Source organism: Nelumbo lutea, chromosome 1 (genome assembly GCF_056320005.1).
Source record: "Nelumbo lutea isolate HS-2025 chromosome 1, American lotus-T2T, whole genome shotgun sequence".
Lineage (NCBI taxonomy): Eukaryota > Viridiplantae > Streptophyta > Magnoliopsida > Proteales > Nelumbonaceae > Nelumbo > Nelumbo lutea.
In genome coordinates, this window is record NC_142684.1 from 38,840,534 (window position 1) to 38,912,622 (window position 72,089).

At 35.8% G+C, this 72,089-nt stretch overlaps 3 protein-coding genes and 1 pseudogene across 3 annotated transcripts in view; 1 reads left to right on the top strand and 3 right to left on the bottom strand.

The window, feature by feature from the left end:
* Positions 1-4,248, top strand: part of LOC148874333 (transmembrane 9 superfamily member 1) — a 10,996-nt gene extending 6,748 nt beyond the window's left edge. The window contains exons 2-12 of the mRNA XM_088969430.1: positions 133-325; positions 414-518; positions 706-723; positions 811-908; positions 995-1,147; positions 1,399-1,533; positions 1,671-1,837; positions 2,033-2,127; positions 2,291-2,664; positions 3,465-3,738; positions 3,921-4,248. Of these exons, the coding sequence (XP_088825556.1) occupies positions 133-325; positions 414-518; positions 706-723; positions 811-908; positions 995-1,147; positions 1,399-1,533; positions 1,671-1,837; positions 2,033-2,127; positions 2,291-2,664; positions 3,465-3,738; positions 3,921-3,988 (1,680 nt within the window). The 3' untranslated portion in view covers positions 3,989-4,248. The remainder of the gene's footprint in view (positions 1-132; positions 326-413; positions 519-705; positions 724-810; positions 909-994; positions 1,148-1,398; positions 1,534-1,670; positions 1,838-2,032; positions 2,128-2,290; positions 2,665-3,464; positions 3,739-3,920) is intronic.
* A 10,857-nt stretch (positions 4,249-15,105) lies between these two features.
* Positions 15,106-44,516, bottom strand: LOC148874334 (receptor homology region, transmembrane domain- and RING domain-containing protein 2-like). The gene is made up of 5 exons (XM_088964318.1): positions 44,213-44,516; positions 43,840-44,102; positions 43,358-43,588; positions 21,457-21,861; positions 15,106-15,967 (listed from the first exon to the last, which is right to left on the bottom strand). Exons 2-5 carry the CDS (start codon positions 44,003-44,005, stop codon positions 15,507-15,509), a joined length of 1,263 nt encoding a protein of 420 aa, XP_088820444.1. The 5' UTR covers positions 44,006-44,102; positions 44,213-44,516; the 3' UTR covers positions 15,106-15,506.
* LOC148874335 (NADH dehydrogenase [ubiquinone] flavoprotein 1, mitochondrial pseudogene) lies at positions 31,730-32,991 on the bottom strand (annotated as a pseudogene).
* A 17,713-nt stretch (positions 44,517-62,229) lies between the features above and the next one.
* On the bottom strand, positions 62,230-62,889 carry LOC148874336 (uncharacterized). Its single transcript, XM_088960814.1, has one exon. It carries the CDS (start codon positions 62,887-62,889, stop codon positions 62,230-62,232), a length of 660 nt encoding a protein of 219 aa, XP_088816940.1.
* Between the last annotated feature and the right edge of the window lie 9,200 nt (positions 62,890-72,089).

Here is a 72,089-nt window from a genome sequence, read left to right on the forward strand (position 1 = left end):
CTATTTTGTATATTAAAATTGCCGTTTTGATACTCTTTGTATATCTGGTACTTTGAATCTTGGTGTTAATTTGATGAGTAAAACATATTATCTGGTTGGATTTTGCTAAAAGTGTAAGGTGACTGCCTGCAGTATCAACAAGATGATCTGGTTACACTTTGGGTAAATAAAGTTGGCCCTTATAATAATCCACAAGAAACATATAACTATTACAGCCTTCCATTCTGCCAACCACCTGGCAATTCTGCTCATAAGTGGGGTGGCCTTGGTGAGGTTCTCGGTGGAAATGAACTCATTGACAGCCAGATTGACATAAAGTTCCAGAGTATGTAGACCTTTCAGTATCTTGTTTATGTTTAAGAAGCACTAAATGAATTATTTGACCACATCAATTATCTGTCTTTTCCTTGCAGAAAATGTGGACAGAGCTACCATTTGTGAACTTGCACTGGATGCAACAAAGGTTAAGCAATTCAAGGATGCAATTGAAAATACATATTGGTTTGAATTCTTCATGGGTATGTTGTTCATTGTTTTTTGTTCCTTTACTGCCTGGATTGCTCAATGAATATGCTTTTTTAGTCTTGCATGTTCATTTGTCTATAATGTGTTTCTTCTGTTCTCATTATGTTCTTTTTCGGAACTCTTACTCATTTGTCATTCCCTCTTCAACATGGCAACCGTTTTATGATGTGACTCATCCAGATGATCTGCCTTTATGGGGTATGCATATTTATAGACTCTATTGACTAATTTTTGAGTCTTAAGATGATTTGACATGATTCATTAAATTATGCTATTGATGCCCAGGCTTTGTTGGTGATCTGCATCCTGATAAAAACAGTGATAGTGGCAAGCATGTTCTTTTCACACACAAGAACATTGTTGTCAAATACAATAGAGATCAGGTCATGGATTCTGATATTCCTTGTGGATCACATGTTTCAATTTTTAGGGCATATCCTTTGTATTAAATTTGCTTCTTGTTTTGCAGATTATTCATGTTAATCTCACTCAAGAAACCCCTAAACCCTTGGAAGTGGGAAAGAAATTGGACATGACCTACTCTGTCAAATGGATTCCAACAAATGTCACTTTTGCACGACGTTTTGACATTTACCTAGACTACCCTTTCTTTGAGCACCAGGTGAATAATGGTCATTAGTGCATGTTTAGTTGGTTCATTTTCTCTCAGTGATAGCTTGTGCTTTCATTTTCAGCAATCTGAACTATTTATCAGTAGTTGTTTCCGTTTTTCACAATATGTTGATAACTGTTACTTTCAGGATTTGAGAAGCTACTTAAGATGAATTTTTAGTTCAATGTTTTTATGGCATTTTTATACCTTCCTCAAGAACTTTGATTATTGAAACCACTAAATGGTTCTCCTATCTGCAGATTCATTGGTTCTCCATTTTCAATTCTTTCATGATGGTTATCTTCCTTACTGGTTTGGTCTCAATGATATTGATGAGAACTCTTAGAAATGATTATGCAAAATATGCACGAGAAGATGATGATCTGGAGACTCTGGTGACCATATTACTTTCCCTCTCTGTTTTTTAAATACTATTTATTTGGTTTTGTTGAATTATCTTTTTTCCCCATCTTTGAATGCTTTAGGTAGTGATAATAGCTCAGTGGTTGGTTACTTTTCTCCCTGCCATCAGGAAAGAGATGTAAGTGAGGAATCAGGTTGGAAACTTGTCCATGGGGACGTCTTTCGGCCTCCGCGCAACTTGGTTCTACTATCAGCAGTTGTTGGCACAGGTGCTCAACTTACAATGCTTGTCCTCCTTGTCATCTTATTGGCGATCATTGGAATGTTGTATGTTGGGTACGTAGAGATTTATTCCTTCATTTTGTGCCAGTCAGTTCTTTTGCCTAGTTGCTTTGATGGAATAGAGTTGGTTCCTTTGTGCAAGCTATCTTTTATGTTTCCCTTGTTTTTCTTCTTTATTTTTCACATGTTTACTTTATTTCATTAGTTTGGTTTTAATAATTAAATTGTGATGCTAAATTTGTTGCTCAGTCGTGGAGCAATTGTGACAACTTTCATAGTATGTTATGCTCTTACGTCGTTCATTTCGGGCTATGTGAGTGGTGGACTCTACTCACGCAATGGTGGTATGTTCTTTTTTTGATCATTCAATATCCTCTTTTACTTTCGTTTTGAAGGCCACTGATTTTTTCAGTTCCATTTAAGTATTTTTTCTGCAGTTACTTTTCTCTTTCATCTTCAGCTTATGCTTTCAACATAATTAATTCAATTCTTATGCCATAATGTCAGGTAAAAACTGGATAAAATCGATGATTCTCACAGCATCCCTTTTCCCGTTTATGTGCTTTGGCATTGGTTTCATACTAAACACAATTGCCATATTCTACGGATCCCTAGCAGCTATTCCTTTTGGCACAATGGTTGTTGTGTTTGTAATTTGGGCTTTCATCTCTTTCCCTCTTGCACTTCTTGGTACTGTTGTTGGAAGGAACTGGAGTGGTGCTCCAAACAATCCCTGCCGTGTGAAGACTATTCCACGCCCTATCCCTGAGAAGAAATGGTATCTCACACCTTCTGTTGTCTCTCTAATGGGAGGCCTTCTTCCATTTGGCAGCATCTTCATTGAGATGTATTTTGTATTCACATCCTTTTGGAATTACAAGGTAAACGTTATACCTACCCTTCTTTATGAATATGAATATTGGGAATCATTTTCATGAAAAGTACCAGCACTTAAGCATATCTAAAAAATCAAAGAATAATGAACTTCTTCATCATGGATCTCTATTATCCTACCTTGGGGTCACCTTCAATAAAAATGGCACCTTACTTTTTTCTTGCCTTGAGCCTTGTGTTTTTAGGAACCCCTGGTACTTTAGTTGTATATCTTACTTTTAAAACAGTAGGCTCAAAATGAATCTCTGTGTTCCTTTCCCCATCCTTGGTTCAGTGAAAACATTCTGCCTGAGGGTCCTTGCTACCTGTTCAGAATAAACCTTATTTTATGAGAAGCTTTTAAAACAAAAAAAAAGTATTAACAAATAAATATATAAAAGTTTGCATGGCTGTTATAGATAGGGAAAAACTCCAATATGAAGTTTGGTAAAGAGTTAATGTGGAGTGCAAATCTGCTCATGGTGAATCTAGTGAGTCCACTGTCTAAGGTCTGGATCCTCTACATGTTTTCCTCCACATGATAGAAATATGGTCTAGGGAACGTACCTGGTTGAGCTTCTTTAGTTGATATAATCAGGAACTTTTTTCCCTATGTTGCATTACTTTAATTTTCTTATGATTTGTTGGCCTCTTTAAAATGATTTAAGTTTGATTTTATGAGTCAACAGTTTGGCCCTGAGGTTGAACTGTTGACCAGTTGCCAGTTCCCCTTTATGTGTTGACAAATGGGGGATGTTCAAAAAACTATACCTAATTATGCTTTCTACGTGCTTTTCTTGTTTTGCAGGTGTACTATGTTTATGGATTTATGTTGCTGGTATTCCTAATTCTCATTGTTGTTACCGTTTGTGTCACAATTGTGGGAACATATTTCTTGCTAAATGCCGAGAACTATCACTGGCAATGGACTTCATTCTTCTCTGCTGCATCAACAGCTATCTATGTTTATCTCTATTCTATATACTACTACTATGTCAAGACAAAAATGTCAGGCTTCTTCCAGACTAGCTTCTATTTTGGATACACATTGATGTTTTGCCTTGGGTTAGGAATTCTCTGCGGTAAGTTTTTACAGCGGTTACATTGTTTGTGCTTTTATATTGTTGAATTCCTTTTAAACCCCTTAATGGGACATCCCTTGATGCGCTGGATGTGCCTCTCTTTTACATACAGTTGTTTTTTTATTTATCATGTTCTCTACGTTTGAGCTAACATTGGTGATTGTCTCTTTTGGAATGCTCAGGAGCTGTAGGTTATCTTGGCTCTACATTGTTTGTGAGGAGGATTTACAGAAACATAAAATGTGACTAGTGAAGGTCCAGAAGACAGTCCCTGGTACTGCTTGCTCGTCGAGACTCAAGTATCATAAAGGAAGCATGGCCACCCAATGAGCTCCTAGCAATGTTTACAAATGGAAATTATGGGGTTACAAGGGTGTTTTGTTTTTTTGGTCTCCGGCTTGGGGGAGGCTTTGCATTTTTTTCCTGGCTGTAAGTGAAAGCCTTCTTTAATTTAGAAGTGCAAAGATTGTGTTATAACCTAGAAAGTTAACATGGACGACTCATTTTCCATTTGGCTTTTGTGTTACGTAATTACACTTGGCCTAAAGGCTGCAACAGTTTATTTTTTATCGTGCTTCTCGATGGATAGAGATACTGCTATGTAACAATTTCTTCACAATTTTTTTTTTTTAATTCTATGTTTTGACCAAGATGAAAATCTTTTGGTTCCTACATACAATGGCTTTATACATAATACATGGAGTATCCAGTGTTCCTCTCTATTTTTTACTACTTCACTAGGGGGACCTGAGTGATGCATGAGATTTGTTAAGCGAAAGTTAAATAATAGAAATGTTCATTTACTAAAACACCTCATAATTTCATGGATTTACTAAAATCTACTCTATAGTTTGTATTTTACTAAAACATTATTTATAATTTGCAATGGATTTAATCAATCTTCCATTAGATGATAATGGTAAATGACAATGTCGATTCTAATATTCATTTAAATAAATTTAATAAAAAAATTAAAATACCATTTTTTACCCTTAATAAGATATAGTCAACCACTCTATTGGTTATATTTAGTTAATTTTGTTTTCTATACAAAAAAGTGTTAAGGGTATTTTTGGAATAAAAATCATGGGCCTAATGGTAAAATAAAAATAAATTTATATATAATTATTGAAAATACATTTATCACAAAAAATAATAAAGAATAATTAAAATACAATAATAATAATAATAATAATAATAATAATAATAATTATTATTATTATTATTATATATGAGTATATAATAAATATATATTAGGAGTTTAAAATTATTATTAATAAATATTAATTTTTATGAACATTATTTTCTTGAATTATTAATTGATATAAGTGAAATTAGTTATTTACAATATTATGTAAAAATATTAAATTATTATTAAATTTATTTTATTATTAATTTTGTAAAATATTAAATTATTTTTAATTTCAATATTATGTTATAATTATTTTTTCTACTTTTCAGATTTATTTTTAAATTTATTACATAACTTCTTTATTTTAACTAATTTAAAATCTAGTTATGTTAAATATTTTGTTATTTAAATACTTAAATAATATGTAAAATATTTAAATTTTAAAATATTATTTATTTATTGAATTTAATAATCCATTAAATTATAATTTATACTATTATTGCATTATTTCATTATTAGTTTTATATGATATTAAATTTTTATTATTAATTTCAATATTATTTTATAATTATTTTTATACTTTAAGAAATTTTTTAAATTTATTACATAATATTGTTATGTTAACTATTTAAGATATAGTTGTGTTAAATATTTAAATAATATGTAAAATATTTATTTATTTTTGTTATTTACTGAATTTAATAATCCATAAAATCACAATTTATACTATTAATACATAATTTCATTATTAATTTTGTAAGACATTAAATTATTATTAATTTCAACATTATATCATAATTATTTTTCTACTTTTAAGAAAATTTTTAAGTTACATATTTTTTTATTAGTAAAAAGAAGTTTTATTCATGTATAGCAATTATAGGGGTTATAGTTTACGAGTAGCCTCAGCTACCCCACTATAGTGCATCCACTAATAAATCTATTTTTCACATTTACAATTGGGCCCATAAGCAGTAATCCCTATTCACCCCTTGTTTGGCTAGCTGGTCTGCAAATCCATGTGTAGCTTTATGAGTGCACTGAATTGAAAGATGCATATCCTTGGATAAACTTTTAATCTTCTTGATGTCATTTCTAAATATCCAAGGTGTGTTGTCCTGCTATTTTAGCCAACTATAATACTTTGGAGCCCCCTTCCACAACCATTCTTTCCACCTCCATCTCCTTAGCATTTTGTATCCCAAATACCATTGCCTTTGGTTCAGCTAGAATTACCCATTCCAATAGGACCCGAGTACATCCCCAACACATCTCCTCTTTCATTTCTTATAACCCCTTCGATTCCAGATTTTCCTGGATTTCCGAATTGCTGCCATCAAAATTTAATTTGACAAATCTTGTTCAGGGGGCACCCATTCCTTCAAGATCTTCCTTTTTGCCATGGAAGAAGAAGCAGCTATCCTCCAATTTCTGATCATATCATCCACTGTAACATTTGAAAATAAGTTAAGTGTTTTCACCCATGAGATCACCTTCATCATAACACTTTCTATCATTTCTGCCTTGCCTCTTTCCTTATCTTCAAATAATCTCCGATTTCTTTCCGTCCATATTACCCATAGTATTGCTGCCCTTGTGCATCTCCATAATATTCTCCCTCTTCGCTTTGGCCATCTAAATGTCGATGGCGCAAATAATCTTTCCAAGCTCATCAGGGTGTCCCGTCTGCATCCAAATAGGTTGAGAAACCAATCCCAAATGCTGCTAGCAAGAGGACAGGAAACAAGAATATGAAAAGCATTCTCACCATTTGACTTACATAAACAACACCAATTTGGTGAAAGGCACCAGCCAGGTCTTTTTTTCTACAATAGATCACTAGTGTTAATTGCACTATGATATATTTCCCAACAAAAAGCACCCACCTAATGAGGGATAGGTCAACATCGAATTTCCTATAAAAGGAGGGTTCCTTGGGTTGAGTAGGAGAAGACAAAGACTTGAAAAAAGAGGCACAACTGAAAGCACCTAACGGATGGGGAGACGAGAGTTTGGTGTGTTGTTTAGAAATGTCAAGCCACACCCCATCAAGCACCTGAATTAGAGAAGACAAAGACTCCGGTTCTGAGTCCTGGACATTTCTATGAAGTCCCAGGTTCCAAGTTGGACTAGACAATGGTGGGGTGGGGGCAAGAAAATCAGCAATGGGTCTACCTTTGAGGGACGAAAGAGCAAAAATGGAGGGAAGAGGGTTTTTAAGAATCCCCCACCCAAATATCTTCCCAGAATTTGATTTTATTACCTAAATTAAGACCAAATCCGATGCGACTAAGAAACGAGGGGAGAACTTTGTGAGTTGCCTTCCAAGGTGACAAGCTTGAAGCCCTACTGGAAACTCCAGCATCTCATCCATTCTCTAAGAACCCATGAATACTGGTTACCACTTTGTGCCACAACCTATCTGTCTCACCTGGGAATCTCCATAACCACTTGCCCAAGAGAGCTTCATTCCTCTCCTTAAGTTTTCCGATGCCCAACCTTCTCAAATCCTTCCTTCTAGTCACTACTTCCCATCTAACTAAAAGTCTCTCATTATCTTCTCTAATTTCTTCCCAATAGCTTGAGGCGTACTAAACACCGAGAGATAGTAATCTGGAAGATTTGCTAAGGTGGCTCTGATAAGAGTAATCCTTCCCCCCAAGGAGATATAATTTTAAATAGTTCTATCATTTCTTAGTTAAATAATATTTTACATATTATTTAAATATTTTCGTTATTTTAACTATTTAAAATCAAGTTATGTTAAATAATTAGTTTTTCAAATATTTAAATAATATGTAAAATATTTTAAAATTTTTGTTATTTGAATTTTATTTATTTATTTAAAGCTATTACATATTACTATATATTTTGTTATATTAATTATTTATAATATTTTGTTATTTAAGATATTTATTTATTGAATATTTAAATAAGATTTTGTTTTTTAATGTTAAATTTTTATTATTTGAATAACATTTAAATTGATAATCCAGAAAAAAACAAAATTTAAATTGTTAGTACATAATTTCATGATATATTTTGTAAAAATATAAAATTATTTTTTATGTTTTTAATAAATATTTTAAAGTTATTATATAAATTTGTTAGAATATTTAAATAATTCTTAAAATTTTTAATTCAAACTTTCTTTAGATAGATATAAATAAAAAGTGGGGGAGAGGATAAATAGGAATTAGAGATAATTTAGAAATTAATAAGAATTAGAGATAATTTAGGAGAAAGTAGGGGATAGTGGGGGAGGTAGTTTAGGAGAAATTTTAGGAGAAGAGGTTATTTAGGTTATTGGAGAAGTGCATCTCATTGGTTATTTCAAAAATAATATGGAATAAAAAAAATAAAAAATGAGAATTTCTTCACCACCTTATATATATATGACAGATTCATTTATGACTAGTCTTTGTTATGATGCCCTAAAATATTTTTTATGATGTTCACCTTATACATCAAGGCCAACACGTCTTTGAATTCAAGAAATAATACTGAACATTTGTTTCGTATCAACATCAAACTTATTGAGCTCCTTCAGTCCTTTGCAGCCCGAATACTATAAACCAGTAGCCTGAATATTTTTTAATTTTTATTCAGGGGTTAGTCGTGTGGAAGAATTATCATTATAGGGCGACTAGTATGAGAAAAGCTAGAAAATAATGCTAACGTGCACCTCTCTAAATTCAGCTCCCCACAGCCGTGCTAGAAAACAATGTTAGCATGTTAGTATTTCATGTAAGTTGAGTAAGCATATTATGCATGTAAACATATATGAACATGAATGTATGAAGTACAATTTTATTGATGCCTGGGAGACTAGGGCTTTACTTGGAGTGCCTGGGAGGCCAAGGATTTGAGAAGTGCCTGGGGAAATCAGGGCTTAAGAGAGATTCCTGTTTGATTAGGCCTTTGAAGGAGACTTTTCTCTCTTATTTTCTTTGTATTTGTTTAGCAAAAGCCTAGATTTCTCTAGTAGTTAATAGCTGCTGCACACAAAGTATAGACTTGGAGTTTGATTCGGGCTTTAATTTGAGTGTGAACAACAACTTCGGGTTTGGCAATTTCTGACCTCCATATCGGGTATGGACCTATTTAAAATTGGAAACCGAATTGGGTCATCTATAGCTAGATTAGTCTTAGGAGAAATTGGTTTCTCTAATGAAATTTTCAATTCTCGAATTCTTAGACTGATAAAAGAATTGAATTTCACCCTAGAAACCCTAGCACGGTTTGCCCTTTTGGCTCAGTTTGAAAAGAGTACAAATACAAATATGTATAGTGCAAATACATAGAAAATAATACAAATATAAGGTTTTGCATTCTATATATTTGCATTTGTACTCCTTTCAAACTAAGCCTTTAGGGAAATTTGTAGTCTTTAACATTTGATTAGTTTGGGCATGTTAGAATCAAGGGTGTTTTTTTTATCAATGATAAGGCTCGAAATGGAATCTTATCTTAATGGAGGGGTAAATAAAGTTGCACAAAAAATAAAAGGTTAAGTGTTTGAAGATATCTGGAGGTTACTAATAGTGCCTGATGGGTCTAGAGTTGGACCATAGGGGTAAATCTAGGACTTAGAGGTTTCAACAAATGAAGTGGATTAAAATGGAGTCTTGATCTGATGTAAGGCAAGATGGTGGAGATCTGGAGTGAAATGTTGTGGATATGTATTTGTAGGTGTTTGATATTGACAAAAAAGACATTTCCAATTGGATGGGTGGAATAGTAGATCCCAATGGCTCAAAGTATTCTAAGTTAGGGTTGGGTTGGCCAATTAAAGGTTAAGGGTTAAACGTGGGAGTTTTTCTCTGAAATTTGGCAAGATGGTAAAGGGTGAGTTTTGGGGTTGAAAGGTTTGAGTGGATTAGAGTGCAGTTGAGCAATTTTAATTAGGCTTTAAAGGATTCAGTCAATCGGGAACAGTAAAATGGACTCCTTTAGTTGATGAATAGTGAAATATTGGAGTTTAGAGTTTAGATTTAGTCTGAAATGATATTTTGAATTTCAAGACAGATGCTTGGATCTAATGTGCGGTTTGGACATGATACTTATAATATATATTATAAATAATATTTTATATATGCTATTATATGCTATTCAATATAATATATTATACAATTGTAATATTTTATATAAAAGATGTAAGCCTAGAATCAAACCTGGCCGGACCCACGCTTGGGCCTAGGCTATTGCCCTTATCATAGGTGCAAAGATCGACCCATGATCACCATTGCAAGGATATAGATTGTGTAGAGAGGAGCTGCTGAACAATTGATTCAAGCCCAATCAACTATATGTAGCTGTAAGACGTGAGTATACATTTAAAAGTGAAGAAATAAAATCTTGTTGCTAGGCATGATGAAGTTCAAAGTAAATGATGAAATGAAGGCCTGGCAACATAATAGAACAATTCTCTCTCTTTTGAGATAGGCTATTTATCTATTTTTTCTATTTTTTCTTTTTTTCTTATTTTCTTTTGTTTTAAAATATAAAATAGTAATCATTGCTTATCTTGATTAGATTAATGAATCTGCACACTATTAGAGAGAGACCTTTGAGTTTTCCAAAGCTTCTTATTTTAATGCATGTTATTATTACATTTAAAAAAGACATTTAAGAGAGAGAGAGAGAAAAAGACATTTGGATTTTTCAAGGCCTCTTATTTTAATGCATGTTATTATAACATTTAAAAGAGATAATAGTAATAATATAAATAGGTTGAGGTTAGACAATCAAAAAATTATTAATTTAAAATCCACTAAACTTTCACTAAAAATAAATATTAACAAAACTTAGTAAATATTAAAAATGTGTTTTAATTCTACTTAAAAATCAAACTTAATAAAGGCTAATAAAAATAATAAATTTAAATATAAAAATATTAATTGATAGTTTTAAACTTTTAATAATATTATTAGATAACTTATGAGTAGAGATCTTTATTGTGCATAATGAACTCATTAAAAATGATAAGAATTAATGAAAATTTAAAATAAAAAACCCATTTTATTAACAATATTTTATTGCAAAAATTACTGAATAATAATGTAAAAATAACAGAAATTAATTAAAAATAATAAACTTAAATATAAAAATATTAATTGATAGTTTTAATAATATTATTAGATAACTTTGTATTAATGCATTTTTAATTAATTAATAATTTTTATGAGTTGAGACCTTTATTGTGCATAATGAACTCATTAAAATGATAAAAATTAATGAATATTTAAAAATGTAGAACATGTTTTATTAACAGTATTTTACTACAAAATTACTCATGCAAAAATTACTGAATAATAATGAAAAAATACCAACAATTAATTAAAAATCTGGAAAATTCTGAAAAATCTAAACATAATTAGAATACTAAAAGTAATTAAAAAATATTAAAAAAGTAACAATGTTTTATATAGATAAGGGTATTTACTGAAAATAATTAAAAAGTACAATTATTAGTATTTTATTATTAAAAAATACCAAAAAATATTAAAAAATACTCAAGCCAGAAGTTATTGAAAAATATTGAAAATTAGTTGTATTTTTTTATTAACTATGATATTTATTTAGTTATTTAATTTATTTTTACTGAAAGCAAAAGCAAATTAATTTTGTAGTGACTATTATGCAAAAATAAATGCTGAAAATATTAACATTATTGAAAAATACTCATATGCAAAAATTACTGAAAAATAATGAAAATGCACAAAAAATGAATGAAGAGTTGAAAAATTCTGAAAAACCTAAAGCTTAACTAAAATACTAAAAATAATTAAAAAAATTAAATTAATTGTATTTTACTGCAAAAAATATTGAATAATAATGAAAAAATAATGCATTTTAATTATTAATATTAATATAATTAACAATAATTATTTCTGAATAGTAATTAATAGTAATTATAATTTAAGCTATAAATAGTAGAAAATTACATTTAATTAGTTTTAGCCTAGAAATTAGCAATATTTCTGAAGATATGAAATTTCAGAAATTATTGTATTTTAAATAAACACAATAATTTAATAATTATAATATTTTAATAGCTAACAATATTTTAATAGTTAATAAAAAGTAACAAATCGTTTATAACTTAAGCAACTATAAAATCTATAAATTTGCAGGTTCAAGCAACTATTTTCTTTTGAGTTAGGTCTAGTTGAGATATGTACCATACCCACACATTATCAGGGATAATTAGATTCGAAGTCTAATTGGGTATCAAACTTTTGGAGTCCAATGATGGCTTTAGCGGATAGAAACCAAGTTAAATAACCCCTAATAAGCTCAACTTGGAAGTTATATGCATATATGGTTAATATTATTATATAATATTTAAATAACAAAATTTATATTAATATATATAGAAATGTTAAAACATTTTTTATACTAGACTAGAATTAAATAAAAATTTTAATTTGTAAAAAATCATAGTTTCATAATTAACACAAACCTCTTTATCAATAGAAAATGTGCAACCACGAGCCCAAACCCAACCCTTATTTAAAGCCCGAAGCTCAATCTGTACAAAAAAAATGTCTTATTTTCAGTATACTTTTATAAACTAATATTATATTGATTTAGTAATAATTTAATAAACTAATAAACTAATTTATATTTCCTAATAGTAAACTGATATTTATTACTAATTTAAGAAGCATATATTTATATATTATTTATTATATATTACATAAGTACTTTTTATATATGTAATAGTATTAGGCCGAGCTTAATTGAGAAAGCTTGAGCTCGAGCCCATAGGCCTGAAATTTTGTCCAAGCCTGAAAATAACAGGTCAGGTCGGGTCGGGCCATCGGGCTACTTGCCCAATGAATAGGTTTAATTGTATATATAAAAAATCATATGAAATAAAAATTTAAACATCTTTTTCAATTTTTTTAAAAATGGAACTCTCATAGCTTGGCCCAGTCTGGCCCAAGGCTCGGCCCATGACACGATACGAGCCAGTGCTAAACAAACCCCCCAAATTTTCTCAAGGGAGGGAGGCACGACCCAAGACACCCCATGGGCTAGCACGGCATGGCCTGCACTTTGTGCAGGCCACATAAGGGTTGTGCTATGCCGGCCCAGCATGACCCGATTTACACCTCTACTTAAACCTACCCAATACTAGGGGATGGGGCAAAAAAATTCGAGGATTCCCTATCCTTGATAAGGAATGGGGTGCATTGCCCCTAAAATCGCCTGACATTGGGGAGTGGTTGCCTTGCCTTGAACCCACCTAACATTGAGGACGAGGCAGGGATGGAGTAGAGTGTCTTGACTATGAGGTAAGGACAGGGATGGGGTGCCCTGCCCTGAACCCACTTTGTTGTCATTCTTATATAATTGTTAATTATTAGTGAAATTAATAAAAATATTAGATTTTGTAATTATTTTTATTTATTTATAGTTAATCAAATTTTTATTTAAAAATAATAAAAATTATTAAATATGATTAATTAATAATACTACAATTATTGAAAAGACTACAAAATATGGTTAATTATTAAAAAGTACTATATTAATTAATAAGTTAGTATTTTAATAAATACTTTTAATTAATTAATATTACTATTAAAAGTACTATATTAATTAATAAATTAGAATTTTAATAAATACTTTTAATTAATTAATATTATTATAATTATTAAAAATACTGGATTAATTAAAATCATGGTTAATGCTATTAATTAATAAAATACTATAATTTTTAATACTATTTTTAATAAATACGGATAATTATTTAAAGATACTATGATTATTAAAAATATTGTTAATTAATAAATACATTATTTTTAATAAATATGGTTAATATTGTTAACTAGTAAAATACCATTAATTATTAAAAATATTGTAATTATTATTACTACTCCCTCTCTCTCTCTCTCTCTCTCTCTCTCTCTCTCTTTTAAATGTAATAATAACATACACTAAAATAAGGGACCTTGAAAAACCCAAATGTCTCTGGCTTTGCGTAGCTTTATTAATTTAGTCAAAATGGACAATGATTACTTTCTTATATTTTTAAAACAAAAGAAAATAGACAAAATGAAAAACATAGATAAATAACTTCTCTAAAATGAGAGACATCATGAACTGTCCAATCAACCTGCCTGAACCCCACTAACCTGACTTAATTCAACCTGAATTGTGTTAAGCTATGCCCTAGCTCCACCATGTATGAGGAACATCTTCTGTACTTATGTGTTTTTATTCATAAGAGATGTTCTCAGTGCACGGTGGGATGTGCCTGTGAAGTCAATGTGAGATGCACTTTGTAAGGAGCAGATCATCCTGTGGCCCTGGCCCCATGCATGAGCCCACCCGTGGCTCCAACCTCCAAGGCCCTAGCACACTCCCAAACCCCTTCCCATAGCTTGACCTACGTATTCTAGTTAACTATTTATTACCAATAATATAATTCAACCCTTTAGAAAACAATTAAGATGCATTTATTTACTTCTTAGTTCAAATTATATGCAGAATCGCACACTTAGTAAAACAATTCAGTTCATTTCTTCATTTCAAATTTACACCTTTATTTCGAAAGTGTGCCCGTTGTTTCAAAATTAATTCTTGGTTTCAATTCAGTTGATTTTTTTCGCTTCAAATTCGCACTGAAACATACACAGCTGACATAAAGCAATGCAGCCTTGGTCACCATAGTCAGAAACTTTTTCCAACAAAATACGTATCGTGATTTAATAGTTCCTTTCTGAACATTTATCACCCCACATAGAAACCTGAAAATCAATCAGTTTATACAATAGCATTTATGAGAATTGTGGTGCTCATTTTATGATTAGTCATACATGATTACATGCCCTCACCCATTATAGCTCATTTTCAGAAATCATCTCACTTCACGTAACTAGTTATATTATATCATCTCCCTTTCCCAGCAAACAACTTTGCAAATAAAATTTCAAAGCGACTTACAAAATCCATTCCATTTCATATCTATTTCCAAAATAAATAACTCCAAGTCCATTTAGTTTCTGCAAAAATATGCTAGCTCTACCCCTACATGTTAATTTTAGTTTCAAATGCTATTTCAGTCTAAAATTATTCGTTTTTGTTACATTCCAGTGCCACAACGAATAATTCGATATTTTATCACATTTATCCTCTCTCCCAGCATACTTTCGGGTGAACATATTTTAAGCAAATAGCAGCTTTTTTTAATGAAGCAACTTTATGGCATTTCCACGTGAAACATATTTTAACCAAATCAGCTTCTAGCTGATTTCAATGCTCCCTCTATAAATGTTTTCAGTCTAACATTTAATTACAGTTTCAACATTTTATCCCAATACGTCAGCACTCTAAATATTAATTTTCAACAGCAAACGAAAAAAAAAAAAAAAATCTTTGGAATCTCACTACAAAATCATTTCAGCAATGATGTTTCATGATATGGGAATAAAAACATACAGGCAGTCAAACCAGAGAACATGCATGGAAGTTGCAACTGAGAATTCTACAAAAGGAAATGACTCTGGTGGAACCAGGCATCAAAATCCCGGAAAAGGTTAAGCAGAAGCAAAAGGAGAAAGGCTTGCTGCTGACTCATTGCAATGTTACAGATAGTGATGGTGGCTGGATGGCTCAACAAAACTTGCTAGGCATTGCTCGAACTTGGAACATATGGTGTTGTGTATCTTGAGTTAAGAGGTAATAAAGAACGGTAGCCCAAGGAGTGAAATGAAGCTAGACGAGAGGCATAAGATCTTTGGGAAGATACATTCATGAGGTCTACAGAGCTTCTGCTTAAACTGATGGAAGGAGAGTTGCCACAAGACATGAAAGACTCATCTATATGAGGAATAGCAGAGAGGGAATAAAAGCGTGAAACAGATGGAGACTGTGATGGTGTTGAAGCCATAGCTAAAGATGATACAAATGACGATCTGGCAGATGAAAATCTAGCAGAGGATGTGACAGAAGCTGCACTTGATGAAAGCAATGGAGTGCACTCAGAGGCTGGAGGATCGCCTGAGCTAGTCCTAGCATCACGCTTGCAGACTGGGCAAAATGTCCGCCACGTAGTGAGCCAAGAATCAATGCAAAAGGCATGGAACTCTGTTGAAATTCCAAGAGTACGGAGTTTGTTAGATATAAATAATAATGAAAAATATATAGTAAAGGCTTTAAATTCTCCAGTATAGCAGGTATTGACAATTAGAATAAGGTACACCTTCAAGCAGAAAATCTGTTTTCAGTAACATATTTCATTGAACAATTTTAAGTAATGGATTCACCAATGTATCTTGCATAATTTTAACCAATGTTAACTTATTGAATATTTCCAAACCAAGCCAAACTAAACAAACTCCAGCCATATCAATTTTTCCCTTATACTGTAACCACCTGAAATACTCGACACAACATAAACCAAACCAAGATAAATTAGCTCACTATACTTGACTGCAGGTAACCAAACAAAGACTAAAATGCTAAGCTTTATAAGCTGAGATGTCATATACCACAATATATTCTTTAATTATGTGGAGTTGAAAACATCAAAAGCTCATGATAAGCAGTTGTTGATTAAAGGGAGGGATTGTATATATGGTGCTAGATTTCATTAAATCTACACAACTTTCATTCAGTCCTCATCTAGATGCCCCATCAAGTGGTGTCCAGCCACAACAATCCAGTTTAATGGGTTAATGGGCCAGGTGCAAAACATAGAACAATATACTTGTAAATGCCAAGAGGAGGTTCATGCTGGTTTGTATGTTTCTGTTGTTTCCTTGCCACTAGCTCCGCTTGGTGGACGGGGGTCTTGATTTTATCAAGAAATTTTTTTATTGGCATCAATTAAGTTTGATTGTTCTTCATTCCTTTCCCCCAGTCAGGGGAAAGAAATGCATTCATGGCAGAGGCAGGGGTGGTAGGGGAAAAAGAGTTGTGTAAAGGCCATGGGGTATCTGTTTGTTGGACCCAAGCTTTGGGTGTAGGTGCCAGGTCCTTTTGGGTTATTTCAGTTTCTTTTCTTTCTTTTTATTTTTATTTTTGGTTCTGGGCCGTGTATGGTTTGTGTGCAACCCCAGCCCCAGTCCTGTTGCCGTTTTGTATCTTTCTTGTGCCTGATTCCTCTCTCTCTCAAACCAGGCCTTTTGTTTCCTTTCATTTAATGCATTTACCTTGCCTTCAGAAAAAGAAAAGTTTCATTGTCACTTGTCAAAAATATGCCAAGTAACCTAACAAAAACTTGAATGCTAAGATTCATAAGCTCATGAGTTATATAACACACAATATATTCCATAATTATGTGGGAATTAAAGGGGAGAATGTCCATACATTTGGTGCTAAGGTTGCATTTGGTTACAGTGCAAATAAATTTGCACTGATGCAAAACTATGGTAGTGCAAAAATGCAAATGATTTGGGTGTAATTTCTGATTTATTTTTGCTTCAAATTTTACCTTACTTTGTTTGATTGCAGTATAAATGAAGTAAAATAAGACCTGAAAGAGAATAAAGTACCTAAAATAAAATTAAACTAAATTTGCATTTTTTTCATTTGCACTCCCATGCATTTGTACCAGTGCAAATAAGATTGTACTGCAACCAAACACAGCCTTGTGAATAAAATTGAAACTTTCAGTTGTCCCCATTTAGATGCCCTATCAAGTGGTGACCAGATGAAAAAATCCAGCTTAATGGGTCAATGGAACCACAGAACATAAACCAATATTCTTGAAAACGCCAAGAGGAGCTTTATGCTGCTTTATATATTTCTGTTGTTTCCTTTCTGCTAGCTCCACTTTGTGGACAGGGATTTCTTACTTTTATCAATATTTTTTTAATCAGCAACAAAAAGCTGATTATTACTTATCAAAAAGGAAAAAAAAAAAATCCAAGAGACATTACTGTTCTCAAGGAACCATTCAACCTAAAAGCTTAAACTGTTAGGTGAGGTCCCTGAATAGGTTTATATTCTCTAACATGCCCCTTCACACGAAAGTCCATTGGGCTTGAAGCGTGGACAAGCACAGGCCCACCCAAACCTTGTGTTGAAATTTAATTAATTATAATGATGGTGACAAGGATCGAACACTAGACCACTTGGTTGAACAGGCGCTGATACCATCTCAAAGAACCATTCAGCCTAAACCCCTAACTGTTAGGTGAGGCCACTGAATAGGTTTTTGTTCTCCAACAACTGTATCTCCTTTCATAAAAAAAAAATGATATTTTAAGTAAAATTAAAATAAAACAAACAGTCCAGAATCAAATACTATACTTATAAATCCTCTTTGACCAGAATGAAGGGAACCTATGAAAGAAAGGAAAGCAAGTCTTATTAGAAAATTTTCATCTTTTAGAATTCCTAAACAAGACCGGTTAACTTCTCGAGGCCTGTCATGGGAAGATTCTTTAACAAACTGACAACTTGGAAAAGAGATTCTCTCTTTGGGGGTAGGATTAAGTCCACCTGCACCAACTTTCCCTTCACTTTGTTTTGGGTCTTTAAAATTTCAATACAAATTGCAAATCGGCTGGAAAAAAATCATGGACTTTCTTCAGGAGCCAGGGACGCCAAAAAAATGCAACTTCATCAATTGGAGCATCATTTTTAAAAGAATGAAGCAGAGGAATTCGGAATGGAGAGATTAGCTCTTAGGAATTGCTCACTATTATTAGAAAAAATGCTCCTTGTTGATTAAGTAGTTATAGTGATTCTTATTGGATTTAAGCAAAGTATGGCACACAATAATTAAAAGTATCCATGGGCCGGAGGCTAATAGATGAGATGTTGATTTGTCTAATAGAACTTCTTTGGCTTCACTTTGGAAAGCCATTTCTAGCACTTTGATGACCTTCCTAAAATGAATAAATAATCTGTTATCCAGGAAGGTTGTATATTCTGGGAGGAAAGAGGACCTTTGGTGAGAACAGTTCAAGATATATTCCCCAGACATCTTTCCCTTAACAAAAACAAAACTGTTTTTTTTTTTTTGATAAATACAAAAACAAAACTGTTTCTCAGTGTGCCTTTTATCTTTTGGTTTATCCTGGGACTTGGGAGTGATGAGAGGTTAGAGGGAACACGAAAGCTTCAGTTATTATGGACCTTGTACATTCCCTAATCAGTTTCTTTCCTGCTATTTCAAAACCAAATTGTAGAGTTTGGTTGCTGACCATATTGGTTTATTCTCTTGCTCCCTTTTCAAAACCTTCACTCCGCAAAATGCACTAGCCACATCTCCTGTAAAAGCAGTTTGGCAAGGACTTCTTCCAAGATATGCACATTTCATTTGGAGTTAATACACTCAGTGATTATGACATTTTGCAAAAGAAAACACTGAATTGACATTTATCGCCTCACATTTGTTTTCTTTAGAAAGAATGTAACAATACTAACTTTAAATTAATCTCTCGTCCTTTTCTTTCTGGTACATGGGTTTTTTTTCCTCTCTCTCTTCTCACAAGTGAACCCACCCCAGGGGAACGTCTTCCTGACCTTTTTTCTCTCTCCACCCGAGAAGCTAGGAAATATCCTTTTGATATGTACTAGAGAAACTATCCTCTGGACAATTTAGGAAGAAAGAAGGAATGTTAGAAGTTTTAAGACAACTAGTCGAACCATATATGTCGATTGAAAACATTAGACTATAGGTGGCCCACCAAATAAAAACTTTGAGCTACTTTGCCTCTTTTTATACCAATGACATCATTAGAGAACGCGAAATGGTTGCAGCTTCATCTACAGCAAGATCGTAAGGTCAGGTCCCCCCTCCAATATTATCAAGTTGAATTTTGATTATTGCAACACGAAGAAACAAAGAGCCTTGGGAATTGGAGAAGTTTTTGAAGACTGGAATGGAAACTTACTTGTTATATATGTTCTTGACCTATATGAGTGGGTAACTCAATAAGGGCCAAAGCACTAGCATTGTTACAAAGAATGAAATTACAAAGCTCTTTCATCTATAGTAACATATTGATAGAAGGTGACTCAAAGTTAGTTGTGGGGTGGCTTCAAAATAATAGCAAAGGATCCCATCTCATAAGAGAAACAAGACACTCGTATACATGGGACTCAAAGATTTTATGTTTATTTTCTTTATTCATGGACCATCTTATCTTAGTGGGCCTTGGGCTTGTTTGTTTTTTGTTCTTTCTTATAGCTGTTGCCCCTTACTAATTAAGGGCAGCTATATAATTTCCATTATTTTTTATTGTTTTTCTTTCACTTTTTCTCTGCTCCAATCACCAACTTGGTATCAGAGCAGAGGTTTCCTTCTTGAGTTGAATTTTCCTTTTCCAATAAAGTCTAGGATCAGCTGGCTAAATGGAGTTCTAAAGGGCTGATCATAAGATTCATAACAGTATTGTTTTGCCTGTTTTTGTGAAGATTTTCTAGATCAATTGATGCTGTTTTCTATGCCTGAGAAGAATCTCAGAGAATCTGCCCAAAACTGAAGAAACCGGAGAATTGATTTTGAGTTGAAGACCAGAAGTGCTATTTGATAGTGGCACATCATTCCGGTCTTCCAGATAAGTTGAACTTTGTTTCTTTTGAGATTGACAGCCATATAGTGGGGTGTATTTGCATCTGGTGAAATCAACAGCCCTGTCACAGTGTGTCCCAACTTATGTTTCACACTATAATCAGTCCCCAGAAGTGATTTTTAATTCTCTTGGATTTTTAGAGTTCTTGTTTATTTTTTATGTAGATGAAGCCATCCGGAAGTGATTTGAAACAGATATCTGATCAGATCGCTGTTCTTGGGAAAGCCAGGGAGTTTCCTTACTTTACTACCTCTGTTACATCAGTTTGGTTGGATGGAACCAATTACTTAAGAGTGGTTTTAGTCCCTTAAAATTTACATTGGTGGGCATGGGAAGATTGGTTACATGGTGGGAGACACATCAAAACCTGCTTCTACAGACCCTTCTCATGCTAAATGGGTACAAGACAAATTATATGGTGATGCCATGGCTTATTAATTCTATGCAGCCACACATCAGCCACAACTATATATGAGCCAAAGTAGTTCATGTGTCCATGAAACCGAAAGGTTCTACCATAGTTGTCAAGGCATCACCTAGGCATTGACTAGGTGACTAGGTTCCCTTGGCTGGAAAAATAACTTGGTCTGTTGTAAGAGTAGACACATCCTAAGAGGTTGGGAAAAAACTTGGTCATTTCTTTTTGGGAGGAGAGGCGTTTGCCAGAAGAGATATTGAAGAGTTTGAGAGTAGGAGGGAGGAGAATCTGAGGAAGGTTATTGTAGGGGAAGGAGGAGAGGCTTGGCATGAAGCAGAACATGGGAGTGATGATGGGTATATGGAGTAATGATGGCTGACTCATTTCTTGCCTTTTGTTTTTGTTGTGTTTGTTGTTTTGGGGTCTAGGTGGAAGGGGGTGCTGGGTGCTATGTTTTGAAGGGTCTTTTGTAGGTTGTTTGTTTTTGAGTCATGCTTTTGTTGAGGTTTCCTCTTCTTTGTTGGTGACTGCTTGTCACCTCTCTCTTGTTCACTTTTTTTCTTCTTTAATAATTTCTTTTATTATCAAAATAAAAAATAGTATGCATGGAATAGTCAGAGGGTACATACTATGATGACATGGTAGCACTCTAAGTTTCTCGCCAACACTGTAATCTTCAAGGCATATGGCACAAGTTCTTGAAGTGCAGTTATCTTCTGACACTGTTGTGAATATCAAGCTCGGCATTGCTTGCACTAAATGACTACTCATGCCATGGAATTCCCGAACACGAGGAGCATGAGGTCTTTCTCGTCTTACATGGTGTCTACGAATGAAGAAACAAGTGGCAAGCACAATAGACATGGCCAGTAGGGAAACAAAACAGATGACCTTGATAGACCATGCCGAGTTTTCAAATGTTGGAATGATCCAAAGCTCCATGTTGGAAGAACCAGCATACTTCTTTAGTGCTTCACCTGCAACCTTGGAGATGAACACAGCATGTATTTCAATACCTGATGCATTTCCTGCCACTGTGATTTCCACAACAATGGATTAGGAGCTAAGATTCCATGTCACATATATGCAGGCATCAATCATTTAAAAGGAAAGAAAATAACTAGCTAGTTCATGAAAACTAAAAAAGTATAATATAGTACAAGAAAAAAATAAAGATGGCATTAGAAGTGTTGATTCCTCACAAGAATGTAATAAGAAAAGTAAGACGGAAGAACACAGCAATAAGAAGAGAAGAAATTTGTCTCTCCAGCTCCCCTTAATCTCTTTTATTAATTTTGTAACTAACAAATATTGTAATTACATGGATACACTTTATAGGGCAGTTGACTCATTAAACATAAATAAGAAAGAATAGGAGGTCCATATACTCAAGGCTCACTAACAATAAAAGACAGATAATAACAGAAAATAATAAAAGAAGATTAAGGTTCATTCAGCCCGATATCTCGACACTCCCCCTCAAGCTAAGCATAATCAATCATGCCCAGCTTGCTTATATCATGTTGTAAGACAGGCCTTGGAACTCCCTTGGTCAAAACATATGCTAATTATTCCTCAAAGGCAATAAATGAAAGACATACTTCTCCTGAAGCTACTCTTTCCCATATGAATGTCTATTCACCTCAATGTGTTTTGTCCTGTCATGCTAAACTGGATTGTGAGCAATGATGATATTTGCTTGATTATCATAATATAACACCATGGGCTTATCATAGACAATGTCTAGCTCTTGTAGGACAGTCCATGGTCCATGGCTCTGTATTCTGCCTCAGCTAATGATCTAGACACTATAGATTGTTTCTACTCAAAGAAACAATGTTCCTTGCAACCATAGCATATTAACCAGATGTAGACCTCCTATCATCAATGCAACCAGCTTAATCAGTGTTTATGTAGGCTTTTCACTTCTCGTGACCATGTTGGGCAAAGAGAATACCTATTCTTGGGATATCTTTCAAGTAGCACAAAACCCATTCTATTGTAGCCATATGTATGTCTCTGGGAGCATACATGAGCTGATTGATTACATTGACAACATAAGATATATCATGGTGAGTCATGTAAAGATACAAGAACTTCTCAAGTAACCTCTGACACACTTCCCTGTCAACAGGTAACTCACCATTTGTGGTTGACAATTTATGATTCAAGTCAATAGGGTTAGATGTAGGTTTAACCCCAAGCTTCCCTGTTTTAGTGAGGAGGTCAATTATATACTTGCATTGGGAAGATTAAGATGCCTTTCTTAAATTGAGCAACTTCAATTCCCAAGAAATATCTTAGTTCACCCAAGTCCTTGACTTCAAACTCAATGTTGAGAAAGCCTTTCAAACTACTTCTTGTACACATCATTGCCAGTGACTATAATGTCATCAACATACATAATAAGGAATGTCATCAAGGTATCTCTCCTCTTAACAAAGAGGGCATGATCAAGCTGATTCTAGGTATAACAAAAAATGACCAGTGCAGCCCCGAATCTCTTAAACCATGCTCGAGGAGACTGCTTCAGAACATAGAGACTTCTTTAGTTTGCATACCTTCCCTTTTGTCTCCTTCCCATATATCCCACGAGAAAGGGACATATACACTTCATGGAGATGTCCATCCAAGAAGGCATTCTTCACATCAAATTAATAGAGAGACCAAACAAAGCATGCTACTAATAATAAAAGAACCTGAAATGAAGTCATCTTAGCTACAAGAGCAAAAGTCTCCAAGTAATCTACGCCATACATCTGTGCACAGACCTTAGCAACCAAACGAGCCTTGAACCACTCAATAGAACCATTGGCATATTATTTGATAGTATAGACCCATTTATACTCAATGGATTCCTTCCCCTTGGGAAAATTCACAATATCCCAACCTCCCCAAGAATTATTATTATATGTAGAAATATTGGGCTAGATGGGCCATGATTAATTCAGTTTATGTTTATTGTTTTCTTTTTTATTAATGGGCCTTTAGTTTCATGGAACTGTCAACTCTTTTTTTTTAAGTGTTAGGAGCAGCTTCCCATTAAGGGTGTTTATGTAATTACATTGGTTTAAACTTAAATAAAGTTTTTGGGGGCTAGAGAAAGAGTACGATTGACTCTTCTCCTCCTCCTTTTCTTCTTGGTATCAGGGCATACAACTACCTTTTTTTTCATTTCTTTTTAATCCCACACACGTTGTGTATGGAGAACTAAATGGATAATTGGTTAAAGAAGATAATCAGCCTAGGTGGTAAAGGATTTCAACAGAAAAGAGGTGATCAGAAAGGTGTCCAAGACATTTATTGGAGTTCTTGCTCGAAACCCTAACTAGAGATTTTTGAATTAAGGGTCCTAAAGGGGGTTCCAACCTGGCACTCAAGGCTTGGAGGATTCCTTTTGATTCACATAGAGATCAATTCAAGTTGAACTGAATTCTTGAAGTCCCACAAGGGGCTGTTGGGCCTTTCCTATTTTCTCCCGAGTTGTCGGGTACTGTGAAATCACAGTTTGGGGATCCTATTAAGGTCAGTATCAATTGTTATCTTTTTCAGTCATTTGTTGTTTGAAAATTGTTTCTTGAATTTAAAGAAATAATGAAGCACTCTGAAGTAGAAATCAAACATATTCCCAGAAATTGAATGTGGCTGAGAAAGAGCATATAAGTTGAAAAATGATGTGAATAATTTATGAGAAGGGGGAGAAACCATTTGTAGTTTATTCTTCAATGCTGAAATATCTATGGTAAGAGATTGATTTGATGGAGGTAATTGTTTGGGAGAGTAAAAAGGATGTTGAAACATATAGAAAACTTGTAGAAAGAAACAAGGTGTTTGAATTTCTTACAGGGTTGAATCCAGAATATGACATTACTAGAAAGAATATATTGGCAAAAGATGATGCAAACCTCTCTCAGGCTTATTCTATGGTGAGTAGTGAGGAAAGCAAAAGGCAAGTACAAGTCTAGGGAGCAGTTCCAGTTGATCACTTTGCTAATGTAGGGGTGAAACCTAAGTCAGCTCAGGAAAGGAAAGATGTTATATGTCAGTATTGTAAAAGACCAAAGTATACAAAGGATAGTTGTTGGAGGTTACACCTAAAACTTTTTCCAGCTCGGTTCAAGAATGCTAATAACAATAAGAAAGATGGAAGTAAAAAAACTAGGAATGCTAATGCAACCATTGTTCTAGACAGTGACAAAGGGTTCTAATGAAAAGATTACTATTGAGCAGTTGGCAGCAGTGAAGGCAGGATTTGAGAAGTGTGGGAGGATGATTAATCACCTTGAGAGCATAGTTGCAACGCTTCTAATACTTTAGGAAATTCAACTTCCACTGCTTTTGCATATTCAGGTATACATGCTACTGCCAACCATGCAACTACCTTAGATAATCATAGAATCCATTGGATTATAGATTCTGGAGCTTTTAATCATATGACTAGTGTTTTTACCTTATTTAATTCCTATAACTTGCTTTCTAGTCGTGACAAAATAAACCTAGTCAATGGCTCTCTTGGTCATATTTTTAGCAAAGGGAGACATCAAGACTATTATCACCCTCACCTCTGACCTTCATGTCCCTAAACTCCACATCAATCTTCTCTATAAGTATCCTGACGATATCATTAAACTATTGTATAACCATTTGCCCTTCTTATTGCATTTTTAGGATTTGTAGTTTCGGAAGGTGATTGGGAGTGGCCATGAGGAAAACGGAATACCTACTTAATGTTCCTGAGCCAAAGACAACCCCTGAAAGTTGCTTTTTGATCTTCCTATTCAGAGTCTATCAGTCATGTTATGTTATGCCATGTCTAGATAGTTCATTAGTCTTTTTCAGCTTTGAGTCAATTATTTCCAAAATTGTTTAAAGGAGTAGGTTTGTCAATTTTGCATTGCGAGTCATGTGACTTTTCAAAGCATTGTAGAAACACTTATCCTTCAAGTAATAAAATATCTACTTTTCCTTTTCGTATTGTGCATTCTGATGGTTTGTCAAATTTGTATTCATGTGATAAAGTCCCAAAGATTGTGAAACAATTTCATGAATTTATTCTAACCAAATTTGATACTCACAAGATATTCCAATTAGATAATGCAATGGAGTATTTTGAGAAGAGTCTTGTTTCTTGTCTTGATACTTGCAGTTATTCACTAATGGTTTTGTGTATGCACTCCACAACAAAATGGAGTTGTTGAATAGAAAAAAAGTCATATTGTTGAAGTAGCCACAAGAATTTTATTTGGGGGGATGTTGTTATTACAATAACTTATCAATCACACGCCATCTAGAGTCTTGGGGTTTCAAGTCTCCCTTTAGCCTATTGTTTCCAAACAAAGAAATTTTTTCTCTTCCCCTTTGTGTCATTGGTTGCATTTGCTATGTTCATATTTCTAATTCACAAAGACACAAATTTGAATCAAAGGCCGCAAATGTATATTCCTTTGTTATGCTTCCACGAAGAAGGGTTATAGTTGTTTTGATCCAGCTAGCGTCACTCATTTTGTCTCCATGGATGTCACTTTTGCAGAGTCCATTCCCTTTCATGGTCATTTTCCTAAGGGGGAGAGTTCATCTAAGTTTTTTGGTGTTCCTCTCCCTACTCCTATTGAGTTCAGTGGTGAGCTTCTTGTTGGGTTGTGTCTGCTCTACCTATTGAGTCATCTCCTAGTTCTTTCATTCCAATTCCTCCACCATTGGCTCCATGTCCTCCTTCATTTACACCTCTTGTGCTTAAAAGGTGGTACCAATAGCAAAGATTCATGAATGGGGTGAGCAAAGCTTCACTAGGTAGCCATCTGCTTGAGTGGGGTGAGACCTGAAGAAATCCCAAGGAAAACTTTAGTTGCAGACAACCAAATGGTGTACTTAGTTTGGTTGACAACCACCATTGAAGCTGCAATGTGGAGAGCTTCTAGAAGGGAAGAAAACAAAAGGTTTGAAGAAGACTACCTACGTGGAAAAAATCAAATGGATGCAACAAAAGAGATAGAAAGTTACACTAATTTGGCTGAACCAACTCTGGGAAGAGGAAAAGGCAAGGGACTAGAAGAGAAAACGTATAGTCCAAGGAAAGGAGGGGATTTTGTGCGTGGTGGGACTTAAGCTAAGGCATTGACTAGTGGATCTTGAAATGCACAACAAATACAAACTCAAATTTTAAAGAAAAACCTGGAAGAGCCTCTGCAAGGTTCGACCTTGAATCGGGCTGCAGTGTTTGGGTCAAGTACTCAAGCCAAATCACGTGGCACTTTAAGTGACCATGTGAGACTCAGGAATGGGTTGGGGTTTATCTAATTAAGGCCCATAGGCATCTCACAATCGGTTTTGACGAGCCCAACCTTTGGGCCTCAAGAGAGCCCAACACATGACCTCTTAAAAGGGCACGTGACTACTAAAGAAGGCCCAACCTCAGACAAAATGGTTTGTCTATCATCGTCTTCCTCGAACAAGCCAGGAATCCTTGGGGAGCGAATTGAAAAAAAAAAGGGCAGCAAGCATTGTTACAGTGGGTACCCAGTAAAGTGAAGGCAACAATTTTCCTTGAAAAATGTAACCTAAGATTCAACAGATGTCATAGCAAAGGAGACAAGCGATCTCAGATTGACGACTCAGAAATCGATGGTAGTAGCAGCGACAATGATTTAGACTTCTCTGATTATTCAAGTTTGGGTAGTATCGACCAAACTATAAGGTTAGATTTGAATGAAGCAGAGATCTTTAACATGAGGGAGTTGTTTCTAGGAGAAGGGGAAGGCATAAGAAAATGTAGAAAAGGAAGTTGGGCAAGCAATGTGCTTAGTCGAAATTGATCAGGTTGCATCCTCACCTATCATGGGGAATCTATCTCCAAACTCTCAACGAGTACAGGGAGCTAAGGAAGCTGGACAAGAGGTTGATAGGAAGATTTGCATTAAAATAACAGGGAAGGCTGTACTGGAAAAGGCCTCTGATGCAGACAAAGTCATTAGCATTCCCATTCCCACATTGCAGATGTGTAGTTTGGGGGGCACGTAGCTTCCATATAGGAGACTTCTAATCCCTTTGAACTTGTTCCACCACCATCGTCTCCAGGTACAGGTACGTGTGTCCATTTAGTTTTGGCTACTGATGTGTGTGCATTACCTGAGACAGGTACACCTGCCACCTAGCCCGGAGGACTGAGAGGGGAGGATGAACATGCAGTAGTAAGATTAGGTGAGAAGGAAATAGAAGAAAAAAAGGGGATGGAAGGAGAAGAGGTTAAGGGAAATGAAGAAAAGGAGAAGAGTTTCAGGTGTTTGGTAGGGAAGAAAAGAGGGAAGGAGAGTTAGAAAAGAAGAAGGATAAAGGTAAGGTCAACTCAGCTGCAGGGAAGGGCACACAAAATCAGAAGGATCACAAAAGTGAAGGGAACCAAAAGGTGAAAATGTACATGAGGAAGAGTGAGGAAAAAAAGAAAAAGAGGAAGAAGAAAAAGTCAGAAGTAGAGGCTAATTTCATATGTGAAGGATGATATTGAGTTTAGTGAGAGGAGGGATAGAAGACAACCCAAGTAGGGTTGTGTGAAAAGGAGAAGGGTCTTGATTCAGAGGTGAAAGAATGAGAATAATTATCTGGAATGTTTGAGGACTGGGGAGTGCACAGAATAGGAGGGTAATTAAAGATCTATCAAAAAGAGAAATACTGATGTGTTTCTGCAAGAGACTAAATTAATAGATTTGGATAGAAGATGGGTGAGAAGCTTGTGGAGATCAAGGGGAATAAGATGGATTGAGGCTCCATCTTGAGGGGCTTCAAGGGGTATAGTGACACTGTAGAAGGAATGAAGGATGAAGTCTTGGAGTCTATGGAGTAGCTGATTGCTAGATATTCGTTACCAGTAAAATTTAAGAATGCAGAGGATGGATTCGCTTGGGTGTTAAGTAATGCTTATGGACCAAATAATTATAGAGAGAGGAATGAAATGTGGGAGGAGCTATATGCAATTTGGGGTTTGTGGGAGGGTGCATGGTGCCTGTGTGGGGATTTTAATGTAATAAGGTTTTCCAATGAAACTTCTAGCCCACATCGGCTAATCACCACTAACATGAGGAAATTTAATGAGTTCATAGACATGTGTAATTTGAAGGAGATTCCTCTCTTGCAAACTAGATTCACTTGGTCCAACTTTTGAGAAAACCCATTGTGTTCGAAGCTGGATAGATTTCTGCTTAATATAGGATGGGAGAATCATTGGGAAGGTTTGGCGTCTAGAGCATTGCCTAGAGTCACTTCAGATCATCACCTTACTAGATTAGGATCAGAATCATTTTTGCAGGGCCCCATACACTTTAGATTTGAAAATGTGGCTGACACATCCAAATTTTGTTCGTAAAGTAGAGGAATGGTGGCAGGAGGATGTTAGGGGGGGGGTAAGGTGGGAGGGAATCAAGTTCCATAAGAAATTGCAACATTTGAGAGAGAATATAAAGGAGTGGAATAGGGAACATTTTGGAAGGATAGAATAAACGAAGATAACCTTAATCTCTTAGAATGAAGAACTAGATGAGGTAGAGATCGAAAGAAACCTTAATGTGGAAGAAAGGGATTTGAGATGGAAGTTGAAAAGGGAATTGGAGGAAGTTATTAATAGGGAGGAAATTTGTTGGAGACAAAAATCAAGACACAAATGGATCAAGGAAGAAGATGGGAATACAAAATTCTTTCATGTAATGGCCCATGGTAGAAGGCGTAAGAACTTTGTGGCCAGGTTGGAGATAAATGGGTAAGTGACTTCTAATCAGGATGAGATATCCAGGATATTTGTAAATCACTTCAAATCATTTTATAGAAGACCTTTGGGTGAAAGGTTGAATGTAGAAGGGTTAGAGTGGCCCTTATTAGAAGAGGAGGCAACAAGACGGCTAGAAAGGGATTTTGAGGAAGAGGAGATAAAAAAGGTAGTCTTTTCAATGGATAGATCTAAAGCACCAGGTTTGGATGGATTTACAATGGCTTTCTATCAGGATCGTTGGGAAGTAGTGAAAGATGAGCAATTGGAAGTCTTTAAGGAATTCTCAACACACACATTGTTAGCCTTGGAGTTGATGCAACTTTCTTGGCTCTAATTCCAAAAAAAAATATGATGCTAGCCAACCCAAGGATTTCCGACCCATTAGTTTGGTGACTAGTATCTAGAAAATAATTGCTAAAGTTTTGTCATTGAGCATTAAAGCAATACTTCCATCCCTCATCAGCTAGTTTCAAGGAGCTTTTGTTCAAAGGAGACAAATAATTGATCAAATCCTAATAACCAATGAATATGTAGAGGAAATGAAGAGACCTAGGAGAGAAGGATTTGTTTGCAAATTGGACTTGGAAAAGGATTATGATCTGGTGGATTGGAACTTCTTAATAGAGGTGATGCAAAAGCGTGGATTTGGGGAGAGATTGTGCAATAGGGTGTTTGGTTCATTTTTTTCAAAACAAAAAAAAGGGTGTTTGGTTGTATTCGGCCTTGTCACTATTCTATTCTTGTTAATGGAGTGGTTAAGGCAAGGTGATCCTCTCTCACCTTTTCTTTTTGCCTTAATGGTGGATGGTTTTAGTAGACCTCTCTAAAGATGATAGGGAAGATGAGATTAGAGGTTGGAGAGTGGGGAGAAACAATATTCCAATTACCCACTTTCAGTTTGCAGATGATATCATAATTTTTTGTGAAGGGGGGAGATACTAGTAACTGAGGAATTTAAAAGGACTAATCAAGAAGTTTGAAAGGATCTCAAATTTGAAAATAAATTTAGACAAGAGTTGCCTAGCAAGGATTCATTTGGAGGGGAATGACTCAAGTGCAGCAGCGGAGTGCTTAGAGTGCCCTATCACCCCTTAGCCTTTGACCTACTCGGGCCTTCATTTAGGAGCCAACCCTAAGGAGAGCAATTGTGGAACCCAATTTTAGAGAGGTGTGAAAGGAGACTGGTTGCTTGGAAGAGAAACTATATTTCCTTAGGAGGTAGGATTACTCTAATAAGATTAGTCTTGGCTAACCTACTAATTTACTTCCTCTCTATCTTTAGAATTCCACCAAGGGAAGAAAAGAAATTAGAGAAAAGCATGAGGGACTTCCTTTGGGAACTGGGTGAGGCTAGAAGAGACCACCTAATCAAATGGGAGATTGTATGTAGAAGAAAGAAGGTGGTTTAAGTATTGGGAATGTGAGAAAGAAGAATATGGCTCTTTTAGGGAAGTGGTTACGGAGATGGCCTTTAGAGAGGGAGAGTTTGTGGCACAAGGTGGTGGCAGCATTCATGGAAGGTTGGAGAATGGATGGGATACGGGTGTCTGTTAGGTCCTAGAAACTTGACACACAATTCTCAGACTCAAAGCAGAATCCACACAACTAGAATATCAACAAGGAACTGGTACTCATTCAAAAGAAAAGAAGAACATTAACAGTTGGTCGGTTCTTCGAGAGACCGCCGGCTCTCCCAATCACTCACAGTATTCTTCACTCAACGAAAGCCTGCTCTCCCCCATGCCCCAAAGACCCTTCTTATATTCTTCTGACAGCATAACTGACTCCCCTCCCCCCCCCCCATAAATGCCCAACACTCTTCTTATTCATAACTGACATAGCTATAAATGCCCCAAAACTCTCCTTATTCCCTACAGCTATAATTGCCCTCCCCCCATGTGATTAATTGTTCAATTATTCCCCTCCCCCTAGCTGAAGGCTGACTTTTCCCCTTCCTGGCATACGTAAAGTTAATTGAGGGCCTATCATTACCCGCCGCCCAAAGTCTAACCTTGTCCTCAAGGTTAAAATGAGGAAATTGGTCTCGAAGCAAGTCAAAAGGCTCCCAAGAATCTTCAAAATCAGGTAGGCCTTGCCAATGAATAAGCACTTCCAAACCAGTAACTCCAGGCATAGTGGATGGACGCTCACCGCGCACTGATATGTCCCTGCACAGGCCAAGCAGCAACATCGCCCAATGCACAGATGGTGTGTTTGGTTTGTCACCTCTTAAAGCATGTCTATTTCCTCCAACTTCGCGTTTCCAACCTTCAGCCTCTCCATGATCATCCACAGCCATCCTGTCCCCTCCATGCATGGTGTGCACTGCCCACAACTTTCATGCTTATAGAAGTAAGAGAGCCTAGCAATTGCATCCACAATATCAATTGACTTGTCCATCACAATTACAGCAGCTGTCCCTAAACCCGTTTGGACAGCTTTTGAGTGTGTCATAATCCATCAACACATCATCACATATGTGCTTTGGAATCAGTGGAACAGAAGAATCCCCTGGTATCACTGTAAGAAAATTATCCCATCCACCTCTAACTCCTCTACAGTGCCTCTCTATCAGCTCCTTCAATGGAATACTCATCTCCCCTTCAACTGTACAAGGCTTATTCACATGGCTTGAGACACAAAATAGCTTTGTCCCAGCATTGTTCTTCCTACCAAAACTAGCAAACCATTCAGGACCATGCCTTAAAATGGTGGGGGAAACAGCCACAGTTTCAACATCTGTAACAATTGTTGGACATCCATATAGCCCTGCATTAGCTGGAAAAGGAGACTTCAACCTTGGTTTTCTTTGTTTTCCTTCAAGGCTTTCCAACAACACCGTCTCTTCTCCACAAATGTAAGCATCAGCTCCATAGTGGATATGAACATCAAAATCATATCCAGATCCACATGCATTTTTTCCCAAAAGTCCAGCTTGATAAGCTTCCCTCCTTGCCTTCTTAAGGTTTTTCCGCTCATTTACATACTCTCCTCTTATGTAAATATAAGCAGCAGTGGCCCGCATACCAACCCCTGCAATCAGACAACCCTCTAGTAGTTTATGTGGGTCATGGCACATAATTTCTCTGTCCTTACATGTTCTTGGCTCACTCTCATCAGCATTGACAACAAGATAAGAAGGACGACCATCAGATACTTTTGGCATGAAAGACCACTCCAGGCCAGATGGAAAACCAGCTCCACCATAGCCTCGAAGACCAGATTTCTTCATTTCACTGACAATCCAATCAGAGCCCTTAAGTACCAAGTCTTGAACGCCTCCTTCCAGGGATGTGATCTTCGAAAGTCCAGCTGTTATCTCATCACGTAAGCCATCCACTTCAGAATGCAGAGAAGTCGAGCGTTCTTCGCCCTCCATCTGCGATGCCACTTCCTTAGCTATCACCATGGCCGAGGAAAGAAGCGCTCTGATACCACTATTAGGTCCCAGAAACTTGACACACAATTCTCAAACTCACAGCAGAATTCACACAACTAGAATATCAACAAGGAACTGGTATTCATTCAGAAGAAAAGAAGAACATTAACAGTTGGTCGGTTCTTCGAGAGACCGCCAGCTCTCCCAATCACTCACAGTATTCTTTACTCAACAAAAGCCTGCTCTCCCTCATCCCCCAAAGACCCTTCTTATATTCTTCAGGCAGCATAACTGACTCCCCCCCCCCAATAAATGCCCAGCTGGCCTAGTTATAAATTCCCAACACTCTTCTTATTCATAACTGACATAGCTACAAATGCCCCAAGACTCTCCTTATTCCCTGCAACTATAATTGCCCCCCCATGTAATTAATTGTTCAATTATTCCCCCCCCCTTAGTCGAAGGCTGACTTTTCCCCTTCCTGGCATACGTAAAGTTATTTGGGGGCCTATCATTATCACGTCAGAATACTTTGGCAGCACCTTGGAAGGCAATCCATATTCCATAGCTTTCGCCATCAGTTCCTCAGGTTTGTCAGGTATGATGATTGTTCAAGGACTCAATCTGGTTTTGGGAAGACTTGTAGGTCGGTGACTGGCCTTTAAGGGACTTATTTCCTTCTTTGTATTCCCTTTCCTTGTATAAAAATGAGATGATCTTGAAGTTTTTAATACCTCCTATTTTGCGTTTGGTTCATAAATGGGATTTTGGGTTTTGAAGGGGTTTAAGGGATGAAGAGATCACTTGCTTGTCAGAGCTTTTACTTATTCTTGCTAAAGTCTACCAGCTAGAACCTTCTAAACCAGATAGTGGAGTTTGGTGTCCAATTTCTAAAGGTTTATTTTCTTGTGCCTCTTTTTTTCTTGCTCTTTGTCAGTCCCCTACTTCTCTTTCTTTTCCCGTTAAGGAAGTTTGGTGTCAGCCGGTTCCCCCCAAAATTAAGGCTTTTGTTGGGAAGTGGCTTATGGGAAGATTAACACTCCGGGCTACCTACAAAAGAAAAGGCCTTTCTTGTGTATTTCCCCCACTGGTGCACTCTTTGCAAATTTGATGGTGAACCTTGCCATCATTTACTAATTTCCTATTCCTTTGCTGCAAACATTTGGGATTGGTTTTCCTTCTGTTTGGGTGCATGTGGAACATACCAAGGGAGATTAAAATCTTTCAAGAGAAGGAGAGAAGCAAACAACTGATTTTGGACTGTGTAATGACTAGGGTTATACATTGGCTACTAACTCTAGATTTATTTAGACAGTTCTCCTTTGATGATATTTGGAGGAATTGGTTTTTAATGGCATCTAGTTCAGTGCAGAAGATCAAACCATCGTGTGGACACCTCCTTTTGAAGATTTTCTAAAATTAAACTTTGATGGGAGCAGCCAAGGCAATTCAAGTCCTTCAGGAATTGGAGGAGTCATAAGAAATAAAGAAGGGATCATACTAGCACTTTATTCAGGACCAGTGGGGATTGGAGACTTTAAAGGTTGAACAGTTTTCAGTATTACAAGGTGTTCAGATTTCAAAAGACTTGAACTTGGAGAACCTGGTAATTGAAAGGGACTCCAAGGTGGTGGTAGGTTGGCTAAGAGATCCGGACTCAGTGATTTGGTGTTATAGAAATGAAATGAAGAAGTTCTGGTGGCTAACACAGCAGATGAATCTAAGTATATAGTGGGTGGGGAGGGAGGCTAATGCATTGGATGATTCTTTAGCTAAGCAAGGGGTAATTTGGGATCGGTTGTACTGGGCACAATTGCAATTTACTAGCTTTTTTCTAACAATGAGGTTGCATCCTGCGCCTCCCTATGAGATTCTTGTAACGATGCCTATCATTATGGTTTTCAATGAAATTTAATGTATCTTTTACTTATAAAAAAGAAAAGGTTCATGAATGAACAGGTTGTTTCCACTTTTGCAAGTTGTTGAAGGGACAACAAGTGTTGAGCCCATACTTTTACAGCCCCCTTTCCCGAAACTTGATATCCCCATTGCCATAAGAAAGGGTAAGAGAAAGTGCATTGCACATTGTATCTCGAAGGATCTCTCTTATGGTTTGCTCTCCCCATCATATTGTTCCTTCTTAGCCTATCCTAAATTTGTATCAAAAAAACTTTCAAAACCATAATGGAGGGATACTAAAAATTGAGATGGAAGCATTGCATAAGAATGATACTTGGGAGGTGGTTGATTTACCTGTCTCCATAATGGAGGGATACTAAAAATTGAGATAGAGGCATTGCATAAGAATGATACTTGGGATGTGGTTGATTTACCTGAGGGCAAGGAGACTGTTGGGTGCAAATGGGTTTATACTATAAAATACCATGTAGATAGATCTACTGAACGGTACAAGGTTTGTTTGGTTGCTAAGGGGTATACACAGACATATGGGATAGACTACTTAGAAACATTTTCCCCTGTTGCTAAGATGACATCTATAAGAGTCTTGTTATCTTTGGTAACTAATTTTGATTGGCCACTCTATCAATTTGAAGTAAAGAATGCCTTTTTGAATGGGGAGTTGCATGAAGAGGTGTATACGTCTCTTCCTCTCGGGATATATGGGAAAGAAATGTAGGGTTAGGTTTGTAAATTGAAGAAGCCACTCTAAGAAAACATTAAGGGCTTAGTTTGAGAGGTTTAGGGCAGCCCTTGTTCACTTTGGATATACAGACATAGTCAGACCATACCCTTTGTGAAGAGGAGAAGTGCTCTGGTTCTCTGGTTACCTATATAATTGTCTATGTGGATGACATTGTAGTTATTGGTGACGATATGCAAGAAATTGATAGCCTCAAACACTTTCTTAATGCTGAATTTGAAATTAAAGGTTTGGAGAATTAAGATACTTCTTGGGGGTCGAAGTTGATAGGTCCAAAGATGACATCTTCATCTCCCAACGTAAGTATGTGCTTGTCTTACTCATTGAACCAGGCAAACTTGAGTTCAAACCTATTGCCACACCTATTGATATGAATCATAAGCTCTTTGCTTCTAATAGAGAGTTACTTGAGGACAGGGGAGTGTTCCAAAGGTTGCTTGTAAAGTTATTGTACCTATGCATGACTCACCCTAACATTTTTTATGTTGTTATTGTTATTAGCTAGTTTATGCATGTCCCTAGAGATGCACATAGTGAAGGGTACGCCAAGGAAAGGTATCCTCTTGGGAAAGCATGGTCACAATAAACTAGAAGCATATATTGATGCAGACTGAGCAGGATGTATTGATGATAGGTCTACATCTGGGTATTGTACCATAATTGCTAGAAATTTGGTTTCTTGGAGGAGAAAGAAATAGTTAGTATTGGCTAGGTCTTCAACTAAGGTAGAATATAGAGCCGTGGCACATGGTGTATCTGAGCTTTTATGGTTATGGTCTCTGATGGTGGAGATGGGTGTTGAATATGACAAGCCCCTGATGATGTATTCTGACAATTAGGCAACTATTAACATAGCACATAATCCTATCCAACATGATCAGATGAAGCATATTGACATGGGCAGACACTTCATTAGAGAGAGAGTGCATATGGAGAAGTTTGTCTACCTTTCATTGCATTTGAAGAGCATCTGGCCAATGCACTTACCAAGGGAGTTCCTAAAGCTAAATTGTAGCAATATGTAAGCAAACTAGGTATGATTGACATCTATGCTCATCTCAAGGGAGAGTGGTCATTGGTTAGATGGGCCAATAGTTAGTTCAGCTTATGTTTACTGATTTTTTTTGTTAATGGGCCTTTAGTTTCATGGGCTTGTTAACTCTCTTTCTTTAATTTAGGAGCAGCCACCCATTAAGGGTGTTTATGTAATTACATTGATTTGAACTTAAATAAAAGTTTTTGGGGGCTAGAGAGAGTATGATTGACTCTTCTCCTTCTTTTCTTCTCTTTCTTCTCTTCTCTTCTCTTACTCGCTTGCTCTCATACCTTTTTTGTTGTTGTATTTTACAATTAAAGAGAAGAATTAATTGTTGGTTAGTTTTTCTTTTTTATGTAATGCTTCTATTTTAGTTTTCATAGCATCCCTCTACTTTGGTTTGGCTAATGCTTTTGAAACAGATTTAGGGATAGGCTGGAAAGAAAAGAGGCTAAATGGAATAATAAGCCTACTGTCTCTTAAAGAGTTAGAAGTATATGAGGCTCAATTATAGGAGTCGGAACAACATGCTCACCCTACACTTTTTCCATCGGTATCACCTTTGAATGATTGCAAGAGTAATAAAAGTAAGAGGGTAAACAAGAGGAGGCGAAGGAATAGGGATAGAGGAATTGGGTGAAGGTAAGCCAACAAGAATAGTAGAAGCCTCATTGGACTCACCAAGGGTAGGGACAGGAAAAGGAAGGTTAAACACTTCAACAACAAAAGACTATAGAAGGGAATAGACTCTGTAAAGGTGACATCCATAGAAATAAAGCAGGTGCTACTAACTCGATCATAGCAACAATAACTCTTTTTTGTGGTGGCATAACCAGCAAAGACACACTTCTTGGTCTTAGGTTCAAACTTGTGTCATTGCGAACCAGGAATACGAACATAGCAAGTACAACCAAAGACACAAAGAGGAAGTGTAAACACATCAGTGTTAGGAAAGGGAAGACTAAAAGGAGATTTAAAACCCAAGACATTGGATGCCATACGATTACTGAGATAAGTATCTATAACAATAGCATCCCCCCGAAACTTTACAGGAACATGGGAAGCAAACAAGAAACTCCTAACCACTTCAACAATATAACAATTTTGTGCAAGAACTCTGATATGCAACCACAAAACTTCTAAATAAGAGGAGAGACCCTTCACAAAATATTCCTTAGCATTATCAGATCAAAATATTTTGAAACAAATATCAAATTGGGTAAGAATCAATTCATGGAATTATTTCACGATTTTGGAACTTCATCATGAGAACACATCAAATATATTCTAGTATATCAAGAACAATCATCAATGACTAAGACAAAATATCAATAGCCACCTATTGAAGGTAAATGATAGGGCCTTCACACATTAGAGTGAATAATATTGAAAACAAAAGTTGATCTTCTCAATGGATACATATTTCTATAATGTTTAGAGAATTCGCAAGCCTCACAACTCACAATGTAGACTAGACAAACTTATTCCTTAAAATAATTCAAAAATTAAGGAAGAAAAGACACATGACCAAAACATAAATGACATAACATGACTTAATGACTAGATTCTAGTGAAATTGATCTAGTGTTTTAAAAGTGCAAGGCGTGAAAAAAGCGCAAGGGGCAATTTGCACCCGAGGCGCACGCCTTTTTTGAAGCAAGGTGCAAAAATACAAAAGAAAATGCCAAAAAATTCAAAAATGCAAAAAAAATATTAAACATAATATTAATAAAAAATATAAACTTAAATTTTAAAATAAATGTTAAAAACCTATTATATCTTCTACTGTGATGGATGAGAATGTTTCCAAGGATTTCAGCCAATGATCCACTCTAATCAAAATAGTCTCCATTAAAGCCTCCTACTTCTTTCCTAAGAAGATTCTTGAGCTCCTTTGTTCCCAAATTGTCCAAGGAATTGCTGCCCCTACACACATCAAAACGAGCCTTCCCCCTTTTTTTGGCCAAGAAGAGGTTGTTGTAGAAAAGAGGCTAGACACATTAGTCGTAGGGCTCTACCTGCACCCAAACAAAAAGAGAAACCATACCCAAATATAGATAACAAAGGGACAAGATATTAGCAAGTGGTAGAAATTTTCACCATTAGCCTTACAAAGAACACACCAATTTGGGGATAGGCACCAAGTTGTTCTCTTTTTTGGAGGGTATATACTATATAGTTTGATCAAACAATTTACTGGGAAAAAAACAGATAAAAATCGATGATAGAGACAGGCTGGGAAGAAACTTAACCACGAAAAGTATGGAAATGTAGATCTTCACTAGGAAACAGCCCAAGTTAGAAGTTCATACATAACTAGCATACGGAAAAGCATGGATGCCAATCCATATTTCTGGAAACCCATGTGGTGTTGGTCAAATCCATTGTGTGAAACTTACCCATCTTTGTTTAACTTGGCATCTAATAAAGATGCTACTAGTAAGGACTGTTATGAAATTATAACTCAAGATAGGTGGCATAGATGCCTATCTTGAGATGGAATCAGTGTTTTAAAAGCGCAAGGGGCAATTTGCGCCCAAAGCACAAGGCACAAGGTGAGGCGCGTGCTTTTTTGAAGCAAGGCGCAAAAATACAAAAAAAAAAATGTTGGAGAATTCAAAAAAAAATGCCAAAAAAAATATTAAACACAATATTAATAAAAAATATAAACTTAAATTTTAAAATAAATGTTTTAAAAAACCTATTATCTAAAATTAAAATACATAAACATAACAAGGTAAAGTGTATTCAAATGAAAATTTAAAAATAAAACAAACATATAAAGCATATTCAAGCATATAAGACCCACAATTTCTTTTTTTTTTCTCAATTGCATTACCACAAGTAGTTAATGTGATGTAAAACATATTGCGCTCCTGATTCTACGAGCCGCCTTTGTACCAAGCCCCTTGAGGCAAGCCCAAACAAGTCCATGTTAGGGTCTTAAATTCTTATTTTTCACATAAAAAAATAATGAATTTTAATTTTAATTGCCTTCTAAGAAAATATTTTATTAGAATAAATGAATGAATGAACAACATTAGCAAATAGAGGGTTCTCAAAGCTTCAGGCACACGCTTGGGCTGAGGCGTGTAAAATTTTAAAAAGGCTTTTGAAAGGGTTGCAACCAGGACCTAGACGAGGCGCCTTGCCTGTGTGCCTAGGCACGCCTTTTAAATCACTGGATGGAATATCTTCAATTCAGAAGCAGAAAACATGATGGCTGTGCTTGAAGAAATCAATTAGGTTCAGACCATCCCAGGAAATCCTAACAGTAAACTGTAGAGTGCTACAAAGTCAGGGTGCTTTATGATCAATTCCTTTTATGAGGTGATAATGGAGCAAAGGGGACAGGAAATCCTAACAGTAAACTATGAAGTGCTACAAAGTCAGGGAGCTTTATGATCAATTCCTTTTATGAGGTGATAACAGAGCAAAGGGGGGAGATGGTTCCATGGAAGTGAGAGCCCATGTTCAAGCAAGTGTAGACAGCTATCCAGGATAGAATTCTCACAATCAACAGGTAATTACAGAAAGGGATGAATCTTGAGAACAGCTACAGCTTATGCTATAAAGAGGTGGAATCATCTAATCATTTCATGCTGCATTGCAACCATGCATATGGCATTTGGACTCATTTCTAATTAATCAGGAGAAGAGGGGCGATTTCCAAAAATCTATCAGAAGTAATTGCATCTAGTCAGTCCTTGGAGTTTAGAGGAAGGATTCTGTGGAAATTGATTCCTTTTGCCATCTGTTGGTCTATTTGGTCCAAACAGTATAATGGGATCGCCAAACCAAAGGCTCCTAGGACTATTATGAGTCTAACAGTTTGACTCCTATGATTATTATGAATTTAGAGTCTATAAATATGTATGGATGTTTTACACAAAGGGCAATGAAGTATATTGAGTTTTCTTCAGCTTATGCTAACTATGGTGAGTGATTCTAGGCACCTTGTGAGTGATTCTAGGTAATTTTCTCTCTTCATTCTCTCCCTATTTTCTCTCTTACTCCTTCAAGAAGCCATTACAGCCATCAACAGCCATAAAATTCTGATCAAAGAAGACAATTCAACATTTTCTAAGGACTAGAACTGAGTTGGTCTTACATCAGTTTGGTATCAGAGCTAATGGTTTATTCACGCTATGTTCTTACAAAGGGGTTGATTCTATAGGCCTAAGGTATCTTATAAACAATCTTACAGGTCTAGAATCAATAATGACTAGGTTTTTTAACCATATGAAGGGTCTTTGGTTGACTTATTTGAGAAGAAGACGCAAGAAAACAGATCTAATAATGTTAACTACGAGAGTAAGGTTTTCAAACATGCTAGAAGAGAAAGGAAAATACCAGATTTCAAAGGAGATGATGATCCACAAGCATTCTTTGATTGGGTTGCTGAACTAGAAGAATATTTTGATTGGCATGATATGTCTGACAAACGAAGGATTAGATTTGTGTCTATGAAGCTGATGGGTCATGCTAAAGTATGGTGGAGAACTCTTGAGCAATGACTAGAAAATAGAGGTGATGATGCAATTAGTACATGATCAGAGATGAAGAGGTGTTTGCGAGAAAAGTACATCCCACTAAACTTCCATGTTGATTTATATATGGAGTTGACTAATTTCAAGCAAAAGAAGAAGCACCAGGTTACAACAAAAAACTTGAAGTCAATGGGAAGAAGGTACAAAGTTGAAAAGAAAGCAGATGATTCCTTTCATGTTGATGTCTATCCTAGAGATGATGTTGAGGATGAAGCTATAGAAGAATAGTTTCAAGCCATAGAAATTGTAGATATTAAAAATCAAGAGGGTGCAGGCCAAGAAAAAATAGAAATTGCTGGAGTTTCTAACACCCATGATAGCTTGAGGTTAATGATCAAGAAGAAATAGAAGTGGAGCAAGTTAAAGAAATTCATGTGCAAGATACAAATGTGCTGATTGCAGTAGATCCTAGTAAGGAAGTAAGTCACTTTCCCTTTCAAGTTCAACTAGAACCAATTCAAGAATTACAATTTGACATAGCACAGTTCCAACAACATCAACAACAGAAGGAGTCCTAGAGTTTGCTGAAGAACCAAGGATAGCATAACACATAGAGATGGTGATTTCTAAACTAGAGGTTGAAGGAAAAGTTCCAAATGTTGTAGTTGAGAGTTTGGATAAGCGACGAGAAGATTCACCGCAATGGCTGGTTAATGAATTAAGTTTTCAAGAAACTAATGTTATTGATGATTTAACAAAGATGGTTATGGAGGCCAGTGTCTCAAAAACACATTTCTTTTCAAGATCCTTTTCTAGTTTTATGTGTGGCCTCTACTCTACAGTCCAATCATGTAGCTGTGGGAAGTCCTACTCCTTTTGTAATTGGGGCATATCAACTTTTCATCCTCAAGTTCTTCAAAACTCGAGGACGAAGTTTTTTGCACCAGGGGATAATGATGTAGGAGCTAAAGAGTCAACATTGGAATTTTATGAGATTTTATGCATTTCTGTATTTGTGGACAGTAGGGGTATTTTTGTCATTTTGAAATTTTTTGTGGGGTCTAATGATGGGGTTTAACTTGTCTAGTTATAGTTCGTTTATGCTTTAAATTGCATAAGTAGGACTAGAGTTATTGAGTCTTCTTTGAATTAAAATAGGACATGACAACTTAGTTTGAGTCCTACTAGGATTATTGAGTCTAACAGTTTGACTCCTAGTCAAGTTTCAAAGTATCGTTATGTATCAGCCCGTATTGGCCGATACGTATCGTATCGAGAGCACCTCGATATGCCCTTACAGAGGGTGTATCGGGGTTTTGACCGGTTTAGGGGGTGGAGGAACCTTAAACCAGCCCCCCTGAATCGGATTTGAAAAAAAAAAAAAGTACCAATATGCTGGTAGGGCGTATCGATATTTAGAACCTTGCTCCTAGGATTATTATGAGTTTAGAGTCTATAAATATGTATGGACGTTTTACAAAAAGGGCAATGAAGTATATTGAGTTTTCTTCAGCTTATGCTAACTATGGCGAGTGATTCCCATGCCCTAGAGTGATTCTACGCACCTTGTGAGTGATTCCAGGTATTTTCTCTCTTCTTTCTCTCCCTATTTTCTCTCTTACTCCTTCAAGAAGCCATTACAGCCATCAATAGCCATAAAATTCTGATCAAAGAAAATTCAACATTCTGTAAGGACTAGAACTGAGCTGGCCTACATCAACCATTTATCAAAAAAAAAAAAAAGACATCGACCAATATCACACTCTAGACCTAACTTAGCAATAGACTTTCTTCTCCATACAAAAAGTGGTGACAATCATTTCATAAGAAAAGCATGTTTCTCAGCAAAAGGATTCCAATATTAGGTCCATACGTGATAGCCTCTATGCAGATGAAATCAGTTCACCTTTTCCAAAATAATGATGTTAAAAGAATACAATAAAAATAAACACCTAACCAACTTCACCAGTAAATTGATTCGCAAATAAAATCAAACAAATGTTTAGTTAAATAATTTAAGCAGAAAATAAAATAGAGGTGATAGCAACAAAAATTAATCAGACTTGGTGCAACTCATATTCCAAACCAAATTCAACCATATTTATCATACTGATGCTTTTTAACAGAGAACAAAAGTCTATGTCGACCCAAATTTACTTGAACATCTCAAAACAATGCTCATGTAAAGTTGCTCAAGGAGAACATTACTTGCAACCAAGACTCCAGTATCTTCATTGTTATAAACAATGGCTGCCTTAAACCCTGCACTTTGCGCTCTTCTGACTTTCTCTTCGAAGGTACATCCACCTCTTATGATAAGTACGAATGGAGACCTTGTAGCTTCTTCTGTATCAACCTCATTCGTCAACGGTACACATGCATCAATAGGTTCCGCCACATGTATGTTCCCACACTCACCTGATCCCTTGACCGTCGGAGCTGAAATGTTAAAAAATAAAAAATAAATAATGATAATAATAATAATGAGGAGAAGAAGAATGTTTGAATCTCAATCGCATCGAAAACAATCAAGCTGTAACTATCCACCCTCCTAAACAAACGATCTCAGAACTTCATACTCATTTCTCATAACCAAACATACAAACTTAACAGTAAATTTAAAAGCAAATTCAAGGATTCTCAATCGAAAAACAACATCAACTTGCACAGACAAAGACAATTAAACTTACCAAAGTTAGCTTCAGTGTCAGCAAACGACATAGTTACATTGTTCGCAATCAACACCACATTCGCCGTCACCGTCGACACCATTAAACAAAGAGAAATGTATGACACCACAAGGAAAAATCCCAGTTCCCCTATAGAATCTCCCTTCGTAAAACCTCCCAGACCCATCTCGACCAAAATATCAGACGCAAACAAAAACCAAAAAACACCCAAAATAGTAAAACCTCACAATCAACTCAATTCAACTCTCAAAACTCTCCAATCCCTGCACAGAATTCCAGACAATTGAATCAGAACAAATCTCGAAAAACCACCAAATTAAATTCCACATAAATCTAAAACCAATTATGGAATCAGAAATAAATGGAAACCTACCTGATCAAGCCCACGAGTTGAAACCTTGGAGGTATGAGATTATTAAGATTACTAACACCAAAAAAGAGCTTCTGTTATGTATTCCTTTGTCAATCAAAACATCAGCTTCCATGCTGCTTCTTCTCCTTCTGATCAATATTTCTTCAATTTTCAGAGGAAGAGAAAGGTAGGATTGTGGGAGGGGAGGAAGAGGAGCTTCGTGGGTTGGCACGAATAGTCCGGACTCCGGAGCTATATCGATATCCGCAGCTAGAAGTAACGAAAAACACAAAGCACATGTAAAAGCCACTTTTAAAACGTATGGATGGGCATATCCTAACATATGTATTTATTTACTACCAGTGGGTCCCGTGCAATACACGGGTTTTGTAATGCGATAAAAAATAATAATAAATTATAGTAATTTTTCTTAATTTTCAAAACTGAAATAAAAATAATTTTTTGATATTTTTTTATATTTCTCAATATTTAATTAAATGATAATAAATTACAATAGCTTCAAATTAATTACAAGATTTAGCAAAAATAATTTATAAAAATTAATTTTACAAAATTATCAAAACAAATTATTAATTTTCGGCAAACAATTTAATTTACATATTTATTTATTGGTTTAATTTTCACTAAACTAATATTTTATGAATAAATAAATTACAAAAAATGGTTAATTATCATTTCTATTGAATTGATAATTTCTATTAAATTTATAATTTTTCAAAACCCCAAATATATGTTTTAATTAATTTTGAAAATCAAATAATAATAATTTAGTGATAATTTCTGACATTTTAATTAATTTTTAAATTAAAAGTTCATGAAATTTACCAAAAAGAGTTTACCACAATTGATGATCAAACTACCGAAATTAATTACCAATATTACCAATAATACTTTTGAAAAAAAATTATTGAAACAAATTATTATTTTTTGGCAAACAAATTACTTAAATTAATGTTTGGTAAATTATTAACTTTTGATAAATAGATAATTTAACAAAATTAAATTAATAATTACAGTAAATGCAAATAACAATAATTTATGTTAATTGAAAAAACCAAAGTAGATAGCAATATATATTAATTAAATAACCATAAATTGCACTAATTTCTAAAAATAGTACATTAGAGTAATTTTTGTTAATTTTCAAGATAATTTATTGATAATTTCTAGTAATTATCAATAATTAATTAAATAAAAATAAATTACAACAATTTCAAAATTAATGACAAATTTTACAAAAAAATAAATAATGTACCATACTTAATTATCAAAATTACCAAAATTAATAATCAAATATTACGAAAATTAAAATTGCAAAATTACCAAAACAAATTGTTAATTTTTGGTAAATAAATTTTACTTAAATTAAGTATAGATAGAGTATAGATTAGATTAGTTTTCTCCCCTCACGCCAACCCAGTATTATAATAGGAGCATTAATCCAAGTGTAGGAATTAAGATTTAAAAAGAATAATAAAAACAAGGGTAAAAGACTTAAACCTCCTCTAAATTTTCTCATAAATACTTAAACCTCCCCTCTATTTTTTTAACAGGACTTGTACCTTTTCGTCATGTTGTTATAATTGACAAAATTTATGAAAAAGACCATGGTTTTTAAAAACGAACCAGTGACTAATTGGTTAGGGGTCCGGTTATCGGTTTGAACGGTCCGACCATTTGACCCGAATGGTTAGCCCGCTCTAACAATAAAAATTAAAAAAATTAAAAAAATTGGAAAACGGTTAAACCGTTCAAACGGTTCGAACGATTAACCAGCTGGTTCAGCGGTTTGCTAACCAAAATCAACGGTTTGGGAGGAAAATGGAACCAGTCGGGTGACCGGTTCCCGGCTTTTTTGGTCTGACCATCCGGTCCGGTCCAATTTTGAAAACAATGAAAAATACTATTTTATCCTTAATTTTCATTCAAAATTTCAAGGAAAACTATTGAATTTGTGTCTATTGTTCTTTTGAGCAACTTTGCCATCAAATCGGATACCACCAATTTCTAGTTCGTTGCCATTACTCTTGGTCGAAGAAATTGGAGGTTTGAATCGGAGCCTGAGCTCAAATGGCAACTCCAGTACTCTACATGGCAGATTGAATAAGCTAAGATGTATAGGTTCATGGTAAGAGTGTCAATGGACCAGTTTTGGATTGGACCCTATCCAGTCCAAAATCAAATTGGACAGATTGGACGAACCAATAAGATATATTGGATTGGATCAATCTGGTCTAAAATATTTATTAGATTGGATTGAACCTGGTCTGTCTATAACAAATTTATATGGAATTGAGTTGGATTAAACCAATATCGATCTGGCCTATTTGTTAGTCTGTTTTGTATGCCCTTAGCTTCAATCAAAATGATGTACTTTATGAGTTTATTGTAAATGAATAAAAGTGCATATTTGATTCATGTTCTCTTGGTATGTTTCTGTGTAATACCCTTAAACTGGACGCTTAATGAGACTCGTGTTAGTTTAGAATGTTCACAGCTAGTGGGTCAGTCTAGGGAGACCTATCCTGACAAGGCTAACACTGTGGTGCCACCAAGCCGGTTGGGGTGGCCTGTCTCAGCTGCCAGGGTGAGACCCTAGGCACATATAGTGTAGGATTAATTGAACCTTTGAACTGGACCAGATTCCCAGGATTGCCTTAGACCTTGGAGATTGATGGGCAAAACTGGAAAGTTACACCAGACCCCTAGACTCGATTATGATACTGCACTAGGTGTCGGATTGGGCTGTCTTTGATATACCAATCAATGAGATCCTTAGCGGGGGTAAAAACCTGGGTATGTTGGGACAGTCTGAGAATTCATCTGAGTGGGTGATCATAGTGATAGGATCAGCCCCTTTGTCGGACAAAGGTAATGATCGGGGATGCACTCTCACTAATGGAAACCAAGACTGCCGGCAGCCGATTTCAATCGTTGAGATTTGTTTTGCAAAATATATTTTATATGAGATATAAAAGTATATATATTATGGTTTCGAAATGTTTGCAAATAGGTTTAATTCCCGGAATCCATACAAGAGAGAGTGCAACACTGTTCCTTGCAGCCGAGGGAGAGGTCATCTCTTGTCGGACAGTGTATGATCATTATGGGCTGAGAGATTAAGTGTAAGACTATTGAGGATAATACCTGATGGGCTAATCTTGCATCTGCCCACAGTCCCTGGGTGTTACAAGGTGGTTTGGCCCAGGGACCACTTAGGGTAAGTGTTGGGCCCATAAAGCCCATCTGGTGGGTTTTAGGGGTTGCACTGTCCATAACAGTGTATTCGGCCAGGCCTTGTAACAAAGGCTGGGCTGAACCCATGTGGCTGATGTGTAGATCAATGTTTGGGTCCCACGCCATACAAGGAAGCCCAACTGGGCAGCAGTTTGGAAGGCTAAATGAATACATAACCTTAAATGAGCCTTAAGCCCATTTCGAAATAGGCTAATTTGATTAGTCACTTAAGGGGCGAATTCTGAAATGGATCAGCTGATAGGATTGGGCCCAGACCCTATTCACTTAGAGAGTCCAAGATCTAAATGAGATTTAGATATGGAAACCTCCTAATTAGATTAGGAGATGGCTGATCCAATCTGCAGATAAGATAAGGGTTATCCCTTATCACTTAAAGGGACTTCTAATCCAAATTTGATTTGGGTTAGCAACTCCTAATGGGATTAGGAGCTGATCCCTTTAAGTCTATAAAAGGAAGAGGGGGCGGTAGCCTTTAGACATGCAAGCTACACATCCTTGTCTTCAGAGCTGAGATTACTAGAAGAGAGAATTCTACACCCTGCAAATACTCTCTTGCCGCCTCCTTCCTACAGCCGCTGCCTCCAGTAGTTCGATCTCCAGTTCTTGGGAGAAATCAAGATTTGATCTTGATACCAGTCTTTTGGAGAAAAGATTGGTGGGAGTTGTATTTACAAGTCATCCAATCGATTCTTGCAAAGGGTCAAGTTCTTTTGGAAGAACACTGCTGATTATGCTCTACCCTGCACTGCGCCATCTTCAGTGGGAGCAGATTTTTTATCATTCCTTGGGGGTGAACACCTCCATTGGGAGATACTACTTCTTTGTATCAGGTATTATCCCTTCCTACTTCTTTTGGTTCAGATCTAGTTCAGTTTATGGTTCAAGAATGATCATTGAAAATATGATTTTCTAAATAGGGAATTCAATTTCCAGTTGAAGGGAGAGAATTTGTTTTTTTTGAAATTCGCCCCCTTATTCCACAATCTTTGGGCATCCATGTGATGGATTTCCTATCCCTTCACTATTAATATAAGATAAGAATATATGTGTCAAAGGACCGGGTTTAGGTTGAAACCAATTTAAATGAAAATGAGTTTGAATAGATTGGATGGCCCAGACATTAAATTGGACTGGTTCAAATTGATCCAAAGCATTCATTAGATTGAATTGAACCTGATCCATTTACAATGGACTCCCATTGGACTGGATCGGATTGGACCAAATCCAGTCCAGTTGACACCCCTAGGACCTCACGGTGCCGAGAATCCAACTTCCACTTCATTGTTCCAATTTTCAAATCATAAAAACAAATTTCTAACTAGTAACTAAAATTCGCCACAATGCAGCCATGATTAACATGTGAAAGAGAGTGTTGATATGTTAAGATTCATCAAACATCAGCCGGATTTTATCAGTGACTGCATATGTGATACTATCCCTTGCAAGGCTTGTTCAGAGGATTATTATGGGGACTTAAATAATGATCCTAATGTTAGAACCAAAAATCTGTTATCAATATTTTCTATGGATTGGCATTGTATAAAGCATTGCTGTTTTTATGGAGAAAGCATACCGGGAGTGGAATAAGGTCATCTATTGTGAGAGAGGTAAATTATGAGTGTTGCATATATTTGCAAGATTGTATTCCAGACACAGTGGGTTTTGGTGGCTTCTATTTGTAAGATTGGCAATACCAAAGAAACTAGAATCGCTATTAATGTTGCATCTATCTGCACCAATGTTTCCATTCTCTATGGAAATATTACTGACCATTACTGTTAGGCTGTATTGGCTTTTGCAGCTGAAAGCATTTATCTTTTCAATGAATGGCACACCACCACCTTCCACCAATCTAAGCCAAATTTCCCCAGCTGTGATGAACAGAGCAATCCTTCGTTTTAACATGGTGGGCGTCCCCTTGAATGGGCCCAACACTCAGTGGATTGGAGATGCATCAGTGATTGGAACCTCTGATTCTCTGTACAAAAGGGTAAAATTGGGTTTTTGGAAAATTTCATTTGCACATAATGTTACAATTAAACGGATATTAATGCTATGTTTGGTTTGAAGGAAAAGGTAAGAAAATATTTACAAACCTTGTATTGGTTTCTCTGTCTTTCCTTTCTTTTCCCTACCTTTTTCCTTCAAACCAAACATGGTCTAAGAGATTGTTAACTAGAGGGGAGGTCTTTGTCTCATGATATCATATTACTAAGGAGGATAGGGGAAATTTAGTATTTACCACAAATGTTAAGGGAGGTTTAAGTCTTTTACCCTAAAAGCAAAAACAAAATGCAACTTAACTTCCCTTCTTAAGAATAAAAGTCTAAAATGGTTGCATCCCTCAGATATTTGAAGTTAAATCCCCCTGGGATGTCATTCTCATAGTGAATTCTCATATATTTGGTTGAATCCCCCTGCTCATCCTCAAAGTCAAGAAACTGTCACTCGTTGGATACCCCCTTTAATAAGGTTGCCAAGACGAAGTTAACTTGCTCCATTCAAAGCATTTATTCATGTACATGTGACCTTCCTTCTTAATTAATTAATGGATGCTTTGATATGCTTTAAAAAAGTCTAATTTGGTTGGTTTAATACAGGATCGTTTGTGGTGTTAATTAGATTGGATTTGGTCCAATTCAATCCAGTCAAATCTGAGTCCATTACAAATGGACTAGGTCTGATCCAATCCAATGAATATTTTAAATTGGTCCAATTCAATCTATTGACTGTCCAATATGTTCAAATTGCTTTTAGTTTAGATTGATTTCAATCCAAACCCGATCCATTGATACCTATATTCTTATCTTAAATAAATGGACCACATATTGGCTTGATCCAACTTAATCCAATATAAATATAATTAATATTTTGAACCAGATTGATCCAATCCAATATGCGTTATTGGTCCATCCAATCTATCCAAATTGATTTTTCCACTGACACCCTTACTTGCCGTTGCAAGTACACCATCATGACTATTCTCGTTATGTTGTTTGTTCAGCCAAATCAACCACACATTGTCATCTTATTTGGGTGAGAAGATGCAACGAGAGGACTTGGTCCTCCCAAAACTGTAATATAGCTTTCCTGGCTGCCCAAACTTCTCTGGTTTCAACAAATTCTCTCTTCCAACAATTATAATGAGTCCCATTGTAAAAATATATACGGTGGTTTTGGATTGGGTGGCAAGGAACAATACATGTGAAGAAGTTTGTAAAAGTAGAAGAGAGTGATTGGCACCTATAATCTAGGGAGAGTGATTAGTTAGGTGGAAAGAAAGGGATGTTGACGTGGTTATATGAGAGGGCTAAGAAGGGGAAAAGGAGGAATGAGAGAGCTGGGAAGGGGTAAGGGAGAAAGGAGAGAGATGAGAGAGATGAGAGAAGGGGAATGGGAGAATGGAGGGCTGCTAACATGACCTTTAACACTCTCCACGAAATGGAGAAGTCCAGCATTGCGGAGCAACTAACAGAACATTAGGTTCTCCAATAATATAATGTGCCCAGGCTGAATAGTTCACCGGTGACTTGGAATCGTCCGTCTTCAGTTCATGGCACCGAAAGAATACAGAATGCTCCACATGAATAGACACATCAACTCCTTCCCCTCCATATCATCATACTTGCCATTTTTGCCCCTTGACATCAGCATGGGAGGCCAAAAACCTTTCCCGTTGTCAACCATACTAGCAGACTCGCGCTTGGAAAGAAAGTCTACAGTGTCAACAACCCTCACAAAATCAACAAAGGGACAATCGGATTTTACAAACTTCTTCTGCCCATGGGGAGCCATTTGCATCATAGATAGGAAGAACGAAGGTAGCAAAGAAGAAAAGGTAAATAGAGGGCGAAAAAAGAACACACACAAAAGCACTCGTAGAACTTGAAGAAGAAAATAGGGTAAAGCGTAACAAAGGACCGAACGATGTTCTTTTATAAAAGCTTCACACAAGCTTGATAGTCCAAACGACATCGTGGAAGACTGGACAAAATGATTAATAGTCACCTGCCATCGCTCAACCGAAAAAATTGGACTGTCACTATTACATTATTACCCTTAAAAGGGTGGGACACTCGACAGGCCAATTTAAATCACTGCCACATCGTCGGGCCGCCAATTCAATCACATAACCTCCAATCCCAAACCACACGCGACCCTTAGCACATAAATGCGAATTGAGAGTTATACATGAGGCATGATGAAGATCATGTCACACATATAACAGTTGACCGCATTGCCATCACATAACATAAGGAGAAGAAGAGACATGCCACTCAATAAGGAAGCCCTATAGACACCAGAGATGGTAATGGGCATGTTTAGCAACACAAAGGAGGGCTGAATGCCTCACCCAAACAATCGAACCTACCAACGTATTTCATAGAAAATACTCTACCAAAAACAGGAGGCTAGAAATCGAACCACAACCACAATTATCTTTATTAAAGCATTTCCTATCGAAAAACAAGGGGGCCAAAAATCAAATTACAACCACAATCTCTCCTAACAAAGGACCTCCCATCGAGAACAAGGGGGCTGGAAAACAAATCATCAGAGAGGAATTGTCTTTTGACAAACCACTTGCTATCGAGAAGCAGGGGGTTGAGAACTTCCCCAAATAGTGAGAATGCTGAAATGCTTCTTGATAGAAAGTGCACCGTCAAAAGATAGGGGGGATGAATACATCGAAACAATTAACCCTGATGACCAAATAATCAATGCCAAATTTCTAAGAAAAATCAACAGCCAGGCGGAAGACGAACTCAAAGAAAACGCCCCTACATGTCACACAAATAGCACCAAGATATATCAAAAACAAAAATGCTTATTGATAAGCCCACACTTACCAATAAGAATGGGGGGCTAATAACCTACCCAAATTAAAAATTTTCCATGCATACAATCCACCATGCACCTTACCTAGGAACATGGACAATTACTAGGCCCAACTAAGCGACCGTACACCCCAAGCTAGGAAACCCAGTTACTAGAAACCACGAGGAATCACAAAAACAAGATGCCACAGTACCCATGATTCCCCACACCAATTAACAAAAACAAATCCTTCACCCTGTTATAGACCTCCAAAGCAAACCCAATGACACAAATGCTTATCGGTAAACTCCCACTTACCAATAAGCGGGGGGTTAATTGTAGGTACATGTTGATCACCACAACCGTAATAGCATAGAAGGTGCTAAATCGATACCACAGAGACACCCATGATGAGTTCACAAATTGGCACAAATCTGCGATGAGCTTTGAGCCTGCATAGAATTGCGATGAGCTTAAAGCCTATATGAGCTTGCGATGATCTCAAGAATAGGCTTGAAGTTGTGATAACAATGACATTCCCAAAGTCACTAGGGATATACGATGAACACAAAACCATCGCAAGCCTACGATTAGTATAATATTTATATAATATTATAAATAACGTAAATAATATTATATATTGAATATAATATATATATAACACACACACACACACACACATATTTAATATATAATCAGGGTTGGGGCAGGGTGTGGACTTCACTTCCCGTCCCCAATCAGGTTTTCCTATTAATTCCATCCCCACCCTATCCACGCTAAGGCAACCTCCATCTCATCCTTGCTTGATTAGGGAGGCAGGATACTTGGTAGGGATGGAGAAATTGCCATCCCTAACCCCGGGTTGTGTAGCTCCATAGAACAATAAGTTTTAAGTCCAATTCCATGCATCGATGGGGGCCCATTAGCAAGGTTGTCCACATCACCATGCCTCTCATTGCTCCAAAGTCCCCTTCTTAATTTCCTGTTTATTTTTTTATTTTTTTATTTTTGGGCAAATTTCTTAAACTACCCTTATGGTTTAGCTAATTGACTAACTCTACCCTTACTGCTTACATATTGTCTTAAAGTATCCCTAATGTTTCTGAAAATTAACATCTAAGTGCTTACGAAAATAAATGAAATATCAATTTTACCCTCTATTATTCCTCAAAATTTCAAAATAAAACAGAACGGATCAAATTTGCTCTTCCTTCATCCCCACTAGGAAGGCCCCCTGAGGTGCGCCCAAATACGTTGATTCGATTACCAGGGTTGTTTGGGTGTTGGTTGAGCTGGCCCTGGGAAATCAGTACTTAAGACACAATAACATCACCTGAAATTTGTCTTAGGATAAGTTGAAAGCATGTTCCTCAAGATTTAAGAAATTCCTATAATCATTTTTGTTTTTCTCCAAAAGAAATTGCCCGAATAACTCCCATAGTGGGCTGCTACAGTAGTTTGGAGAGAGAGATGCCTAATACCTTCCCTCTCTCAATCCTTGAGACCTGAAATCTCTCAGTTGTGTGCATTTTCTATGGAGAATGAAGTTACTATCAAAGACTTAAATCAAATTTTTTGAATCTAAAAATGAGGGCCCATTTCCTTTAAAAAATGAGTGGCGACTCCATCTTTTTGAGCTGGTCATGAGCTTCTCGGAGCCCATACCCATGCATCGCACGGGTCTCCACTAGTACCTTAAATATAGGACTGAATTGAATGATGAGGAATATAATGAATTTAATAAAAGTAATAGTTCAAATTATGTTTTTGGCTATTATAAATATAGGAAGACCAAGTTTAAAGAATAAGGGTATCTTAGTAAAAAAAAATTTAGAATCTAGATCTTCATTCACACTTTTAATAGTTGTATATATAGATTATTCTTTTTTTCCTTTTTTATTTTATTCTCTCTCCTCTCCTCGTTAATCTAGTAAACTAGAAGCAATTTTCTTAGAGAGTTCTAAATCATAGGTCCCACCCTTCCATTATTAACCTGCTTTACTATATTTCTATAGACATCTTCCATTAGATAGAATTTTATTCATCCAAATTCCATCTATTTGTTTCATATTCAAATTCTATTTAATTGGTTAATTGTCAAAAAGTGGGGAAGACAATAAATAGGAATTAGAGATAACTTAGGAGAATAACTGTCTACTAAATTAGAGATAATTTAGGAGATGAATAGGAATTGGAGATAATTTAGGAGATTAATAGAAATTAGAGACAATTTAGGAGAAAGTGGGGAATAGTGGTACCACTTGGATAGACATTAGAAAAGCAAATCCCTCTTTTTATATCTATTTGTTGTTAAAAATAATTTAGCCTATGTTGTTTCCTTATTGGTTTAATGGGTATGTGGAATTAAAAAAAAAAGTTCAAAAAACAAAGAAATTAGGAAGGGGCTTTGGAGCAAGGAGAGGCATGGTGACATGGAAAACCTTGCTTTATATATATAGAACAGATATAGATTAGTTCACAAAAAATACCTCTACATTTTTAATTTAACCATTCTTTAATTATGAGTGCATAATTTTAATTATTTATATCCTATACCATTTCACGAAAAATACCTTTATTTATTTAATTTCACTATTCTTTAGTTGTGAATGCAAGAAATGTAATTTGAATTATTTCTACTAATCTCATTTAATTCCCATTGGTTAAATCTTAAATCTTATATTCGAGGTATTAACTCTTATTATCTTTCATTTAATCTTCTTTTGATTAAAATATCCTTATCTTTTAAATTTAATCTCTCCCTAATTGTAAGGGCAAGAATACAATTTGAACTACTACTTTTTACCTCATTCAATTTTCTCTCATTAAGTCATATTTAAAATTCCACTTTCATTCTTTCTCATAGAATCTTGATGATAAAAAATGACCCTATCAAGTATTTCATAGACAAACCTCCCCTCTCAAGAAGATTAACCAAGGGTTGATACAATTAATGAATACTCTATAACGTGTCAATACCTCAAAGTAATCAAATGCCAAGTAGTAGCAGACCTACTAGCAGTTTTCCCATCCAAAGACAATCTCATAATCACCGAAGAAATCCCAAGAGAAATCCCCATGGTTAATGTAGTTAATAAGGCAGCATGGCAACTATACTTCAACGGAGCATTCACATCAAAATATAGAGGTGGCATAGGCACAATCCCACAATCCCTTGATGGGTATAAGATATCACAATCATATAAACTTCAGTTCCCAAGACCCCATAATGTAGCTGAATATGAGGCCTTGACCATAGGACTCTACCTTACAAAGGAACTAGGAGTTAAAAATTTGGTGGCAAATGGAGATTTTCAACTAGTGATACAACAAATGAAAGGAGACATGGCTATTAAAGAACTAGTCTTCCTACCTTATAGAACATTAATCCAAAAGTTGTGCCAATACATCAATGTCACTTTAAACTACTTGAGTAGAGAAAAGAACAAGTTTTCAAGCTCACTAGCCACATTAGGATTGCGTACAACTTTTAAAGGCGATGAGGTCGCAATAGTTATCCACAAAAAGTAAGCACCAATTGTTGAGGAGCTAGCAAAGTTGGTAGAAAATTCAGAAACAATTGCAAGAAGAGAGTGGAGAGCAAAAATAATAGAAAAGCTGAAAGAAACTAATAGTTTTATAGAGAAAGGGAAACTATTGTATAAAAAATATCAACTAGTTGGTGAAATCTTGTATTACCAAAGGAGTGAGAGCACAATGCCTAGGAGAAAAAGAAGCACGAAATGAAAGTGTTGTGGAAACCAAATGACAATCCTATATAGAAAATTATAGAGGTTAGGATATTACTGGCCACAGATAAAAAATATGCTAGGGAGATATAAGAAAGTTGCACCAATTTCCTACCATAAACAGATACACGAGTGTCTAATAATCTTTGAAGAAGACTAGAGACAACCTTACATAGCCTACCTCGTAGATGGAACACTACCCTATGACACATAAGTAGATGAAAAGATCAAAAGGAAAACAAGGAGATTTATGATGATAAAAGGATTACTTTTTAGAAAGTCATTTGGTGGGAGACCCTTGAGATGCCTCGCAGGTAATGAAATCCAAGCTTATTACAGCAAACACATGACCAAGAACCTGCAGCCCACCAAGGAAGGTATGAACTCTACCAACACCTTCTTTACCTAGAATTCTATTGGCCAATAATGCTTAAAAGATACAACCAAACATGCAAGAACCTGCCACAATGCCAAATCCATGCTGAAGGGATAGGATATCCATCACAAGGACACCCAAAGATTGCGGAATAAGGGGCGAATTTCAAAAAAAATTTCACTCCCTTCAATTGGGAATCGAATTCCCCATTTAGAAAATCATATTTTCAAATATCATTCTTGAACCATAAACTGAACCAGATCTGAACCAAAAGGAGTAGGAGAGGATGTACCTGATATAGAGAAACAATATCTCCCAATGGAGGTGTTCACGCCCAAGGAAGGATCCAAAATCTGCTCCCACTAAAAATGGCATAGTGCAAGGAGGAGCAGAATCAACAGTGTTCTTCCAAAAGAACTTGACCCTTCACAAGAATCAATTGGATGACTTGTGAATACTACTCCAACCAATCTTTTCTCCAAAAGATTGGATCACGGGAATTAAAACCTTTTGCAAATCATTTCAAAATCATAATATATATACTTTTATATCTCATATAAAATATATTTTGCAAAACAAATCTCAACGATTGAAATCTGTTGCCGGCAGTCTTGGTTTCCAACAGTGAGAGTGCATCCCCGATCATTACCTTTGTCCGACAAAGGGGCTGATCCTGTCACTATGATCACCCACTCAGATGAATTCTCAGATTGTCCCAACATACCCAGGTTTTGACCCCCGCTAAGGATCTCACTGAATGGTATATCAAAGACAGCCCAATCCGACACCTAGTGCAGTATCATAATTGAGTCTAGGGATTGGGTGTAACTTTCTAGTTTTGCCCATCAATCTCCAAGGTCTAGGGCAATACTGAAAATCTGGTCCAGTTCAAAGGTTCAATTAATCCTACACTGTATGTGCCTAGGGTCTCACCCTGGCAGTTGAGACAGGCCTCCCCAACCAACTCGGTGGCACCACAGTGTTAGCTTTGTCAGGATAGGTCTCCCCAGACCGATCCACTGGCTGTGAACATTTTAAACTAACACGAGTCTCATTAAGTGTCCAGTTTAAGGGTATTGCACAAAAACATACCAAGGGAACATGAATCAAATATGCACTTTTGTTCATTTACAATAAACTCATAAAGTACATCATCTTGATTGAAGCTAAGGACATACAAACCTGTCTAACACATGCACCTCTCATATATCAACCAGCCAACCACTGAACTCAAAAACAACACATGATCATTTCATAATTGGGAAATGGATTTAATTGGAAAAATAATACCACCCCCCAAAGGATATTGTTGGATCTTAGTAGCCATAGATTATTTCACCAAATGGGTAGAAGTAGTACTACTCAAGAAAGTAAGAATAAGAAAGTGGCCAACTTCATAAGGCAGAACATCATATACATGTTTGGAGTACCAATGAGAATACTAACTAGGTGTGAGTATTGGGTTTATTCGGTTTAAAACCAAACTGATTAAACCAAAATTTTCAAAATCGATTTTTTAATTTGGGGAACCGAACCAAAAATTTTCTTGGTTATTTCGGTTGTTTCAGTTAAAACTGAAATCAGAACATTGTACAAACATCATCAGACATGAGACAACATTCTTACTTAGATAATCCGGTGGGTAAGGAAAACATATAGGGGAAGAAAAAAAATACAAGTGGTAATCACCGTTCATAGTGGAAATCAGTAATCACCATTCGGCTTCACACTTTTACTATCTCACATTCTCACTCAGATAATCTGGTGGGTAAGAAAAAATACAAGGAAAGAATTGAAGAATAAAAAGGGAAAAAAGAAAAAGAAAGAAAAAAATTACCTTTACAATCTATATACTTGAGTTGTAAATTCGCCGCTCGCTGGACTATCACTTGGTGGTGTCGGACAAGATAGGTTTGCTAGAAGAGTGGAGGTTGTGGATATGCAATAGTGAAGTGTATACTTGACTGTCACTTCCCTCCTTTTATTTTATTATATTTTTTCCTTCTAAATTTCTATTAGACAATCGGCGATCTGAGTTTGTTGACCACTGTTCATCTCAAAGAAGAAGAAGAAGAAAAGATGGGAGAATGGTTGGGATCTATATTAGGCTGTTACAGAGGACAGATGACAATTGATGTAGCACGATCTAGCTGCTCCTAGCTAGAGGTGATTTGGATTTTAGACGGATGGTAGACTGAACCTGCAAGGATATCAGAGAACCCGGGTGTGCTAACCCGGTGAGGTCACTCTGATGCTTAAGTTAGTAGGCTAGTAGCAAGCTGAAATTGCTTTTGAAAGTAGAGAGCTTGAGAGCAGGAAAATCACGCATACTTTGCACCCCCGGGGGGTGGAGCCTTTATATAATGGAGCCTTTGCGGGTTTCGCAAAGTGGTTCCAGGATTCTCGTCACGATGAGATCCGTTTCCGCAATAATGGGGATAACTAATAGGGCTTATCGAGTTCGCCCGAACCGGACGGGAAGGAGATAAGGCTTACCGTTACGAGACGTGATCCTACGAGGCTCGGAATCTGATGACGAGATCTTCGGGGTTGCCATGTAGTGGTCCGTCAATATTACCTGAGCTACTGCTCTTTAGATCCAACCTAGGGCGGACACCGAAGTGGTCTTGATGCGACCTTACACCGAGGTGAACTCGTCCCGAGGTGGTTTAATTATCCGAGCTCGATGTGTGGCGGACTTGACATATCGGGCTGAGCTATCATCTTACTAGTTAGGTCGTGTCCACATGTCCCCCTATTACTAGGTTGGGCCGAATCGCCCTTCATCAACAATCTAGTTACACCGTCTATTCATCACAATTATAAAGATGAGAGAATAGTTGGTGATCCCTGTTAGGCTGTTATAGAGGGCAATCAATGATCCCTATTACCTCTGACAGCGTTCGGAGGTTTTTTTTTTTTTTTTTGGGGGGGGGAGCGCAAAGTAGAAAGGGAAGAGAGAAGAAGAAGAAGAAGAGGAGAAAGAAAATATAAATGGGTATTTTGTGGAACAAAATATCGTCTGTTACCTCTGAGCGCATTTGAAGGTAGCAGACCTTCTAAACGATTTGGAGGAGTTTTCAGATTCAAAGATCGAGTTCGGAGGTGCTATCAAACGACCCAAAAGAATCGAAAAGAAAACATTTCGGTGTTCAGAGGTCAATTCAGCACTACTAAACACCACCCAAGTGTCTTATCTTTAGAACCATTTGTTATTGATGCACAACACAACTCAATAAGACAAAACTCGGTTAAGCTAACCTTAGAGACCAGTGCTTAGATTATGTTTGATTCCCATGCTTTTCATAGATTTTAACTAAAATTAATGTTAAAATCACATTTGAAAGTCAAGGGAAAGTTTTCCAAACCGTTGGAGTAAAATTTCTAAAGTTTCAAAGTGTTGAAACTGTTAGTAGTACTACTAATTTTCCTATAGTGAGCTACCGTTGGCAGCCAAGGATAGTATAAACCTATAGTCGACTACCCTTAATAGCCGAGGCATATAAATGCCCAAACATTATTCACTAGTTAAGTACCCATTTTGCTATAATTCACTACTCTTTTTGGCCGAGACATTGGACATGAGCCAGTTGATGACTACCAAGAGGAAGTAGTCAACCAGGGGAGAAAAAAATTCTTCCCTTCAAGTTATAGTCATCTACTAACTCATTCTATCTAGTCAACTACATCAAGAAATCGATCGACCATTAGATGGCGTAACAGCTACTTCCATTCTTGGTATGCATTCAAACTTGTTGAGAACATAGCAAAATCGTTGCAAGCCTTCCTAAAAAGACTTGCCAAAAGCCTCCTAAGTAAATGACCTAAGAAAGAAAATTGATTATTCATGTGAAGGGTTGTATTTGAACCATAGCAAGATGGTTGGAGCCCACAATTTTGCCAATTCCACTATGTGGATTCATTGATTACAACCTTAGAAGCCATTGTGTTAGTTTTAACTTTCTAGCTAGACATTTAAATCTGTAATTTTTGTAGATTCAAAGATCTTAGGGGGAATATTTGTCATTTAAATTCTATGGAAATGAGTTGGGAAAAGAATAACACTGCCTTATGCCTTATGGCTTTTAAGGACCTTTGGCGAGTTAAAGCTCACCTAATCAATCAACCATGCATCAAGCAAGATCCATTCCATGGTGTATAAACAAGACTAGTTTTTACATGCAGTAGCAAGAGAGAGAGAGATGCGACAAAACCATGTAAGAACAAGATCTAAAGCCAGTTGTCTAAGCATGGCTGTCATTTTTGTATTTTATTCTCTGCTTAATTTAACAAGATTCTTTGTCCAATGCTCATCTTGGACATACTTCGAGGTCAAATGACCAAAGCACTCTCATTAATTGTAGGTAACATAGTAATAGATAATTAATTATACAGGGTATTATTAGTCATTTAGAACCTTACTTTTTTCTTTATACCATTGTACGGATGCAAGGAATCTGAATTATTTATTTATTTTTTTTGTGAAGAATCTGAATTATTATTGACAAATACAAAAGTGACACAAGGGGGAACAGTAGCATGTTGGCCAAAATTTATGCTCAGTTTGGAAAGAGTACAAATTCAAATGTGTACAAATGCAGCTCTATTTATTTGTATTCGTATTCCTTTCAAATTGAGCCTTAGAAGGAATATAAATGCAAATATGTAGGTACAAATACATACAAAATAATAGAAAATGCAAGGTTTTGAATTCTATATATTTGTATTTGTGGAACCCATTAATTGAATAGATCAAGACATGAATCATCTTACAATGAGAATCATTATTCTATAACAGATGATGGGGTCTCGCCATGTTAGGATCAAGAGATGTGCTTCCCATATATGTAGTATGAAGTGTTTTCTCACTCAGGTGAGCTTGAGTTTCTTAAGACTAGTTTCTCCAATGCCTTGTTTGGTTAAATGATGCTATTTATTTGCAAAAGGGTCATTTACTAGAACACCCCCTATAATATTTCATAGATTTACTTAAACCTACCCTATAGTTTGTGTTTTACTAAAACACTCCTTATTTACTCAATTGACCTTTCATTAAAAATTATTATTTTTTGTCATTTGAAAATAGTAACATGATCACTTAAACTAAGTGGAAAATGTTTAAGGGCATGGACCCATAGTTGTTTATTCCAAAAATACCCTTAAACTGATAAGCGGGAAATGTTCAAGGGTATGGATCAATGGTTGTTTATTCCAAAAGTACTCATAACACTTCTTTTGTATAGAAAACAAAATTGACCAAATAGAAAAAAAAAATTAGTGGTTGTCCATATTTTACTAGGGGTAAAAATGGCAATTTTGTTTTTAGTTTCTTTTGATCAAATTTATTTGAATGGATGCTAGGTTAAAACTGTATTTTTCCACTTTCATCAAATGGAAGGTCGATTAAGTAAATTGATTACAAATTAGATACTATGATTTAGTAAAACATAAACAATAAAGTTGATTTTAATAAATTTATGAAACTATAAGAAATATTTTAATAAATGACCCTTTACTAAATAACAGTGTAACACTGTCTTCCAGGGCTTAACATGCGAACGCCATTTCATTATCTTCATTTATTTATAAACAATAATAGTTCATAGTTGCGAAATTAAAAAAGAAGAAAAACAAGTCTCCAAACCATAATTGAGCAACGATTTGCCATTGCGTATCATGGGAAGTGACCCATGAAGAGAAAACAACAAAAAACAGAAATAAAAAACCAATAAACTCGAGCATCAAGCGTTGTCACTGTAATAACACGGGCTTAATTACTTATCTCTGAGTGTCGAGATGTTCGCCGGTGTTTTGTTTCAGCCAGACCGATACCGGCGATTCACTAGATCGAAAGAAGTTTGACTCGACCGGGGAATAAGCACTTTAGCTTCTGTAACAGCACAACTCCTCTTGCAGGAAGCATGTAGATCAATGAACCCGAACCTGTCACTTAGTGTTCTTGACACCTTTGAGTTCTTCGAATAATCATCAACGCCCTCCTGATCTCGTTGATCCTTGGAACATTCCATTAACGCGGCGATGAATGGGTCCTTTCGGAGGCTTCCGTTGGAGCCCTTCTTTCGGGTCCAAAATAAGCCTTCGAAGTTGAATCTTTTCGAAGGGGTTGGAGAGGTGGCAGGAGGTAATGGGAGTAGAACCAGAGACTGGTCCTTGTACTTGGACGACGACGTACGAGGAACCGTGGAATTCTTTGGGATTCCGGGGTGTTTCTCCCACGAGAAAGGGATACCGGTACCGGAGTAGTGATGTGAAGAGAGTGGGCTCGACGGCGAGTCGACGGGGTAATTCGGAGAGGAGAATGATGAGCTAGAGGAAGATGATGATCGGAAAGAGGATGAGGACGATAAAGATCGGTTACGGCGAGAGGACGGACGCTTTCCGGTGGGAGATGCGTTATTGTCCCCCTCTGTTTGGAAGATTTCTCCTTGGCCTGTGGAAACTGCAGAGGAGTCCATTTGTTTGTCGAGATGAGAGGTACTCTACACTCCTCTCAGACTCCTCTCTCTTTCTCTCTCCCCTCCTTTGTATATGTGTACACGGTTCGTGGTTGCGTGCTCTTCTACAGTTTCTGCTTGTGTCATGTGGAGATGCATTAAACCTTCGCTAATTTTCAAAGAGGGTATGCTCCTTTGGACGCTGGATAACAAAGCCGCGTGTTAAGTGATGGGGTAAAAGACTTAAAACGTTTCCGATAAATGCTTGTACGTAGGGGTGTAAGTCGGGCGGGTTGGGCCGGGTTTATGATCAACCCAGGCCCGGCCCTAAAATTTGGGCTTAAGGCCCGAGCCCGAGCCCGAGGTCAAACCCAATTTTCCCAACCCGAACCCAGCTCATCTTGTAATTTGATGCATTCGGGTTGGGCTCAGACTCGGGCTGGGCTCGGGTTGGTCAATGAACCCACTCTAAAATTATACATATATAAATGTACTATATATATATATATATTATGTATGTATGTAAATATGTATGCAAAATATCTAAATAAAAGATATATATATACAAATATGTATGTATATATGTATATGTATGCAACATTTACATATATACACATGTATGTATAAATGTATATAATTGGGCCAGGCTCAGGCCGAGTTCAGGTTAGGCCTGAGCCCAAACCGAAAATTTAAAAAGCGTGACTTCTTGGGCCTGAGCCCAGTCCGATGACCAAAAATCCAAGCTCAACCCGTGTAAAATTTCAGGTTGGGCCCGCCCAAGTTGCACCCCTACTTGTACCTTTCTTCTAGTTTCTTGGAGGATTTAAGGGGGTGTTCTATAGTGTGGATGAGAAATTGGTGGGTGTAGATTGGTCCACACCACATCACAATTCATAGGTGTTCTAAATGGTGGATAGACTATATGGATTGGACCGGTTTTGATTCAATGTATCTCATATACATTTTATAAATGGTCTATATAGTGGATCATAAATGTTTAATTTTTGTATTTTATATGATAAATATATTGAAAAAAGGCATCAAAAATTTAATATTAACCAATAAATATTAATTTTAATAAAAACAATAGTAAAATAATTAAAAAATAAAAAATATTTTAAGTATTAAAAAATATTTTCTTGATAAAAACATTAAAAAATAATATTTAAATAAAAAAAAAAGAGTGGAGAAGGAGTAGTACTAACGGACTTGTGCTAGATTTAAAATTAAAAAATATTATTTTATTGATAAAATATTAAAAAACTAAAATCTACTAATATATGTACATATGTACACATACGTCTATATATGTATGTATGTATATTAATATTTTAAAAATATGGTTGAATATGTTTGAATATATTTGAATCATTTTTAATAGGATTCTAAATTTCATTTTTATATTTAAATAAAATAAAAAACAAAAAACAAAATGGTTAACATTATTAAAAATCACGGGGAGTGCGGATCCCTATCCTGTGGGGACAGGGATGGAGATAGCCTTGTCCCTGCTGGTTGGGATGGGGATGGGGAGTGGCTCCTCGTCTTCGCCCCACCCCGTTGCCATTCCTAGCCACCACTGTTGTGGCAAATCATGTCTACATTTTTTGCAAACTGCTTTTCTTCCTTTTCCAGGGATTTCCATAAATCTTAAACATAGTTCAAACTTCACTCCTATTACCAAAGCAGGAGTTGGTATTATTGGATTGGGCTTCATCAACAAAAGGAAAAAGGATTTTGGGAAGAACTAGCTATTATAGAGAGTAAGAAAGTATGAAAGTATGTAATGTAATGTAAGAAAGTATGAGTTGTGGTGAAAATAAGGGACGGTAGGGGTTTTGATATGAATTAGGGGGTGTTAATTTAACCAAAATACCCTTCAAAACTAGACCTATTCATGGGCCGGGTGGCTCGATGGGCCGGCCCATGAGAGTAAGAAAGTATGTAATGTAATGTAAGAAAGTATGAGTTGTGGTGAAAATAAGGGACGGTAGGGGTTTTGATAGGAATTTAGGGGGTGTTAATTTAACCAAAATACCCTTCAAAACTAGACCTATTCATGGGTCGGGTGGCCCGATGGGCTGGCCCGACCTCCGAACGGGCTTGAACATGGTTATAGGCCCGCGGGCTTAAACTCGGGCCAAAAAGCCTGACCCGCAATAAATTCGATCCGGGCTCGGGTTTTGTCAAAATAGCCCGGCCCGGCCTGACCTAAACCTAGACCTAAAAAACCCTAATCAAATAGCCCCATCTTTTTATTATCTCTTTGCCTCTTTCCCTCTTCTTTTTCCAGTCGAACCCTTCTTCTCCAACCTCCACAGTGAGGCGCCGAACGTTCACCGGCGCAATAACTTCGGCAGCGACAGTGAGTTTTCTCTCTCTCTTTCTCTCTCTCTCTCTCTCAGATGCGAAGTTGTGAACTGATGAGGGATCTCTATCAAAGTGCGACGGTGAGTTTTCTCTCTCTCTCTGCGAAATTTATTAGGTCGGGCTTTGGGCTTTTTATCAGGCCTAGGCACAGTCCCAAGTTATAGGCCCGTAGGTTGGGCTGGGCTCGGGCCTAGCATATTTTCATTAATGGGAACTAAAAGCCCGGTCCGAGCTCGGCCCCCGGCCATGAATAGGTCTATTTAAAACTAATTGTTTATGACTGTTGGGAGGGATATTTTGGTCATTTTAGGGGTTATATGTTATTTGACTTAAATACCCCTAAGCTAGGTATTCTATAATTATTAGGGACATTTAAGTCATTTTAACCCCATGTGCTCCAAAATATAAAAATATCCCTAGTGGTGGTTTATGGTTCTTGGGGGTCGTGGGCCGCATATTGTTCCAACCCGCATGCTACGCCGTTCCATGCCAATGGGTCGGGCCAGGCTAGACTTCTTGACTGGATCGGTCTACTTCACATCCTAGGCCCAAGATAGCATAGTATTGTAGTGGTCTGGCCATGTCGACCCAACCCACATTACAGGTCTAGGTAGGGGAGATTTAGGTGGCGTTCAGTAACATGTTCATTTCGTGGATTGACCATTTCGGTCCACGCCATAGGATGAACTCCCCATTCGGTTGGTCGTGGATGGGACCAGTCCACACTATATCGTGGATTGTCCCCGTCCACAGCCCAAAATCTCGGTCACACTTATATCTCATGGATGTGGCCGGTCCACAACATTTCCACACTCTATTTTGATACAATACATCTCTTCTACATACATTTCTCTTTTTTTTTTTTTAATTTTTATATTTAAAATGATAATATTACATTATATTATTTTTTTAATACATTATTTTTTTTGTACACATTAAATTTGAAATGACATTTTTCCAACTTATTGTGTATTGCTCATGTTAATTTTCTACTATTTATATATATATATATATATATATCTAATTTTTCTTAGTTTAGAAAAAGTAGAAAACTGCACTAGAAGTCTGGAACCTAGAACTGGAAGTTTGGAAGCTTGAAAGGAAAAGAATTAAAGAAATAAAGTAGGCTTGACCCCGGGCCAGTCTGCCATGGCTCAATTCCACAGGCCTGGCCCAACATGACCTATTACGGTTGGGAACTAGGCCACAGGCTGTGTTGGGCTTGACTTGGGAGGGGGACTGTGCTACCCAAGCACGGCTTGCCAAGGCCCAAGGCCCAGAATGGCACGACTTGGATGGCACCCAAGCCACCTTGAATCCATGTCGTGTCGTGCCAACATAGCTCACATTACAAGTCTACCCCTATCTCCCCTGCTAGAATAGGGTTTGACTATGATGCCAAAAGATATGATACAAAAAAAAATTATTGTTGTAGGCACATGTTGATCACCATGACTGCAGTAGCACAGAAGGTGCTAAACCAATGCCACAAAGGTACCCATGACGAGTTCAGAACTCAGCACAAACCTGCGATGAGCTCTAAGCTTGTACAAGCTTGTGATGAACTCACAGACTAAAACGAGCTTGTGATGAGCTCAAGACCACCACGGACCTGCAATAGACCCAAAGCCATAATACCAAAGACAATCTCAAAGCCATCGCAAACCTATGATGAGCATAAAGCAATCGCGAGGCTGCGATGAGCTTAGATTCATCGCATATGTGCAATGAGCATGAGCCACCACAAGTCTGTGATGAGCTTAGAGCCATCACGAACATGCAATGAGCTCAAGTCCATCACAGGCCAGAGGCAAACAAAGAAATGCGTGTTTCACCGATACCGTGCGTAAAAAAATGCCTAGTAGGATTAGAAAATACATGTGAGATTATTATCGACGCCATCCGTGCCAAGTCAGTCTAGGAGATTTGCAAAAGGAAGTAGCATATGTGTATTATGAGAATGCTCAAATAAAAGAAAATCCCACCCTTAGGATATCTCATAAGACACATGGCAAAACCCTAGTGGTACTTCCTGACAACTGACACTGAATCAAAGATTTCTTAATGGGAATAAAACACTTTTAGCTCATTTGGTCAAACTCATAATGAGAGCATCATTCTATCACTTAGAGCCTTTAGCCTACCATTTGCCCTCAGCCTTCCTTCGTCCTTCAAGGAGATCTCCGTACATAGCCTTACCACATTGGTATAAAAAAAGAGGTGGCCAATGAGGTGGTATTATCAAAATTCATGGATTTTCTCGCATAATACCGAATAGTATTATTATATTAATAGGGACCCATGTAGTGCACAAACTTTGTTAACCAAAAGTGAAATAATAGAAACACATAAGAATAGACATTTTTTTTTTACATTTTAACAATTATTTATGTTTTATATATTACTTTTAATAATTTTTTACAATACAAAAATAATAATAATTAATTTTAGATCAATTAATAGTCTAATCTCTAATAAATAATAATACTTTTATCTTCAATAATTATTGAAATTTTATAGAAAAAATACAAAATTGTTGAAAATAAATTTATAATAAAAATACAATAAATAACTAATAAAATATAATAAACACAATAATTATAAAAATATAATAAATACTGAAAATATTAAATTAATCAATAAAAAGTGTATTATTCAATAATAATTTAGTTCATAATAAATATTAATCAATAAATTATAAAAAGATACATAATTACAAAAAAATAATTTTATAACAAAAATACAATAAATCCAATAAGTATAATAAATTAAATTTCAAAAGTTAAATAATAATAGTCTCATCTCCAATTGTTATTGAAAAATTACTGTTAAATAACAAAACAAAAATAGATATATACATAATTATTGAAAATAAATTAATCACCAAAATAAAATAAATAATTACTAAAAAATATAATAAATATTAATTTAAATTAGTACATATAAATATATAATAGATAAAGATAAATATTTTGAAGATATTGTTAATAATTATTACTTTTTTTTGAAATTATTTTTTAGAATTATTAACTGATATAAGTGAAGCAATTTTCTAGAAAAATATTATTTTTCTACAAGTTTTTATCTTTTCTATATTTTAATATTATATTAGAAAATATTTTTTTTGAAAGTTACTACATATTTTTGTTATTTGGAAGTTTTAATACCTCTAAATTATTTAATAAAATTTTCATTATTTCAATAATATCTAAAATTTTTAAAATAATTATATTTTATATTCATATTGTCAAATATTATTGAATATACTATAATTATATTTGTGCTTTTATTGATTTTTTAAATATATTAACTAATTGGTTATTTATTCTATCTTTTTAAAATAATATTAAAAATATGCTTTACTTATTTTATTTTTTTGATATTTAAAATTTGTATATTTATTTCAAATATTATCTAGTTATTTAAACAATTTCGTTATTTATTTTTTTTAAATAGTAATTACTTATTTAATTAAATAATCTATAAAACTATAATTTATACTATTATTACATAATTCTTTTTATTAATGTTGTAAAATAAAATTATTATTAATTCGAATATCATGAAATATATTACTGTTATTTATATTGTTATTACACTATTGATCATTATTTAAAATTTATTTATTTTTTATTAACATATTTAGTTATTAAAATATTTAAATAATATTTTATTTTTTTCAAAATTTTCAGATTTTTATATTTCAAAATTTAAAATGTTATTTAGTTATTAAATTGAAGAATCCGTAAAATTAAAATTTATATTTTATTAGATAATTTTGTTATGAATTTCATAAAAGTATAAAATTATTAATAATCCGAATATTAAATCTTTTATAATTATTTTTATGTTTTTTATAAACATTGTAAAGTTATTTACATAATTTTGTTATAATATTTAAATATTTATATTTTTTTTAATTCAAACCTTCTTTAGATAGATATAGATGAGAAAGTGGGGGAGAGGATAAATATGATTTAGAGATAATTTAGGAGAGAAGAATGGGTGTGTTTTTTGGAGATATAGTTTTTTTAAAAGAATTCCTTTTAATGGGAAAGTGAATGAGAGAATAGAGGGGAGTTGGAGTAGGACTCTTAGGGAGATAGTGGTGTCACGTGGCTAGACATCATAAAAAGCATTTCTCTCTTTCTTTATCTATTGGTTGTTTGCAGAAATGACATGGAATAAAATATAAATCAAGAATTAAAAAAAATGAGAAAAAAATAGACTTCCTTGTTTTAGTGTGTGTGTGTGTGTGTGTGTGTGTGTGTGGTGTGGTGTGGGTGAGCATGGGTCATTTCAGTTCAGTTCCAAGACAGAACTTGGAACCTACCTTGTGAAGGTTGGTTCTAGGGTCAATTCTGGCCTTGGCGATTCCAGGGTTGATTCCAAGGTCTACCCATGGAGCTTGTTCTTTCTTTTCTCCCCACTTAAAAAGTGACATGGTCTTTAAAAACTTGGTTTTCAATAATATAACAAATAGTTTAAAATTTATATCATATTTATTGATTAAATTGAATAATTTAATATGTAGATTATCCTAATATATTAATGTATGGTTCAAGTCCTATCATTATAATTTAAATTTTGTAAATATTACATTTTACATTACTTATTATACACATTCAAATATTAAAATGAAAGCAAATGATCAAATCACTCGAGTAAATAAATGGTCAAGTTAGACCGTGGCCTTTGTAACCATGAGTTTTTGGATTCAAATCTTCGCATCCTCAAATGTATTTTGGGGTTTATTTCAAAGCAAGTTCGGTTCTAAGGCTGATTCATTGGGGCGGTTTGGGTAGGTTAAACCCCTAGATCCAAGAACTGGTTTGGGTGGGAGTTAGTTCTAGTAATTTGGAACTAGATCCTAACCTATAACAAATTGAACAGGGTTGGTTCAAAGCCGGTTCAAATCCATTCGGTTCCAAGTAGAACCTACCCATGATTCGATAGAATCTATGAAAAGACCTATTTACCCTTCATCTTTTTCTTAAATTTTTAAAGAAAATCCGAAAAAGCTGCAAACTCAAATAATAATGCAAAAAGCAATAGCTCTTTCAGCACTTAGAGACTAGTTTCCTGTTTGCATATCTTTTCAAATACAAATTTTCGAATTCACATGGAAATATTTAACAGAGAAAACTTAGCCTCTCTCATTTTGCTTGTATTAATCGAATAAGTAGAAAATTCAAAAAAAAAAAAAATCGAAGAAAACTGCAAATCGCAATTCTCACCTAGAGAGATGTTTTCTCTTGAACATATAGGATTGAGGATTTTATCACATAAAGTAAGGCCTAAAATTGCAAGAGTAAAATTTACCTGAAAGAGAGAAAAAACTACAAGTTTAGCTGATCGCTAGGCTGTACTGTTCACACCCAAGTGTTTTTGTACCTTACAACAACTTGATAAAATGGTATAAGTGGCCTACCAGTGTTCTCGTAGCACCAACGGGAATATCTCTAATGAGAAGGATAAATTCTTGGAAGAGGATTTATCAAAATTATTCAGATAATAGGCCCAACAAGAGATAACTGAATTCTCAAAAATTAGTGAAAAACTGCTCGTCACTTATTCTAGTTCTAGTCGATTTGATGCAAGAATCAAATTGGATTGCATCTAATCCTAGATCAAACCATATGCTCTAATACAATTATTGAAAGGATTATAAACTGCCCAAAAATGTTGAACCTTGCTAGGGTTTCTAGGGTGAAATTCAGTTCCTTTAACAATCCAAGAATTGGAGAATTAAATTTCTCATTGGAAAAACCAATTTCTCCTAGGATTGATCTAGTTTTAGATGACCCAATTTGATTTCCAAATTTAAATAGGTTCGTTCCTGATATGGAGATCAGCTCCCAAAGTGGTTTTTCACACCCAAATTCAAGTCCAAATCGAATTCAAAGCTGAAGATGGCGTAAAACCAATAGAGAACTCGATCTTACAACTTTTTGTGAATCGATTTGTAGTCCAAGTTTATACTTTGTGTGTAACTGTTAATGACTTGAGAAATCTGAGTTTTTGCTAGAAAAACACAGAAAATAAGAGAGAAAAGTCCCCTTCAATGGTCTGGTCAAACTAGGGTTCGGATGCTATGAGAATGCAAACTATAATTGAACCTCTCTTAGATCTCTCTTACTATAGAGTTGAAAAATCAGAATGTCATTAGGAGTTTCCAAATCTGAGTTCTAACTTAATTACAAGTTCTCTAATTTGGGAAAACTACTAACTACATTAATAATAAGAAAGATTTAAGCCCATTAGCAATTAAACCCAAATAACTCATCCATGCACATGACAACTTAAAACTAGTTATGTGACTAGTCTTACTATTTCTTAGAATGGGCTAGGCCCATTATAAAAATAGTTATTACTCACATTTATTTCAAGTCCATTAGACCTGAATATTGTATGGTATGGGACCCACTAAGCTCTTACACCAAGCCATATGGGTTCTTCACTAGTAAGCTAATCAAATTGGGCTTAGAATGACCCAACACTAAAATATAAATGGTCTTTGGTTATAGTTTCCATATGAAGTGTTAGACAGTGTATGCCCTTAGCTCCAATTAGAATGATGTACATTATGACATTTATTGTAAATAAATAAAGTACATATTTGATTCATGTTATTGCGGTGTGTTTCTGTGTAATACCCTTAAATTGGACACATATGAAACTTATGTTAGTTTAAAATTTTCACAGCCGTTGGATATATTTGGGGAGATTTATCATGCCAAGGCTGACACTGATGTGCCGCCAAGTTGGTTGGGGTGGCTTGTCTCAACTGCCAGGGTGAGACCTGAGGTACATGCAGTGTGGGTTTTCTTGAAACCCTGAACCGAACCAGA

Bases quoted from the DNA above. Each gene is read 5' to 3' on its own strand.
- LOC148874334 (XM_088964318.1), bottom strand. From the start codon at position 44,005: ATGGGTCTGGGAGGTTTTACGAAGGGAGATTCTATAGGGGAACTGGGA. The intron at 43,589-43,839 runs GTAAGTTTAATT...TTAACATTTCAG, and splicing joins TGACACTGAAGCTAACTTTG to CTCCGACGGTCAAGGGATCA. The intron at 21,862-43,357 runs GTAATGTTCTCC...TGGAAATCACAG, and splicing joins TACTGGAGTCTTGGTTGCAA to TGGCAGGAAATGCATCAGGT.
- LOC148874336 (XM_088960814.1), bottom strand. From the start codon at position 62,889: ATGGACTCCTCTGCAGTTTCCACAGGCCAAGGAGAAATCTTCCAAACA.